Source organism: Cibotium barometz, chromosome 60, assembly GCF_041138505.1.
Source record: "Cibotium barometz isolate CiBa-2024 chromosome 60, ASM4113850v1, whole genome shotgun sequence".
Lineage (NCBI taxonomy): Eukaryota > Viridiplantae > Streptophyta > Polypodiopsida > Cyatheales > Cibotiaceae > Cibotium > Cibotium barometz.
In genome coordinates this window covers 12,563,930-12,636,018 of record NC_141105.1, presented here as the reverse complement: position 1 = coordinate 12,636,018, position 72,089 = coordinate 12,563,930, and the positions used below count along the sequence as shown (strand labels likewise).

Below are 72,089 nucleotides of genomic sequence, written 5' to 3'. Positions count from 1 at the left end.
CTTCACACATGACCATGCACATTAGCTCATTACAAATATTCCCCTTGGCCTTTGGCCCAAACAACGATTCATATGTACAGACTCATGCCCATAGGATACCACACATTATCAAAGCAATTTTGCAAAAGAAAACCTTCACCCTTAGATTGCTTTGATGGTTGACTTTTTACTAAATAATAACTATATATACATAAATAATAAATGTTAATAAAAACATATCTACACCAATGCTAGATAAAAATCTTTTTTTTAGACCAGTGAAAAACCTTCTCCTCCAAATTTCAACTAGGATAATAGAAAACCAATTGGTTTCTAAAGACTATAAAGTTTTTAAAATGATTTTCACACAAGCTAAAATAAGTTCTCAATTGGTATTTGAACATTGAAAGAAGTCACAAAAAATCCATTGTATTGATGAATAATGTATTGACACTAGCATCTAAGATATGGTGAATCTAGGATGGAGACTATCACTCCAAGATGGTGCAAATGTACAAGAGATTGGACACTAGTATCCAAGACGGGGAAAATATAGATTACACAATTTGTTAATAAATAGTTTCATACACATCATTCCTCATGTGTAGGAGAAAGAATAAAGTATGATTGTGAAGGTACATGGTGCATTAGCTTGGAATTACCTTGGATGGATTGTAAATGTTACTCTTACCTTGCTCATGGTTTCATCAAGTATAGATCCCATCCATGACTTTGGTTTGATGAAAGATACTCTGAGTTGGTGTTGGTATGTTGTGGCAATGTATACTAGATAAAAACACACATTAAGTTTCCAAAATATATCAAATAAAAGAAGATCTCTCATGATGAGAGTGGCAAGCATGTGCATGCATACACTAAACATGATGAGAGTGGCGAGCATGTGTATGCATACACTAAACATAATGAGAGTGGCAAGCATGTGCATGCATACACTTAACATGATAAATGTATATGTGTAACTATAGATTAAGAATAACAATACCTTCAGCTTCCTTTTACAGCATCCATCTGAGCCCTTCGTGCACTTTCAATCCTACTATCATGGTTACACTAAGCAAATTGAGATCAATAATACATTTAGCTCCAAGAAGCTTACGTTAACCTCTATCAAGCACCTGCAAGATGTTATTTTTTGGCTTTGAGTTGAGTTTTGGCAGTATTAAAGATCTTTGCTATGGTTTTTTGGCTTTGAGTTGAGTTTTGGTAGTATTAAAGAACTTTTCTATGGTTTTTGTGTACTCCTGAAGACACTTGGACATGGCCTTGTTTTCTGGAAATTCCTCGCACAACTCATTGTTTGTAGTATATAGCCTTGCTTCTAAATTTTTATGGACTTTCTTCCTTGCTTTCTTCACCATCGTATCATGAATCGTTTTCTCTTACTCCTCTTATATGAGCACCAATTGGTTCATATACCCTTTAAAAGGCCAATCTAGATGAGACACCATGTCATTTGTTGAGATACCATGTCATATACTCTTTATGGACCTTCTTCCACTCCCTTGCTTTCTTCACCATTGTATCATGAATCTTTTTCTCTTGTTGCTCTTATATGAGCACTAGCTAGTTCATATACCCTTTAAAAGGCCAATCTAGATGAGATACCATGTCATATGCTCTTTAAAAGACCAATCTAGATGAGATATGCCATGTCATTTGTTGCTAGTTTTTGCTAAAAGCCACTTCTATATTCTACTTCACAATATTAGCCTCATTCTCTTCTTTATCTTATCGTGCAAAGAAAAAAGGGGGGTCGAAGAAAAGGCTATTGTAATTAACATTAGTCTTTGCACTTCACTAACTGTCACACCCTTTTCATCAATTTTCATGTGCTGCTTGACCATCCATGGATCATCCACCAATGAGAGAGAGAGAGAGAGAGAGAGAGAGAGAGAGAGAGAGAGAAAACCTAATTTTTCAGCCATGGCTTGATCAAGACTTCATTTGTAACCTCTATCTGATTCCTCCATTGTGCCTTCACTCATGCTATCATGGCTACAACAAGCATACATATAAGTACCCAAGAATCAAGCTATACTAGGCTTTGAAAATTGAAACATACATACACATAAAACCAAGTGTGAGCTATTCAATATAGCACCAGTACTTTTTGCAGCAGAAAGGAGAGGAAGGGAGAGCCCTTGGATACCTATATAAACAAGCATGTGTGTGATGATGGAGGGGGTGAAAATGGAGCTCAACATCATGTGCAAGAGAGGAGTCCAACTATAACATGACCTTTGTGGGTGCATTAGTAAAAGAGTTCAAGTCCTTTTCACTCGGGAGAATCTATACCCCAACGAGGATGAAATTTTCGTGCTAATCGAATCTTTAAAGCCAGCGGGTGTCTTGTTACACCTGTTTGTCACAAATGGTGAAAGTTCATCTTTATATCTATTGCATGGTTGATAATAGTGAAGAAGGCAAGGACTTCTCCTAGTTTCTTTGATTTCAAAATAATAATTTATATCTCCTTTTTCATAGAAGATATATTCATTATCATTTTCTCATATCCATTCTACTTAAAGTAAGTCTTTTTTACCAAGAGACAGAGTGTGAGAGAGTTCTTCTTGTGTTTCATGTTGGGTGAGTGTTCTTCTCTTCAAAAAGGCTAAGAGTGTGGATCACGTAGAGTGTGTGTTCATGAAATACTCCACATTAAGATCTTCTTTTAGATTTCTTTGCTCATTAACATTAATTCCCCCATTTCTCTCTCCTCTAGATGTTCCCTTCTCTTCTTAGTTTTCTTAAACTAAGGGATTGTTAGGGTTTTATTTTGTTTTGAGAGTGTGCATGTATATTGGCAAAGTTGTTATCTTCCAATGAGGAAATAGAGGACGCTTTAGAGGTTATTTTCCCTTTATTGCCTTTATTTTAGTGCCCCCAGTGAGGAGTTCTTCACCGGTGACTTTCAGTTTACAAGACTGATATGGCTATACAACAAGCCCATGAAATGGCTACCTTCCATGGATACTCGTTATTTTATAGTGGACCTAATGAAGATGGGGAGGATTTTCTAGAGAATATGAAGATGTCTTTTTCCATCTTTGGAAAAGGTACACCACTAGAAAGCTAAGTGCTTTCACAGTGGTGTTGTTAAAGAATGCTCGTGCATGGTTCTTATCTCTTAATCTAGAAGTTTTTTAGAATTTTGTAGAGTTGGAAACAACTTTTCAAGAAAAATATATTAAGGCTTAAACCACTGAAGTTCTCTGGTAACAAATCTAGTCTTTACATAAAGAGAAGCTGGAGGAATATGAAGACTAGGGTAATAAATCCAGTCTTTACATTAAGAGAAGCTTTTCAAGTTCTCTAGCAAGAAATCCAATCTTTACATCAAGAGAAGCTGGAGGAATATGAAGACTATGAAGAAAAGTGGATGAATTAGCTTCACTCCATTACAAATCTGGGTGAGGTTGCAAAATTCCTTAAATAGGAATTTTTTATTGGTGGTCTCCATCCTATTCTTAGAGCTAAGGTGGAATCAATTGGCCCAAAGACTTATCTTGAAAGCAGCAGCATTGGTGGCAGGCTACAAAGCAAAAAGATCAAGTATAAGAAGCAGAAATTTGTTCAAAGAGATGAAGATTTGGCTTCTGACATGAATTTGTCAAACATTGGAGAGACATGCCCTGGAGTTGAGGTACCTGTAATACTAAGAGTTTCCCCTCAAGATCAACAACTTCCTGTGCAGCCTTCACAACAATCTCAAGATGCTAATACATTGGAGCAACTTAACAACTTCGAGAATTAACAATCCATTTGGGTCTGGGAGTGGGATCTAAGTCTCATGCACTGCAACCAACAAGGTGGGGGGAGGCCGCCTAGGAGACAACAACAAGAGCTGGTTTGTTGGAATTGTAATACACATAGCCATGGTATGTATAATTGTTTGCATCCTAGGAGAAATCCAAGTGAGCCTTAGCCTGTCTATCCTAATGCCTTGAAGGGCTAGTATGCCGGGAAATCCACCTATGTAAGGAGGGAATGAAGATAGGGGGAATAATCCTCCACCTAGAGAATTAGCGGGAGACGGTTGCACCTATTTGACCTTTACCAAATAGGGGGGTACATGTAGTGGAGTTGGAAGAAAGGGATAAAAAGCAAGAGGAAATAGAACAAGAGGTGGCAATGGAATTTTATGTTGAAAAGAGGAAATGAGCTCATAAACAATCAGAGAATAAGAAATCATCTTATGTGGCATAAAAGAAGAAGAAAAGTGAAGATGTTACGGAAGGGAGTAAGAAGAAAAGAAGGAGGAGGAGAATTTGATTGTTAGATTTTACTCTTGGTCATGGAGTGGAACCATACAACTTGAGAGAAGATATCAACAACAAGCAGAGACCTAACATTGATTGGCTTTAGTTTTTTGCTTTGTGTCCCACCAGCGTAGGTAAGGAGGGAAGTAAATAGAAGTACAAACATCAAAATTACCAAAAAGAGGAGTGAGCAACTTGCTCCTATTGTTCTTATTACAACATTGGAGGTCCAAGAAGATGTCGTTCCCACTTTGGATTATGTGATTAAAGGATAAACGATTTCCAAGGTCTTAGTAGATGGTGGAGCCCATATCTCCTTTAATGATGGAACATTTAATACATCAGTTGTTGGGACTAAAGATACATGAGGTTTCTCCAATCAGTTGTTGGGACTAAAGATACATGAGGTTTCTCCAATCAAGGTGGAGATGGCAAATAAAAGCAAGGTTAATCTCATTGGAGTCATCAAGAATCTATAGGTGAGTGTCTTTGGGGTTTCTATTGCTGTTAACTTCTATGTTATAACAACCACAAGGGGGACCCCTTAATTTTGGGGCATCCGTGGTTATCAAAGCTATTCAAAAATGGGATAAAGAGCAATTAGTGATGCAATGTGACGGGAAGCAAGCAGTGGTTTATGACATGAAAGAAAAGAAGCAGAAAGATATCAAGTATGAGAATTCGGATAATGTGGAGACCGATGAGGAGATTTCATATTCATAAGAAGAATTTGAGTCCTCTAGTGACATTGAGGATTCATCTTTGGAGGTAATGGTGGGGGTGACACTTTATTCACAAGGGAACAAGGGAATTGTGGCTAAGGTTCATATCAAGATAAAATGGAAGCTATGTTAGCAGATGACCTGGAGCCCAGAGAGTAAAAGGAATTTTTGGACATGCTAAACAGGTATCCTAATTCGTTTATTTCTAATTATACACAGCTTAGAGGAGTAGATTCCATAGAACATCACATTGAGTTAAAAGATGTCAAACCAGTGGCTCAAAAATTGTGACAGTTGGGAGTGGTAAAGCATGATGCCTTGAGTGGGTTTCTCTTGTGGTGATTACTCCTAAAAAGAATGGTAAATGGTAGGTATGTGTGGATTATAAACCACTCAATGCAGCAACAAAGCAAGATCATTTTCCTCTATCCTTTCAAGATGAGATTCTTTCAAGATGAGATTCTTAATTAAGTGGCTAGTCATGAGCATTATATAGTATGTGATGGTTAATCAGGTTATTTTCAGATATGGATTGTTAACCAGGTTATTTTCAGATATGGATTGTAGAGGGAGATCAGAAAAAGACTACATTCATTACCCCATTGGGATGTTTTGTTTATCATGTGATGCCTTTTGGAATCACAAATTTCCCTTCAACTTTTCAAAGGTATATGAATTATGTCTTTTAACCATTCTTTGGGAAGCCCATCAGGGTATACATTTTTGTATCTTTGGGAAGTCCATCAGGGTATACATTGATGATTTTTATATCTATAGTCCTCGCATTTCACATTTCTTGAAGGTGGAAGAAGTTCTACAATGATTGGATAGCTTGGGTGGGTAATTGAATTATGAGAAATGTAAGATTGCTCTAGGAAAGAAGTAGTTCTACTTGGCCATTTAGTTTCAACGAAGGGAATTTCAGTGGACCCTGCCAAAATTAAAGTACTCCCTCTTCTAGTCTCATTTAGTTTATTCAGAAAGTCAAGTTTATTCATTTGCTTTCTCAACTTTTGCACCCTTTATAGTATTTAGCCAACCAAACAACTTTTGTTTGGAATGAGGAGTATGATGCATATTTTGGTGAGTTGAAGAAGGTATTAAGCACTCTTCCTACTTTGTTGCCACTTGATTGGGACCAATAATTCTTTGTGAATCCTAGAATTGGGAAAGATGCTATTGGTACCATTCCCAAGGGATTCACAAGCCATATCTTATGGTATCACGTGAGTGTAAGGGAAGGGGGGGACTCAAGCTTATAAGTTAGGAGGTGAGGGGGATTTATGGTGGGGGGGAACAAGAGAGAAAGGGAGAATGAAAATAGGGGTTTCGTTTCTTCTTGTAGTGTACAATATGTGATCTAGTGGTATAGTTTAAAAACTTGATTAGTTTACTAGTCTTTTAAGCTAACCAAACATGGAACAAATTTTGGAGAGTACATGTAGGTCTTTGTGCGCCTCTAGCACTTACATCCATGCTACTTACACAGGCTGCAACTTATCACATGTATAACATCAATATCTGCTATTTGATTTTTAAACCTTAAATAGGGGGTACTCATATGCTTAGAAAGGGGTATAGTTAGAAACTTAAATAGGGGGTTTTTATGAGTTTCATGCACACAAGTTATGTCCCATTTCTATGGGAAGTGAATTCCCCTGGGCACCATTCTATTACAGAAAGATTCCATGAACTCTCTTTTACAACCCATTTATTTTGCAAGTAGGGTGATAACTACTAGAGAAAAGAGTTATTCTGACACAGAGCAACTTGTTTTTGGCCTTGATGTTTATAGTGAGAAGGTTTCGTACATATTTACTTAGCAAACCTTTTATTGTGATCACAATGATGAAACTTTTTCCAAATTGTTGTTCAACATATGATAGGGTCTCATAGGATTGCTAAGTGGATATTGGAATTGCACGAGTTTATCTATACCTTTAAAGTGAAAGATAGCAAAATCTCCACACTTGCAAATATATTAACTCACAAAGTCTATGACAAGCGGCCAAGGATTGAAGAACCACTTAAAGAAGGGATACAACCTTTGAAGCCTTTAGAGAATACTTTTTTATTGTTCTTTGATGGAGCATATCAAAGATAGACAAGAAAAGCTGGTGGACTAGTCTTATATGATCTGCATGGTCAAATTGTGTTCAAAGATAAGGTAGTCTTGGAAGATGTACAAACCAAAAATGAGGCCGAGTATGCAATTCTTGAGGAAGGATTGATGAGATGTAAACAAGCAAGAGTGGATAAATTAATCATTAAAGGGGATGCATTGTTACTTGTTAAACAAGTTCTTGGCATTTAGACGTGTAAAAATAATAAATTAAAAGAGCTTATGTGAAGGATTTGAGTTTTGTTTAAGCAGTTTAAGGAGGTGAAATTGTTACATGTGCATAGAGAACACAATCAAGAAGCGGATCTCAACTAGCTAAAGAACAAGTGGTAGTTATGGTGAGCAATGCACTTTTGAAAGATTAAAAATGTCAAGGAGAAGAAACTTTAAAGGAGCTTTTACAATGGTTACAGACTCACGAATTGCCTATTGGTTTGATAGCAATACAAAACGAAGGCTTTTAAAGGAAGGGCTTTCATATTCACTTATGGTGGGTGACCTTCTTTATCACAAAGGAAAGGATACGAAGGAGGGTTACAAGACCAGATATTCCACACATTCTTCAATGTTGTCATGTGATGAGGTACGTGGTAGACACTTCACATGATTTGACTGTCAAAAAGATCTTACAAGCAGGATATGCTTAGCCTAGTTTACATGTTGATGTGGTTCATTGGTGTTAAACTTGCCATACTTGTCAATTAACTGGTGATAAGAGATGGATGTATGGACCAAGAAAACCTATTTGTAGCTTATGGAACATTTGAGAAATGGGGTATTGTTGCTATTGAACCTTTGCAGTGGATTATATGACCAGATGGGGTGAAGTAGTAAGTGTTTCAAGGGTGACAAAAATTGCAATTTCCATATTCATCTTTTGTCATATATGTTGCCATTTTGCCACACCTTTGGAATTGGTTTTGGACCGTGGTCCATATTATGAGAAGAGATATTGAAGTAGATCCTTGATTAACTCAATATTAAACATCGATATTCTACTCCTTATTACCCATAGTCTAATGGTTTAGTGGAAAAGATTAATGGTATCTTATGCAAAATTATAGCTCAACATGTGGAAGCTAAGCCAAGGACTTGGAATTAGCATTTGGATGGAGCACTATGGGCATATAGGACTACCTTTAAAGCCTCTACACAATTTACTCCTTTTCATCTTGTTTATGGTCAAGAAGCACTTGCTCCTATTGAAGTTGATGTGCCCAGTATAGAATTTTTAAAGAAGATAAATAGGGATCTTGATGATGTGTTTCAAGATAGACTCATAGCCTTGCATCGTTTGGAATTGGACAAAGAAGCAGCTATTGAATAATTTATTACTAGTTCTCAGGATGCTAAGAAGAAGTTTGATTCTTTACTTAAGGAAAAAGGTTTACACAAAGACATGCTTGTATTAGATATGCCAGCCATCTTCACAACCAATTTGATGCCAAGTTTTGCAGCATTGGGAAGGTCCATTCATTTATCAAAAAGGTTTATGACAATGGCAATTATTAACTTACAGATTTATCGGGACGTGTGCATGCTACCCCAATAAATGGTTGGCATCTCAAGCCTTACTTCACTTGTTTTGGACAAATCTAGCATGGCAAAGAAAATTCTGAGGAGAATATATCTAACATGGAGCATGTAAGGCATGAATGCCTTGGCAAAGAAAATTCTGAGGAGAATATATCTAACATGGAGCATGTAAGCCATGAATGCCTTACTTCATTGTTGGGAGATGGCTGATATGATCGGGGATTTTTTCCCTCTTTTTTGGACCTCGTGAGAAGAGAGGAATGGCCACTTGGAATAATAGTGAGGTCTTGTCATGTTTTGGTAAATAAGAAGTGCATATTTCCAAATAGCTTTGGCATTTCAATGCTTTGGAATAAGCTTTTAATGTTTTTAGGTCTAAAGGTTTAGAGGGGTAAGTTTTTTTTTCTTTTTGTGGTAGATCCCTGTGTATGGAGCCGCTTATTTTTATCCCACACAACATCTTTTTCAAAAATCTTGAAGCCTTTATAGGCTAATTTTTCTCCACTCTTTCTCATCACCAAGAGGGGGCGTGGCCTTACTTTGTGGCTTGGGCTTGTGGCTCTTGAGCGCCCAGTGCTTGGGCGCCTTTGCTTGTGTGGACTGGCACGCCTTTTCGAGTGTCTTAGCTACTATGAGCTGCCTGTTGATTGTGATCGTCCTCGTCGAGTGTGCACTACTAGCTATGCACACATTGAGCTCGCCACACCCCATTTTTTGGGGGGAAAAAGAAGGAGAGGCCTCCATTCGTGATTTAAAAAAGAGTCTTTTTCCCAAAAACAAGCACATTTTTTATAAAAGAAGGACACTATTTTTTTCTTAAAAACACTGCACAATTGAATACAACACTAGTCTTTTTTGCAGCAGAAAAGAGAGGAATAGAGAGCCCTTGGATACCTATATAAACAAGCACGTGTGTGACAATGGAGGGGATGAAGTGGAGCTCAACACCACATGCAAGACTACGACACGACCTTTGTGGGTGCATTAGTAAAAGAGTTCAAAGTCCTATTCACTTGGGAGAATCTATACCCCAATGAGGACAAAATTTTCATGCTAGTCGAATATTTGCAGCCACAACAGGTGTCTTGTTGCACCTATTCGTCATCTCACGAATGGTGAAAGTTCAACTTTGTATCTGGTTGCATGGTTGATAATAGTGAAGAAGAGGAGGAGTCCTAGTTTCTTTCATTTCAAAAGAATAATTTTATACCCCCTCTTTCATAGAAGATATATTCATTGTCATTTTATCATATCCATTCTACTCAAAACAAGTTTTTTTTATCAAGAGAGAGAGTGTGAGAGAGTTCTTTTTGTGTTTCATGTTGGGTGAGTGTTACTCTTCAAAAAGGCTAAGAGTGTGGATCACACAAGGTGTGTGTTTGTGAAATACCCCACATTAAGAGCTTCCTTTAGATTTCTTAGCTCGTCAACATTAATCCCCCATCTCTCTCTCCTTTAGATGTTCCCTTCTCTTCTTAGTTTTATTGCACTAAGGGATTGTTGGGGTTTTCTTTTGTTTTGAGAGTGTGTGTATTGGCAAAGTTGTTATCTTCCAATGAGGGAATAGAGGACGCGATAGAGGTTCTTTTCCCTTTATTGCCTTCAATGGTAGCAAGTAGGGGACTTGTACAATCACCACACATGTACGAGAGAGAGAGAGAGAGAGAGAGAGAGAGAGAGAGAGAGAGAGAGAGAGAGAGAGAGAGAGAGAGAGAGAGAGAGAGAGAGAGAGAGAGAACCTTTTGATTTTAAACTTATAATAATTACAAAAAATGTAAAAATTTTCCATACATGGCTCATCCATTGTTTTCATGTATCCTACAATAAGAGAAAATACTAAGAGCCTTTTCAAATACTAAAGACATAACACTACTCAAGAAAATGATTAATTTTCCTGACACTCTCTCCATAAATGTGTAAGCTGGTTTTTGCACCTTTATTCCATGATGCTATTGCCTCAGAAAAATTAAACTCATTCAAACACAGCCCCATGGTTTCTGATGCTATTGCCTCAGAAAAATTAAACTCATTCAAACACAGCCCCTCAATCGATATTCTCACTAGTGCATCAACATTCTTTATACATAAACAATTTCTCAAAAAAAAATTATGAGATTTTGAGCACTCACAAGTCACGATGCTACAACACTCTAGTAAGGAAATTCATGTTAAACCTAAGAGCATGGGATATTTCTCTCTCATTGTGTTGTTTCCTCTAATGGCACTCCAAGGTCGTTTCTTTCGATGGCACTGCAAATGTCCTCCAAACTTCATCCTTTTGAATGTGATGCCACAATAATGTGAGCATTGGATTCACATGCATGCATCATTATATGTATTGGTAATAATTCAATGCATAATTTTTTTTGCCTTAGTTTGAGGTTGTTATGCCAATCATAGACATGAAGACATTGGTGCTAGATTGATTGCATGACACTTATGCACCTGTAAAACAAGCATAGGAACCAAGTTCAAGGGTCTTGCAACATTTTTAAAAAATAACTTTATATTAATTTTGTTTGATATTTTGATAGAAATGGGTGTAGAAACGTTTAGGCATGAAGAGCATGGAAAGTATCAACATGGTGAAACATGTGCATACTTGATTAGATGTCCAAGAGTTTACTAATGAGTAATTAACTAAAGGCACCACACAAAGAAATTAAAGAAAGATGGGGTTTAGGGGGCTTACCTCAAAATTATGGAATCAGGGTGTGTGTTGTAGGAGCAAGTGAAATCGAGGAAGGAACCGTCTCTCGGCTCTGCTTACCTTAAAGGAAATCGACCTTCAAAGTTGTTGCCTATGGCAAAAAAACTGCAAGCCAATCTCACATTAGTAATTACTTTACTCATAATGTAAACAAAATTCGTGCTAATGTAATGCGATAAAAAAAGACAAAAAGCCCCCCATCCTCTTTGGTCTGTACCTTTAAATAATGCTTGATCAAGTAAAGGAAAAAATTGACAAACCAAACCGACTCCCCTATAGAGCAGCCTCTGAGATATGGAGGCTATTGAAAAAAGTTGTAAATTTCTAGATGCTTAGAAAGGGCCAAGGCTATGTTGAAAGTTAAAACTTAAGATTGTTAGGTATGGAAGTCAAGACTCATAACTTATAAGCCACGATATAAAAGCTCAATGATTTAAAGAATCTTTAATGCTAGCCTTTGATACACTAAAGGAGGATTTTTTTTTAATGCTAGCCTTTGAGAAATATACTAAAGGACTGTTTTTTTAGGGACAAGCGAAGGTTCTCACGCTTCTACCCATGCATTTTCACTTGGTTCCACCCCGAAGTTAATCGTAATTTTCAGCCATGTCTAAGATTGAAGTAGAGATACCATGTCAGAGAGTGCATCGGAAATGATCAACACAAGGGCGCGAGAACAAGAGAGAGAGAGAGAGAGAGAGCTTATATAGATCTTCCAGCAGTGCTGTTACCATTGGTGGCTTTGTTGGAGAGTCTTTCACCCTCACTAGATTTGTGCGGCAGGGATGTCCTTTGGCTCCTTACTTGTTCCTCTCTTTTGCAAAGGTTATGTCTTACTTCCTTTGAGGACAGATCTCGCGGATTTGGAGCCTACAGCTACCTTTGTATAGTGAGTAGGAGTTACTGGATCTACACACTTTTCTCAGAGGAGGGTTTGGATGCTTTGAGAGCTGCATTGGATTTGTTTTGTCTTGCCAGTGGAGCCAAAATCAACTGGAATAAGTCTTTTGGCTTTCTAGTTGGTGTTGATGAGAGTTGTACTTGGGCTACGGAGATGGGCTTTACATGGTTGCAGCCTGGACAGTTAGCCCACTATGGTGGATTGAATTTTACAGTTGCATAGGACATGAGATTGCTTTATGATCATGAGAGCACGACGTTTATGTCTTTATCTTGGTCTCGGATCAAAGTAGTGGGTCGGAGAGGGAAGCATTGCTCGGTGGACCCTCAAGTTGTGAGTGTGCAGCTCATGCAGTGGCGCTTATGGATTTGGGAAGGAAAACCGTTAAGCCAACTTTCTTGGGACCGGGGTGAGTGGTCTTGGCCCTCTGTTGTTGAGGCGGATGCCAAGGTCACCTTCTTTGAGTATTTTGTCTGGATTGGTAGGCATATCTTGCTCCGGCAGCAGTGCTCTTAGCCGACATGACTTCGACATGACTTCGGGCGTGGCTTCATGCTGGCTTGTCCCATGCTTTTCTCTCTCGGTTTTGGATGCACATTTGGGAGGCTAGCATCTCACACTGAGTGATGTACTTCATGTGGATGGTTGCTCATGTTGGGCTAGCGGTGGGCACTTGAGCTCTGCGTTCAAGACATGACCCTACTTGTTTGAGATGTCACTGGCCGGGTTGTGCTGCCTGAATCGCCCAAGCATTGCTTATGGGCTTGCCCTCAGGCACAACATATGGTTTGGAGAGCAGTTTGTCTTCTGATGTCTAGAGTAGGGCTGCATACCGGATTTATCACTTGGGGATCTGTGAGTTAGCTTCATCATGGCTTGGGGCCTTATCTTACATTTGAGGGGGAGGATGGGGATCCTGTTTTCATGTTGTCTTCTTCACGTTACTCTCGTGGTACGATCGACATGCTTCCGCTGTTAGCTCATGCGATTACTCATCAGTCTCATGACCAGATGTTTTCCACTATTGCCAACATTACCGCTTGGTGCATATGGAAGGCTCGCTGCACACATGTGCTGAGCAATGAGTCTTCATCTACTATTGATACGTTGATTATGATTTGGTCAGAGCTTATCCATTCACTCTGTAGTCTCTTGGAGGCTTCTACGGGATCTTCCAAGGCAGCAGAGCATAGACGATTTTAGTTTCTCAGATCATGGGGGCGGACATCGACATTCTTTAGATTCGTTGCAGGACATCTGGGAGGCCAGCATCTCACGCCGAGTGATGTACTTCATGTGGATGGTTGCTCATGTTGGGCTAGCGGTGGGCACTTGGGCTCTACGTTCAGGACATGACCCTACTTGTTTGAGATGTCACTGGCCGGGTTGTGCCGCTTGAATTGCCCAAGCACTGCTTATGGGCTTGCCCTCAGACACATATGGTTTGGAGAGCAGTTTGTCTTCTGATGTCTAGAGCAGGGTTGTATATCGGATTTATCACTTGGGGATCTGTGAGTTCGCTTCATCATGGCTTGGGGCCTTATCTTACATTTGAGGAGGAGGATGGGGATCTTGTTTTCATGTTGTCTTCTTCACATTACTCTCGTGGTACGCTCGACATGCTTCCGCTGTTAGCTCATGTGTTTACTCATCAGTCTCGTGACTAGATGTTTTCCACTATTGCCAGCATTACCGCTTGGTGCATATGGAAGGCTCACTGCACGCATGTGTTGAGCAACGAGTCTTTACCTACTGTTGATAAGCTGGTTATGATTTGGTTCAAAGCTTTACACACACACACACACACACACACACACACACACACACACACACCCTTTGAGAGTTTTTTACGTCGTATGAACAATCCTAAGAGACCACAATGATCTATCCGACGGGAGTGGGTTTCGAACACATGACGACTTTTAGAGAGAGTGATAGATTTCAGTGATCAGAGATGTCTAGGGATTTTCCTCCTCAAGATTCGACGTCACAGAGATTCCCTCTTGAGAGAGAGAGAGAGAGAGAGAGAGAGAGAGAGAGAGAGAGAGAGAGCATAGAGGACCTACACAACGGCTGCTCACAGATTTCTTTAGGGGACGAGCGGCACCTCCGCAAACTCCGCCATCTCATCCTGGATGTGCTTGGGGGTATGGCCCGCCCGTCGTGTGTAGCCTTGAAGGCAACGAAGCAATCCCCGTTGCTGCACACCCTCATCATCCGGCTCTATGTGTGTATGCGCACAGTCAAAATGAGAGTTCTGTGTGTATGTGTGTGTGTGTGTGCGTGCGTGTGTGTGTGTGTGAGAGGAGAGAGAGAGAGAGACGCGCGTGTGTGTGTGAAAGAGAGAGAGAGACACGCGTGTGTGTGTGTGTGTGTGAAAGAGAGAGAGCGAAAGAGTTGTGTGTGTGTGTGGAAAGAGCTGTGTGTGTGTGTGTGTGTGTGTGAGAGAGAGAGAGAGAGAGAGAGAGAGAGAGAGAGAATTGTATGTGTGTGTGTGTGTGTGTGAGAGAGAGAGAGAGAGAGAGAGAGAGGCTCTTTGTGTGTGTATTGTGTGTATGTGAGTGAGAGAGAGAAAGAGGGTTGTGTGTGTGTGTGTGTGTGTGTGTGTGTGAGAGAGAGAGAGAGAGAGAGAGAGAGAGAGGCAAAATACCCGTGGTGCAAATTCGAAACAGAGAGGCGATTTTTGGGATCTAAAATTTCCCAGTAGTCACTTAGGCAACTAATTTCCACTTTGCCCAAGTTGCTATAGAAGTAAAGTCGCATAAGCGACTACATTTCTTAGTCACTTAAGCGACTCTCTAGTAGCGAGACTGATTCTTATGTCGCTTAGGCGACTAGAAATTTTCAAAAAAATAATTTAGTCGCATAAGCGACTAAGTTGTCACCTATACGACTAATCCCGTTAGTTATGTCGCTAGGGGGGGTTTCCTAGTAGTGTATTCAAAAGATAAAACTACACGGCGATAAAAAAAGCGGGATATTTTTACAGTATAGCAGCGTTTTTTTACCGCTATAGATGCTGTTGAGTAGCGAAAAAGCGCTGCGGAGTAGTGAACGACTGATCATCTTGAAAACCCCCGATATTTTCCTTCCAAAAATGCTGCTACACTTCGGATGTTTTGTAGTGTCCTAAAGACAAGACTACTTAATTAGATGCTAATCTTACTCTATTGTCAACTTAATTAACATGACTAATCTAAGGTGGGTGATACCTAAGTGAACTCATGATGATGAGTGTGTGCTAATTAGTATTTTCCTTCCAAAAACGCTGCTACACTCCGGATGTTGTGTAGTGTCCTAAAGACAAGACTACTTAATTAGATGCTAATCTTACTCTATTGTCAACACAATTAACATGACTAATCTAAGGTGGGTGATACTTAAGTGAACTCATGGTGATGAGTGTGTGCTAATTAAATTGCACTCAAGTTAATTAGACTCCAAGATAGATTAACTTGGACACATAGAGAAACTTGAGATAAGTGCAAGTGATATGATTTCATTGTTTGAAATGGCCCCCTTTTATATGAGGAGGTACATGCTTAGGCTAGTACACCAATGTGCGATAAATCCCTTTGCTTATGTGGCTGCATGCTATGCTTTGCACTTTCCTGGCTACTCATTCTCACTCCCTACCTCCTCCTTGTGCTTTTTGGCACTCAACAACGTGGGTAGTCCAATAGTCACATGGGTATCCCAAGAGTCGCATGGTTGGATGGCTATATAAAGCCCCTTTTGTATGCAAATTATACATGATTCTTGTATACACATATGCAATAGATGGATATGGAATACACTATGATGTTTTGCTTATATCGTTATCTTGTTCTTGATCCATGCCTCCTACTCCATGCTCATGTGTACGTGGGTACTCCATGGCTATGTGTGTAGGAGCATGTGATTTCCCCCATGTTAGCAAGGCTATGCTAACATTAAGATACCACCTTTTAGTTTTGGGCCCACAAACCAGTCAACATTAGGGTACTCTAGTATGTATTAACATCCCATCACTAGAGGCTTGAATTATCTAATCTAAGGAAAAAAATAAGGATTAGCATCTTTACCCTTCGGCTATTTTTGGGGGTTTTTCCCAAAAAAATTTGATAATCTTAAAACATTCGCCCAAATTTTGGCCCTTTTAAAGGGTTTTAAAAAATATTTGTCCAATTTTGGACATTTTTTGAAAACATTCGTCCCATTTTTTATAATTTTAGATTTATATAGGAGGAATAATTGCTAACCCACCTACACTTATATATTCACGGGGGCATCTTATTTTTTACCCTGATCTAATCCCTGCCTGCAATGTCTAAATTGCTTAAGCAAATAAATTCCATTCAGCTTATTAATATAGAATATAGACCAATAAATAATGCACATATTTGAACATCATCTCAGCCACATCTACATCCTAAGTAGATCCTTTATTGAACATCATCTCAGCCACATCTACCCCCTAAGTAGATCCTTTATTAAATATCAACAAATTCCCAGAAATCCAAATCTCCCATTGATAGCAATATCTTATAATACAAAATATTAAATCCAACTCTCCTGTCCCTTTAATTAATTTCCCTAGTAAACAGTCACCCCATAACCCCTTAAACCGCAAACTCTGCTCCACCCATTTACCTATCCTCCTCGAGAAGCCCTTGATTGCAGGATAGTTCTAAAAGGCATGCTTCCTCTCTTCAATTGTTGATCTAGGATAGATCTGAACAATGAAATTTCTTTGAAGTAGTTTGAAGCCAAGGGGAAGAGCCAGCAAACATACTCTCCGCAGAAATGTATGAGCCTTCACTGGGATCTGAGATTCCCAGATTAGGTTTGACCTCTTCTTCCAACTACCCAAGCACCATCTGACTTTCCATATTTTGTTACAGTACTCAACATTGATCACACTCTTGTTTGTTTCCTCATATATTGCTTTGTCAGTTATTCGATCGAGTTTGACCCCATTAAACCAGGTCCAATCATTTATCTAGGAAGCTCCATTGAAAGCTGTGGAAGTCTATCCTTTCTCACCCTCATCTAGCACAAAGCTCACCACCTGTACCTCACTTTGATGTATTCCAAACTCTCTTTCAACCTGATGCAGTTCTCTCTTTCAAAATGATGCAGTTCTTTCCATCCCACCTATGAATGGTCCCAAAGGTCTCCTTATTTTTCTTAAACCTCTATTGTTTAACCTTCAAGAAACCCTTACATTGAGTTGAGCCAAGGGAGGGTTGAATCTAATGGTCCACCAAATGTTGAGACTGAAGAAAGAGTTCCCAGAAGCTCTAGCGCACCCATTCCAATTGATTAAGCCCATCACCTCTCTCCAATTTAAACATAGAAATTTACAAAAGGACTGTTCACAATTTTCAGAGGGGCAAATGATAGCAGCTTCTCCTTCCAATCCATGCCAGGCCACTTGCCTTTGAGTTGAACCTCTGATTCTTCCACCACCTCTCTAAATAAGCATCATGGTCCAGATTCCATCATGTTGGAGATATTTGGAAAGATTGACTATCACCCTAGCCTTGGCATGAGTAGGTAAGTGTATTATCCCCAGCCCTCTCAAATTTTTTAGTAGATTGACTTTATCTTAGGCCAACCATGAAGAAGCTTTTTTTACCATTATTGCAATTTCTTCACAAAAAGTCTCTGATTGGGGCTATAATCCTTTTCCAATGACATTTCCTAAATTCTATTATAGGATAGAGGAACATGATATAAGCATTAAGGACTATATTCACAATAGCTATCCTATCATGAAATGACACTCTGATTCCTTCCCATTTTTTAAGCTTGCCAGAGAATCTTTCAATAGCCCAATTGCTTATTTACTTCCATGCCAAAAGGCACCTCCAAATGTCTGATAATCTATCCCTTATTAATGACATCACATCCCCATCTTCCCATATCAAAGCTATCCTCCTTAGTCACACTTATACTCTCGGATTTACGAATATTGCACTTGGATACAGAACCCTTAGCAAACAATTGAACTATCTATAAAGCATTCCTCACCAGCTAGTAAGGCCCATTACACATCGCCATACCCCTGCCTGCCCATGCTGATGTGGTATCCACCGTCCATAATTCTTGGGCAGGCCTGCCCATGCATGGGCGGTGGGGTATGTGTAACGGCCCTAAATGCACCGTTTTTTTTTTATAGCATTCATCTACACAGAACCCAAAACTTTTCAAAAAGTAAAAATCGAATAACCCTCCATGCTTGGAAAGCCAAAAAGGTAGACATGGACGATGCTGGGGTTTGATCGAACCTTCACGGGATCGTGCACTTTTTAACCAGTTAGGACACACACTCTCTCTCACTCACACACACTCTCTTTCTTTCTTTCTCTCTCTCTCTCTCTCTCTCTCTCTCTCTCTCGGCCAGCCTGACTTTCCTTCTGTGCCTTCCTTGACTGTTGGGCGCTCTCTTCAAGGCAGCAACCATGGGGAAAAATCAGGCTCACAAAGCTACGCAGAGATCGAAGATGGCCTCCCAGCTGGGCCCGGGAAGCGTAGAAGAGGTCGAAGATGGAATGGTTTGTGTCCTCCTTTTCTTTTAACTCGAGTGCTTTTGATTTGGGTTCGCATAATCATGGCTCTGAGAGCATTGTTTTAGTCGTAATTGATGTTTGGGTAATGGGTCTAACGAAGCCATAGTTTGAGTAGAGAAGTGCAGAATTGCAGATTGAAAATGAATTCTTGTTAACAAAGTCCATCACAGATCGATGGATCTTTTCATTCACCAGAGTGGCATGCTGCCCGGTTGGCCAGCCTGCAAACTTCTCACACTGTCACTTGGGAGGAGTACAAAAAGAGGCAAAAGGTTGCTCTTCTCTTTCATGCTTTTGGAAACCCATTTTTGTGCCTAGGATGTATTTCATTTGGAGCCATTGAAATGCTCATTGGTAGGAGGAAGCCAAGAAAAAAGAGGAGCAAGAGGATGATGAGGTCCGGCTTATGAAGGAGTATAGAGCGCAGCTTGATGCAGAACGCGCACGAAAGCTTGCACGTGGTACCAATCATGCTGACAAAAAGTCGACCTTGAAAGGTGGTTAAGAATTTCAAGAGTATGGTCAGTTATTGATACTTGTTTAAAGCGGCGATGCTTACCTTTTTTTTTCTTTTCCTTTCTGCAAACCATATCATCACACATCAGGAAGAAAGGACAAGGATAAAGACAAGAAAAGAAAGGTATTTATCTCTCATCTGCTCTGATGTTCTCCTAAGTAGTATGCTGCCCTAATTGATTAAATAAAGTATGGAGACCATGGTCTTGTCCTGCTTCTAGTCAACTTCATCATTTTTGGGGTGAAGAACAATAATGAATTGAAACTTGGTCTCTACTGAGCTGATTACCTTTGAGGTACTGGCAAAGGAGAGTCTATCTCTTCAGGAAGTTTCAGATCGCTTGTGTAGGTAGTGAGAGGCTTTTCTGCACACACGGTGCCAGGGTCCTTTTTCTTGTGAACAGGAGGGCGAGATCACTTGCCCCACTCCCCCCCCCCCCCCCTCCCCCCTCCTCCGCGTGCTTTGCACGAGGCAGTTTCCCTCTGAGGGTAGCCAGCCATGGAGGGAACCACCCTCCCCTGTTCTTACTTTGCCTCTTTGGAGGGTTCTGAGCATGTACATTTAGCCTATGGCTGATTGATTTTTTAACTAATAGAAGGATCTCTTTCCTGGTAAAAAAGGAGTGTCTATCTGGTTTGTTCTGTTCCCAGTTCCCCATGAGTGCGATGAAGTACATCTGGCAAAATCTTTCAGTTAGTCCTGCAGATGCATGTGACATGACTACTGGGGCACACTAAAGCTGGCCTTTTGTGAGTCCTATGCATAAAGGGACACAGGCCATGAGTGTTGTGAAGCAGGGAATGCACAGGGATTAGACTAGATGTGTGTTTGTGAAGGTATGATAGGAGACCTTGAAGGCAGGCAGGAAACAAGTAGAGTAGTACATGTAGCCCAAGGAGGTGGAAGACATAGCAATCGATTGATCATGTGCAGCAACGGTCATCAGTTTTGGAGCAGTTCTAGGGAGCCTGTCACTTGTGGAAGCTTTGATACTAGACATGATTGAGATGTGCGGTTACTTTGGTGCGTTAAATGAGAGGAAAGAGAGTATACCAGACACAACTTGGGTCTCAATAATCCTTGAAGAGCCCCCACCTTGTGGTGTATTTGCTCTATTATGAAGTTGAAATGGGTACAATGCAGATCTTAATCCTTGACTTGAAGATATCTTCTTCCTTCCCTAGCTGATCTAGTGTGTGTATCTAAACTGAACGGAAGACAAGAACTTCTTGATCCGAATGGGTCCTTGCCAGAATAGACTACTTCCTAAGCGGGTTTTTGGAATGCCTTCGTTTTGCAGGTTTGGAGCAAAACCCTGATGGCTTTGCTCCTCTACTTAAGTGGAGTGTTGGTTTGATGCCTTGCTAGATGCCTAAGTGATGCTCTGCTGACCTGTCCTTGAGTTGGGGTTCATACGATGCCAAGGATCAGATGCTTTTACTGGGAAGAAGAGGGGCCTCTTTATAAGCTACAATCTGCACTCTTCTGCTGGTTGGGGCCTGCTGTACGACCAACTGCCTGACCAGCCTGACTTGTGCAAATTTGTCTTGTGCTGTCAAGATGGGCTTCCCGGTCCAGAAGACATGGCGTCTTTCCTATTGGATATTCTATGCATGTCTGGTGCCCGGCACTTGGCCTAATAAGTGTCTTGGATATCTACACAAACGTCAAGTACCAAATAATCGCCTTGGTTTACCTTGGCCTTCTTTGATGACAATTGGAGACGTGTCCCTAGACTTGGGCTCACAAAATGCAGAGTTCACATCACTAATCCAAAACTTACATTTTCTGGTATTGTCATGTCATTGTGCTACCCAAGTGTAGTGGTTCACATGACATCCCTTGTTGCTTAACTTGTTGAGGGGAGTCGCACTACTTCTCCAAGTAACCCATTAACAAGGTTGGGTACTCCCAAAAAAATACTCCTTGTTAAACCAAACTGCTGCATAGGTACCAAGGAAAGCTTGGGAAAAACTGCATCATTTGATTAATCATCTGTATCATTTGCAACATGTGCCCCATCTTGGGGAGCAATAACTTGCTCCCCATTGGTGTTGGTGACCATAGTCTCTTCTTGATATTGCATGTGACTGTGCATAACCTTATGATAGCCTTAGCTCTAAATCCCAAGAAGACCTTTGCTTTGTGAAGATACCGGTGTAAAACACACCCAGGTTACATGGACTTGACTGATATCCTTAGCCTTGATACCGTTGTAAACACATCCAATGTTATATGGGTCTAAAAGATATTCTCTTGGATTGCTTTGAGAAGAACCTTTGCTTTGATAGAGCTGACTTGTGCTGTGAATTGCCTTAGGATCGCATCGGTAGGTACCAAAGTGGAGTCCCCAAGGGTTTCCAAGACCAAGACCTTGTCGTCCTGTGAGAGGCCTCCCAGGCCTGTCTAACCAAGATCTTCTAAACACAGTCCAACACAAGATCAAAGAACCAAATAAAAGGGGTGCAGGCAAGCTCACCACCAATTGTAAGATCAATACTTCGATCCACCCTCCAGCCAGGGGCTAAGGTTCTACTCTAGAGATACATGCCAGTGAGCACTCGCGTCCCATACCACCAGTGCTTGCCCACAGGGCCCCTCTGCAAGCGTATCTATGATCTGCTAGGCAAGCTTACTACCAATCGTAAGATCAATACTTCGATCCACCCTCGAGCCAAGGGCTAAGGTTCTACTCCACAGATACATGCCAGGGAGCACTTGCGTCTTACTCCTTAATCCCTTATTAACTGAAAGGACACCTGTGAAGGGTCACACCCTTACACATGGGTCACTATTAAAGGACATGTCTATTCATTAAAAGACACACCCCTAAGTCCAAAGGACATAACCATTGATTCAAGAGCCACACCCCTTCCCAGGGATGTGTCTCTTCACTTGTACCCTTTCGGCCTCTATTTAAGAAAGGCCTCTGTCTCAATACAAACAACTCAGTCTTTCCTGCAGTATTTGTCTTATGTTCATTAATTAAGTCTTAATCATGTTAATAAAGTTATAAAAGCTTTACAGTGGTATCAAAGCAAACTTTTTCCACCCTTGTGTTATGTCCAAACCCTAACCCTAACCCTAAAATCAGTCCTAACCCTAATCCTAACCCTAAAATTAGCCCGCCCAAACCTTAAAATTGGGTGTAGCAAGTGTTGAATGGAAGAGCAGGAGAGAATGCCCCATCCAATTCAGTCCCCAACTCCCAATTTTTACTGATTAAGTTTGGGCCAGCCATATGCAGGACACTCTTGAATAAAGGAGACAAAAACAAAAAAAAAAGCCTTCAATCAGGAGGCTTACCTCTTCAGGCGGCACCCCTTCATGAACCGGCACCCCTCCCAAGAGCAGTCGCACCTCTTCGTGGAAGCTTTCCGAGTCGACTGCCGACGAAGAGCGCATGACGATTCGTTGTTTTTTTATTAAAAAAAATTAACCAACACCCCTCATACCAAAGGGTATGACCCTACGGGTCTAATTGCCACGTCTACAAATATTAAAAAAAAATTAAATCCACAAACCCGCACAGGATCTGGATCATTACTGTTTTATACTTAGGCATCATCCTTATCTGGGCGCTATCCTCCCCGAGTGTAGCATCATTTTTCACGAATATTGCACCTATTCTGAGGACGTTTATCCATCTTCATTCACGGTGCGCCCCTCTACACCAGAATATACACCCTTGACACCAGTAGCTGCCCCTACCCTTGTACCTTCTTCTCCAGTAGCAGACTCTTGTGCGAGCCCAGTCCCAGAGGATCGCCCTTACTATACTGGATGGTCTATAGCCGCTTCACCAGTACGTAGCCTCTCCTCTCGGGATTTCCAGATGCCGCACCCTCCAGCCGATGGTTCTTACTAGAGCCCAACGGCATCATCAATAGCAAAAACCCCCAGAGCGCCCCTCTACACCAGAATATACACCCTTGACACCAGTAGCTGCCCCTACCCTTGTACCTTCTTCTCCAGTAGTAGACTCTCGTGCGAGCCCAGTCCCAGAGGATCGCCCTTACTATACTGGATGGTCTATAGCCGCTTCACCAGTACGTAGCCTCTCCTCTCGGGATTTCCAGATGCCGCACCCTCCAGCCGATGGTTCTTACTAGAGCCCAACGGCATCATCAATAGCAAAAACCCCCAGAGCCTCATCACCCTGAAGCCTCTACATCAACATTTTCTCTCATGGCAGAACCTGTTGACATACTAGCCCCTCCGGAATGGCAGCCAGCTTTGCAGCAACTTTAGCAGCAGTTCCAACAGCAACTCCAGGAGTCTATGGCATCCTTGGCTTCGCAGATCCAGCAGCTCCACACACGGATCGCCACTCCTACATGAGTTCCGTACCAGCAACATATGTTTCAGCAACAGTACCAGCAGACGCAGACGTCATTCCTTCCGAGGTAGAAGGCGACGACCTTAAAACTCTTTATCGTCTTTTACAAGCCAGTAAAACAAAGAAATTGGAAATTAAACCCCCTGACTCTTATTTGGACCAAACTGGTTCCTTGGCCTCTTATATCTCCGAGTTCACCAACTTGATACTGGAGATTGACTCTTTGTCCCCAGTGGACGAACTTCATGCCTTCGTTGAAGGTCTTAACCCCACACTGTGTGTCGATGTTCAGAAATATAACCTTGTCGATCTTGCCGATGCCATACGATACGCCGAGCGCGTTGCAGACATTAATTCTCGAAATTCGGCCTCTTCCAATCGAGCTAATGACTTTCAGAAAGCCAATGGATCTCGTATGACCCGAGATAGTCGCAGAGAATCTTCTGGTACTTCTACCTCGGTCTAATCCCTAATGGAATAATTCTCAACACCCTCGCTGATCAGAAGGATCGTCCTCTTTTCGGTTCCGACGTTCTCAATCCTTCCAACCACGTAGTTCGGCGGGACCAAGGACGTGATCAATCTCGCAATCCTCTTCCTTCCATTGTTTCTTTTGGACGGGATCAACAAAAGACAAGATTGTGCACAATTTGTAATGGACCTCATCGATGGTTTGAGTGCCCCAAAAGACCAACCCATCGACAGAATTCTAATGCTGAACCCTCCACTTCCGAGGAGAAACCCCTAGTTGCTGACAAAGGAAAGCGTGCAGTTAATCACCATGCTATTGCATATGCTTCAGTGATTACCGCTACTGCCACAGCAGCACAAGCTGCCTCGTCACCGTTGCCCCAGCGGTCTACTCAGGTTTTGGTTCTTCAAGGCTCTATTTCCAGTCACCCTATTCAGGTGCTCATTGACAGTGGGTGTTCTCATAACTTTGTGGGAACCACCTTGACTCAGAGATTGAAGATTTGGACTTCTCCAAGTGCTGTTGTTTATGAGGTAGAGCTTGCTGATGGTTCCACATCCTTGTGTAACACCGTTGCCAAACACCTCTCCTTTCGAATTCAGCACTATCGTGACAAATTGGATTTCCAAGTCATGAATTTGGCACATTATGATATGATCCTTGGTCAAGAATGGTTGTATCAATATGATCCCCTGATCAGTTTTTGGAACCATTCCATATAATTTGCTCAAAATGATATGCTTGTGGCACTCGAAGGAATCAGAGACCAATCTTCTACACCAACCCTTTTAGCTCTTCAAGTGAAACGGTGGGTCCACAAGAGTGGTTGTTCCTTAGCACTTTTAATGGTCTATTCAGCCAACGATCCTCCCGAGGACATAGATACAAAGGTGATGTACCTCAGGCAACCTTTCTTTGCTCCATACTTGGATCTTTTTCCTCAGGAGCTTCCTACGGTTCTCCCACCTCGGCGACCAGTCGACCATGCTATTGATATCCTTCCTGGCAGTGCTCCACCTACTTGTGCTCCATATCAAGTTTCTTTTACGGAATCTCAGGAGATACAGCGACAACTTACTGAACTTTTGGAGCAAAGAAAGGTTGCCTGAGGTACATCACCTTTGTATCTATGTCCTCCAAGCAAAGGACATATTCGACCAAGCAAAAGCCCTTTTGGAGCTTCAGTACTTTTGGTGAAAAAGAAGGATAAGTCTATGCGCCTTTGCATCGACTATCGTGCCCTTAATAAGTTGACTATCAAGAATAAGTATCCTCTTCCGCGCATTAATGAATTGTTTGATCAATTGCTCCATGCAAAGGTCTTCTCCAAAATTGATCTTAAGTCTGGATATCATCAGATTCGCATTCGCGAAGGTGATGAATATAAGACAGTTTTTCGCACAAAATATGGTCATTACGAGTACCCGGTCATGCCATTCGGATTAACCAATGCCCCTGCAACATTTATGAGTCCGATGAATGATCTTTTTCGTCCTTTTTTGGACAAGTTTGTCATTATCTATCTTGATGACATCCTGGTGTTCAGTCGTAATATGGAAGAACACAAGGCACATCTTAAGATCGTTTTCCAAGTGCTTCGTGACAATGCTCTTTATATTAATCCAGGCAAAAGTGAATTCTTCAAGACGTCCTTGGAGTACCTTGGACATGTGGTTTTAGCAGACGGTATTTCTGTGGATCCGAAGAAAAATATAGGTTATTGTCAATTGGCCAACTCCCACAAACATCCATGATGTTCGTTCTTTCTTGGGACTTGCCAACTTCTATCACACAAAGGTTCATCGATTTTCCGAAATAGTTGCTCCTCTCACAGAACTTCTAAAGTCCGCTCCTGCATTCAAATGGATTGCAGCCGCAACACAAGCTTTTGAAAATTGACAACTTTGACAACAATTCCGGTCATGGCTATTCCTGACCCTACTCTCCCCTTTGATGTTTACACGGATGCTTCTGATATTGCCACTGGTGCCGTCTTGATGCAACAAGGACGTGCTATTGCGTTTGACAGTCATAAGCACTCTGCAATTCAAGTAAGATACCTGGTATACGACAAGGAATTTTTGGCTATTGTTTATGCCTATCGTGCATGGAAACATTATCTCCTTCGTGGGGATTCAGTGGTGAAAACAGATCATCATTCTTTGAAATATATCTTCACGCAGTCAGTTATGAATGCTAGGCAAGCGCGTTGGGTCGAATTCTTAGCCAATTTTCATATGACAATTGAGTATGTTCTTGGTCTTACCAATGTGGTTGCGGATGTCCTCAGTCATATGCCGCAAGCTTCGGTCTTGGCTATTTCTACAGTTGAAATGGATATACCTCAAAGTTTCAAGGACCGTTATTCAAAAGATCGTGATTTTGGAAATGCATTTCGAATTCTTAATTCTTAGAATGCAACTCCTTCTGACTTGAAGATTTATGGAGCATATACAATAGTGGATGGTTTATTATATTATCAGGACCGTATTTGTGTACCTCATGATACTCATGTTCGAAGAGTATTGGTGAAAGAACATCATGAGGTCACTTATGCTGCACACCCAGGCATCAACAAGACATATCGTCTTTTGACAGCTACATACTATTGGCCTCAAATGAAGCAAGATGTTATTAAGTTTGTTACAGCATGTCTCTCGTGCCAACGCATGAAAGCTAGCAGACAAGTTCCAGCTGGTCTTCTTCAACCACTTCTAGTTCCCAATGAACGCTGGGAAAGTATTAGTTTGGATTTTATCATTTCATTGCCACGTTCTTCTAAAGGCAATACACAGATTCTTGTGGTGGTTGACAGATTTTCTAAAATGGCACATTTCATTTCATGCAAGAAAGCAGCCCAGGCTTCAGATATTGCAGTATTGTTCATATAGTATATCTTCAAACTTCATGGATTGCCAAAATCTATAGTTTCTTATCGAGATCCAAAGTTTATAGGACATTTTTGGACTTCGATATTCAAGTCTCTTGGTACAAATTTACTCTTTAGCTCTGCTTATCATCCATAGACAGATGGACAAACGGAACGAGTTAATCAGATTCTGGAAGAAATGTTGCGTCATTATGTTTAGTCTCGGTTAGCTTCATGGGAAGAATATTTACCTTTGGTGGAATTTGCTTATAATAATTCTTATCATTCAACTAATGACACCTTTTGTGGGGATTATGTTGTTAATCCTGCATATTGTGTACTAATTACTACTTAAGTAATTAACTTAGAACAAGAACCTTCAGGAGAACACTTGAGACAAGATTGAATTGACTTGTTGTTATTAAACTGAGTACAATAGGTCTCTTATATAGGAGATGAAGAGACACATTTGAAGAGGCATGTCCTTTGATGAAGGGACATGACCTTAGACCAAAGGGTACAACTTTTAGGCTAAGGGATGTGTCCAGTCGATGTAGAGGCACAACCATTCACTAAGGGATACAACCATTCGAAGAGATGTGGCTATTCGATGAAGAGGTACATCCTTTGACGAAGAGTCGCAACCAGTCGAGGGTAGGGGTTCCCTTTGGCTGGTAACTCTTTGCATCTGCAACAGTAATCAGCAATGAAGAGAGAATCTGATATATAAACACGTCACAATCGTGACATTCCCTCCCATTTAAAATAAAACCCAGGTGTCAAATGATAGACATCCGTTTGTCGAAGAACTCCTGAAGAAGGTTAGGGTACTGCTGCATTTCTTCATCTGTTTGCCAAGTGGAATCAGACTCATCCAAGTCCATCCACTTCACAAGAAATTCTGTAGTCAACTTTCTTCTTGTTTCCTTCTGTCTTACGTCAAGTATTACTTCTGGAACAAGGATAATATGGTCATCTTCAATTTTTGGTACATAAGAAGATAAGTCTGGAACAGGCGAATCTCCTTGAATATACTGTTTGAGCCAAGATATGTGAAAAGTCGGATGAATCTTTCCCCATGACGGTGGAAGTTCCAACTTATAACTAACAGTTGAATTTTTCTTAAGAATTTTGAAAGGCCCATAGAAGCGAGGTCGTAACTTTGGAAAAACCGACTTCACTGTTTTGTAGCGGTGAGGTGCCACATATAATAAGACCAAGTCTCCTTCTTGAAATTCTGCATGTCGACGATGCTTGTTGGCCTGTTTTTGATATTTTTGTTGCACATGGACCAATTTATCTCGAACTTGTACAAGCACATCTTGCATCTCCTGAACCAACTGATCTGCCAACGCCACTTTGTGTTGTAAAACAAAGTTTGTAGGCACAAGAGGAGTATGTCCATATGCTGCTTGAAATGGAGTTAATCCAATTGCTGAATGATGGGAATTATTATAAGCAAATTCCACGAGTGGTAAATAATCTTCCCATGATGCCAGACGGAATTGAATGTAATGTCGAATCATTTCTTCCAAAATCTGATTGACTCTTTCAGTCTGTCCATCTGTTTGAGGATGATAGGCTGAACTGAATAACAAATTCGTGCCAAGAGATTTGAACAAAGACGTCCAAAAATGTCCAGTGAACTTTGGATCTCTGTCAGAGATGATGGTCTTTGGTAAACCATGCAATTTGAAGACATGTTGCACGAATAATGACGCTACGTCTGGGGCTGAAGCAGCTTTCTTGCAAGGAATGAAATGTGCCATTTTGGAAAATCGATCAACCACCACAAGAATCTGAGCATTGCCTTTGGATGAACGAGGCAAGGTGGTGATAAAATCCATACTGATACTTTCCCATCTCTCATTGGGAACTGGCAATGGTTGAAGTAACCCTTGAGGAAGTTGTCGAGAGGCTTTCATTGTTTGACATGAATGACAAGCTTTGACAAATTTGATAACATCTTGCTGCATCTGAGGCCAGAAGTATGTAGCAGACAAAAGTCGATATGTCTTGTTGATACCAGGGTGAGCAGCATAAGGGACTTCATGATGTTCTTGAATAAGAATCTTCCGCAATGAAGTATTGTGAGGCACACAAATGCGGTCAGAGAAGAACAGCAACTCATCTATGATAATATAGGCTGCAAACATGTTCATTTCTGCAAGACTGGGATTAGAAGATTTGAGAGCACGGAACGCATCTCCAAAATCTCTATCCGTCAAATATTATTTTTTGAAACAAGCAGGGATTTCCATTTGCACATCTGTGATGGCAAAATTGATGGCTCGAGGCATGCGACTTAAGGCATCTGCAACCACATTCTGAAGACCAGGAACATACTGAATAATCATGTGGAAATTAGCCAAGAATTCAACCCATCTGCCTTGTCGAGAGTTCATAACAGGTTGAGTGAAAATATACGTCAGAGATTGATGATCTATACGTACAACTGAATCTGCTCCAAGAAGATAATGTCTCCATGTTCGATAAGCATGTACGATTGCCAAAAACTCCTTATCATACACAGGATACCTGCTTTGAATGGCTGAAAACTTTCTGCTGTCAAAAGCAATGACACGATCATTCTGCATCAGAACTCCACCAGAAGCACGATCTGAGGCATCTGTCATTACATCAAAGGGCTGAGTGGGATCTGCAATGGCCAAGACCGGGGTTGTCGTCAAGGCATGCTTAAGATCATTGAAGGATTGCTCAGCTTCCGAAGACCACTGAAGTTTGTCCAGCTTTGTCAATTCTGTCAAAGGGGCAGCAATCTCCGAAAATCTATGCACCTTGTTGTGATAGAAATTAGCAAGTCCCAAGAAAGATCGAACATCTGAAATGGTGAGGGGCAAAGGCCAATCCACAATCGCCTGAATCTTCTTAGGATCTACTGCAATCCCATTAGCAGAAATGATGTGACCAAGATATTCCACATGGTTTTTGAAAAATTCGCTCTTCTTTTTGTTGATGTACAGCACATTGTTGCATAGTACTTCAAAGACTATCTGCAAATGCTCTTTGTGATCGACCATAGATCGGCTAAAAACCAGAATATCATCAAGATAAACGATCACGAACTTATCCAAGTATGGCCCAAAAATTTCATTCATCAGGGTCATGAAAGTGGCCGGGGCATTGGTTAACCCAAAAGGTATGACCAAGAATTCATAATGGCCATATTTTGTCCGAAAGGCTGTCTTGTATTCATCACCATTACGGATACGAATTTGATGATAGCCGGACTTTAAATCAATCTTGGAAAACACCTTAGCACCAAGCAGTTGGTCGAACAATTCATCGATGCGAGGTAAAGGAAATTTGTTCTTGATTGTCAGCTTGTTGAGAGCACTGTAATCAATGCAAAGCCGCATTGATCCATCCTTCTTCTTGACAAGTAAAACCGAGGCTCCGAAAGGACTTTTGCTGGGACGGATGTGACCTTTGTCCAGCAACTCCTGTAATTGCTTTTGTATCTCCTGAGATTCAGAGTAAGAAACACGGTATGGAGCTCGGGTTGGAGGAGGTTGACCTGGGATAAGATCAATCGGGTGATCCACAGGACAACGAGGAGGCAATGTCGTCGGAAGATCATTTGGAAACAAATCCTGAAAAGGCCTGAAGAAGGGTTGCTCCAAGTAAGCAGTAGTTGATGACGAGGCTTGAGATTGCTCATTGGTTTCTGCTTCAATCTCCCGTAACATGACCAAGGATGTTGCACTGTCACGTTTGCGAACGAGACGCTTGACTTGCAGGGCAGAAACAATGGTGATGGGTTTAGCACTGAAAAGGCCATGAAGTTCCAGCTCTCGACCATTATGATATAATTGGATTGAATGGGAACGAAAGCTGATTACCGGATCATATCGATACAGCCAAGATTGTCCCAATATCATGTCATAATGTGACAACGGCATCACTGAAAAATTAAGGTAATCCTGGTAATCTTGAATCTGGAACTGGAGCTGTTGCACCTTTTGGTTACAATTAAGGAAGGAACCATCAGCAAGCTCCACTTGAAAAGCATCCACAAAATGTCGGGTCTGTAGGCGAAGCTTATGAACCAAAGAAGTGCCCACAAAATTAGTGGAACAGCCACTGTCCACCAGCACATTGATGGGATGGTCGCCAATGAAGCCAAGAAGACTAAGGACCTGTTTGGATAGATTCACCGGAGCAGGGTTGGTACTTTGGCCATTAAGCATCAGGGTACTGACAAACTCCGAAACGCGAACAGAACAAGCCATCTGTTTGTTCTTGTCTTTCACAGGAGGCGGGTCATGATCAGCATGGTGACAACTGTCCACCTGAGAATTGCGCCGAGTGTTGGAGGGTTTAGGACGCTGAGGGCATTCATACCACCGGTGATCGCCAGAACAAATTGTGCAGAGGCCTGGGCGACTAGGTTGGGATGAAGGGGCAGTTGATGAAGAGGTTTGCTGTCCTGAAGAGGGTTCTCGCTTGAAATTGCGCCGATCATTGTTGCGACGGTCCTGTCGAGACCGATCTCGGTTTCTGCTGCTGCCAGAGGATTCGGTCTGAGAGGATCCTGCATTTGACGCGGAAGTTTGCCCGGAAAATCGCGGCCGGAAGGACTGTTGTCTAGAATATGGTCGCCGAGAGTTGGGTTGTCTAGAATTAGGACGTTGGGGTTGGCTAGTCCCATTGGATCGATTCCGCTGGAAGGAACGGGCGCCGGAGGAAAAGTTCCTGGGAGGACGCCGGTAATCACTGATGCGCTCGACATACGAGATTGCTTCATCCAGGGTGGCAGGATTATACTTATGGACTTCGTCTTGGATTGTGGGTTCAAGCCCGTCAATGAAGCTGTGAAGCTGGTCAGAGGGGCTGAGTGTCTCTATCTCCAGAGCCAATTTTTGAAACTCTGAGATGTACGCGGCCACGGAGCCAGTTTGACTCAGGCGGCGGAGAGAAGACCTGGCATGAAAATTCGCATTTGCAGGCTCAAAAGCCTTGCGAAGAGCACGCCGGAATTTATCCCACGTTGGAGTAGACTTGCCATCTGCAATCCTGCGTCGCCACCAGAGGAAGGCGGTATCCTTCAAAAGGGTACTGGCCAATGCTACTTTTTTGTTCTCGGGCAATTCAGTATTCGAGAAGTAAACCTCCATTTTGTAGAGCCAATGATCGATTAACCGCTTATCACGGCGGCCATTGTAGGGCTCAGGTAACTTGATGTCCATCTTCCGTGTTTGTGCTGTGGTCATTAATTTATATAAAAGTTTAAGTTCAGCATTGTCTACCTCGGCAGTCGGATCGGGAGGAGGTAAGGGATCGTCCTGCTGGCCCACCGAGGATGATGATGATGACTGTGGAGAATGCGAACGATGCGCTCGCTGGGACTTCCTGGATTCCTCGCGCTGATGTTGGTGCCGCTGCTGCATGTCTTCCATCTGGGATCTCATTGATGCCATTCCGTCGAAAAATGCCTTTTGCAAATCCTCCATCTGTTGTTGGAGAGTAGTCATCAGCAAGGCTTCCAGCTGAGGATCGGCGGGTGGCACGTTGTCGTGCGACGTCGACATCTGAAGCACTCAGAGAGAGTACTGTGGTGAAGCAGGAAAGGTCCACCCGAAATGGAGAATGGAAGGAACAGCTGCTGGAGAGGCAGTAATAGGGTCCTCGTACGCGAAGTCGGGATCTTCCACTTCGTCGGGATCGTCCTCCGAAGTTACTGCATTGGCTTGTATTTCCCCTTAACCTATGCTTGTTTCTTATGTCTTGTTGTGTATTGGTTAATCCTTTGAGCATATCGCTCTCTGATTTAGAACTGGGCACTGGAGATAATGGAGTATAGTCGGGGACGAAGATCTCGCAGTAAAATGTCACAGGAGGGCGCGTGGAGGAGACATTGCGTAAGCCATCCACACTGCACTCTGGAAGAAAGTGTGCCAACTGCGGGTACCGTGATAAAAAATACTCGAAATGAGTAAGATGCAGTGGCTTGCAGGTGAGGAAAATAGTCCAAATCGCCCAAGTGTCGGGTTCGGTCACATGCGGGCTGCTGACATGAATGCGGTACACCTGAGAGGCCGGGGATGTTGGGATAGGAGAGGCTGAAAGACTTGGAATCCACCCAACATCGGCGGGTAGTGCACTGAATCCGGAGTGAGGGCACGAGGAGGGCTGTGTTCGGGAAGAACAGCCTCGGGGATCTCGTCGATGTAACTCAGGTAAGAGATGTGCATGTCGGGTTCCTCCGGGAAGTGGTCCATGAAGCATGCACGTAGAGGATAAGAGCACACAGAGTATGTGATGTGGGCAAAGCCAGGAAGACCCACGAACAGCCAGGAAGAAGGGCGCCTATTCGTTGGAGAGAAGGAGGCGAGTAAGAACTAGGCGACATCCTGACAGCCGGGTGGTGGTTTTCGAGTCGCCCACGGTAGCTGTTCACACCAGCAAATCCCAAACGGGCGGCCAGCGCACGCCCAGCCGGTTACGCACGCCTGTTGGGTTTGTTTGAGTTTTTTTTTAAAAATTCCACGTGGCAGTACACTTATTAATGTTGTGTATTGGTGTTTTTTTTTTTTGGAAGGTTGACGCTTCGAAGGCCGTCGCCGGGTGGAGGTGACGCTTCGAAAGCTGAATCGCCGAGTGGAGGTGACGCTTCGAAGGTTGATCGCCGAATGGGTCGCTGCGAACAGTGTTGAACCAGCAGTCAGGCAGCCACGCTCAGCAAACAAGAGCGCCCGTTGGCAGCAACCAAGGCGAAGAAGGGGGGGCTCCATAGTCAGCAGCGAAGGGGGCAGTTCCTGCCATGTTGCGAACGCCACCGGCAGCAGGGAGGGAGGGCATTCCGGAAATACTGCAGGGGGTCCCTCTCTGCTATACACACAATACGTGTATATGGGTGTGAGACCTTGTGTACTTGTTTACATTACTACAAGCAAGGATTCACGCCAAGTCCACCATCGCTCTGCTTCTTCCATACAACACCGAAAGGAGAGGTGGATGAGGGAGTGCCGCGGAGAGGGTGAGGGCTTCACAACCCACGGGTAGGAAAAAAAATTTGCTCTGATACCACTGTGGGGATTATGTTGTTAATCCTGCATATTGTGTACTAATTACTACTTAAGTAATTAACTTAGAACAAGAACCTTCAGGAGAACACTTGAGACAAGATTGAATTGACTTGTTGTTATTAGACTGAGTACAATAGGTCTCTTATATAGGAGATGAAGAGACACATTTGAAGAGGCATGTCCTTTGATGAAGGGACATGACCTTAGACGAAAGGGTACAACTTTTAGGCTAAGGGATGTGTCCAGTCGATGTAGAGGCACAACCATTCACTAAGGGATACAACCATTCGTCGAAGAGATGTGGCTATTCGATGAAGAGGTACATCCTTTGACGAAGAGTCGCAACCAGTCGAGGGTAGGGGTTCCCTTTGGCTGGTAACTCTTTGCATCTGCAACAGTAATCAGCAATGAAGAGAGAATCTGATATATAAACACGTCACAATCGTGACACCTTTTCAAGCAGCATATGGCCATACTCCCCTTGTTCCTGCCAACTTTGTTCTTCAACATAAAGTGGTATCAGCGAAGCGTCGTCGTCACATTGAATTTCAAAAGAAGGAGACTTGGTATTATTATATATTGCCCCTCATCGATACATACAGTGAAATCAGTCTTCCCAAAGCTTCGCCCAAGGTATTATGGACCCCTTCGTATTTCTAAGAAGAACTCATCTCTCAGTTATAAGTTGGAGTTACCGCCTTCCTGGGATAGAATTCATCCAACTTTCCATATTTCTTGGCTCAAGAAGTTTGTGGACGGTGATTTTTCACTTTTAGATATTTTGGATTATGTTCCAGAAATCGAAGATGAACACATACTCTTAATTCCAGAGATAATTCTTGATGTTAGACAGAAAGAAACACGACATAAGCTCACTACATAATTTTTGGTTAAATAGAGAGATCTTGATGATTCCGACTCTACTCGGCAAAGTGATGAAGACTTACAAGAATATCTAGAACTTCTTCGGGAATTCTTTCAAAGACAACCATCTCTTCTTAGCCGGAGTCTTATTTTAAGTGGGAGGGAATGTTACGATTATGACTAACTCTCTTAATCTCTCCTTAATTACTCCTTAATCTCTTATTAACTGAAAGGACACCTGTGAAGGGTCACACCTTTACACATGGGTCACTATCAAAGGACATGTCTATTCATTAAAAGACACACCCCTAAGTCCAAAGGACATAACCATTGATTCAAGAGCCACATCCCTTCCCAGGGATGTGTCTCTTCACTTGTACCCTTTCGGCCTCTATTTAAGAAAGGCCTCTGTCTCAATGCAAACAACTCAGTATTTCTTGCAGTATTTGTCTTATTTTCATTAATTAAGTCTTAATCATGTTAATAAAGCTATAAAAGGGTATCGTGCTCGCTGAAGCTCTCGCCTCCTCCCCCTGCTCGTGCCTTCGTCCCGCCTGCTTGTGCCGTCGTCCCCCCCTCCCCCCCCCCCCTTCGCGCCCGCCTGTCCCCCCCTTTCGCACCCGTCTACCCCCCCTTTCGCGCCTGCCTGCCCCCCCTTTCGTGCCCGTCTGCCCCCCCGCCCCCTTCCGCCCCCCCTTTCGCCCCCGTCCGCGTCCCGCCCCCTGCCCGCCTGTCCCCCCTCTCGCGTCCGCCTGCCCCCCCACGCCCGCCTGCCCCTTTTGTGCGCGCCTGCCCCTTCGCGCCCGTCTGCCCCCCTTTCGCGCCCGCTTGCTCCTGCCCCCCCTTCGTGCCCGCCTGCCCTCCTGCCCTCGCCCTTTCCCCGCCCCTTCGCCCCCTTCGCGCCCTTCCCACCCCCCCCCCCCTTCGCGCCCTTCCCACCCCCCTCTCGCGCCCTTCCACTCCCGCTCCCCCTTGCCTCCCCCCCCTCTGTCATCCGCCCCTCCCCCCCTCGCTTTCGGTCTTTCCCTCCCCGCTCCGCGCTTCCCCCCATCTTGCTTCGCCCTCGACTCAGCTTCAGACTCTGATGGAGGCCCCTCCCGCCCCACCTCAAAGGGACTCTTTCGCAGCCCCCTCGCCCGCCCCTGAGGATACCCCCATCAGGCTTTCTCTTTCGCCAGAAGAGAAAGCGAGCCTCGCTGCAGAGGTGGAACGCCTCCAGGCACATTCCACCATCTGTCGTATAGTTGGCACCCGCCCCAGCAGAGGGGAGATCCGGGATCTTTTCCAGGTCCGCCTTCTTGCAGATGTGGGCAAGATCGTGGACGTTCAGTTACTGGGCCGTGGCCATTACCAGATTGAGCTTGAGATAGCCCAGAGCGTGGCCTAGGTCCTAGCCATGAGTCCCCTTGATATCAGGGGCGCTCGGGCCTTCTTCAGACATTGGCAGCATGGTTTCGACCCAGCAGCGGCCGAACAGGGAGAGCGCCTATTCCATGTCACAGTTTGCTTTCCTGGACTTCGCCGCGAGTACCTTTCGCTCCTCTCCAGGATAGGATCATTGGTGGGCTCGGTGCTTGGGACTGGCCCCACAGCAGCTTCAGTGGTGGCTAGAGCAGTGGGCCTGCCTTCGGTCAGAGTTTTGGTTCCTGACATCTCCTCCCTTTCGAAGGTCATTCAGTTACCTATGATGGGGGAGGGGATAGATCGATCAGAGAGTGGAGTTTTCGGGGCTCCCGCACCAGTGTTTTATATGTGGGCAGGTCGGCCACTTGGCCAAAGCCTGCCCTCGTAGGAGACCCGGAGCTTCACCGCAGCAGCAGACCTCCGATGGCCCGTCCACAGATGCGGCTCGGCAGGAAGCCTCCGAGACACCTGCTCAGCCCACAGAGACCTCTGATTGGCAGCCTGGACAGGGGCGCCGTAGAGGGAGACAGCCACAGCAGCATGCCCCGAGACCGACGCAGCAGCAGACACAGCCTCAGCATCATTGGGTTCCAGTGAGGAACAGCTTTGCTCCCCTCCAGGAGGAGACCCCAGCGCAGACTGAGGATGAGGAGATGCCAGCGCCCCCCCCTTCACCTCCACCTCCACCTCCACCTCCACCTCTGTCATGTGCACAGTGGGTATCTACCGTGTGCTATACGCATGCAAGACTAGTTTCGAGGCTTGGGGAAGCTTGGAACTAGGCGGGCGATTGACGAGCTGAGTTAGGGATATACTAACGGGCGGGCACCCAAGTATGGACGGGCGGGCGGCCAAGTGTGGACGCCCGATGACCGGCCAAGAGCCTATAAAAGGGTGGCCAAGGTTAGTTATTGTATTATAGAGAGAGTCTCGCGAGTTTGTGAGAGCTCTATGGTCTTGGAGCTTGGATCTAGTGCAAACGTGCACGTGCTTTATGCAGCCGAGGCCGGCAGCAATCTCGAGGCCCGTGAGGGCAGCTTCGTGGCGGTATGGGACGTCACGAGGAGGAGATTGTTCGGTACGTCAACCTAGTTAGCTCAGCTCGTGGCTCGGTGGGGACAGCCAAGACTGTGGGCTCGCCCACGGCTGTCATGGTTGGGAGGTGAGTCAGGCCTGCACCCCCTTGCTTGTTGTTGTTCGTTTGTTTGCAGGATTCGAGTTTCGAACCAAGATCGATCACGAGGGGATCCGTGGGGATTTGACAGTGGTATCAGAGCATACCTCGTGAACCAGCAAGTCGGTAGGTAGAGAAGAAGAGGTCGAAGAACGGTATGTGTTAAAAAACTTGCTGTTTTTTCTGTGCATACTGCAGTTTTCAGATTTTGTATGTGTTTTTTCTTCATCAAAGAACCCCATGTTGATGGGAGATGGTAGGTTGAGTAAGGGTTGATTGCTTTTGCAAAGAAGAGAAGTTTTGGTTGTGAAGTCGCATAACCTGCAGTGAGAGAAAACAGAAAAAAAAAGAAGAGAAAAAGCACGTTTGCTTTTCAGATTCGAACAAGAGAGAGAGAGCCTGAGAAGAACGGGATCGTGTATTGAGTTGGCGCGTGGGCATGCTTGCTGGTTAGCGTTGGACGTGTGTGGTTGGTCGTGTATGCGTAGATGCTGTTGGCGGCCAGGCCTGCCAAGTCAGGCGGCCAGGCTTGCGTGGCCAGCTCTGCGCAGCCAGCCCAGGCCAACGCTAGGCATGTGGCCAGGCTAAGGCAGCCAGCCCAGGCGGCGCCTAGGCCAAGCGGGCAGCGCCCAGGCCTACGTAGGCGCCCCAGCCAGGTAGCGCCCAAGCCAGGCAGCGCCCAAGCCAGGCCTGCGCAGCCAACCCAGGCAACGCCAAGGCGCACGTGGACGGGTGACCCCACCTATGCAGCGCTGGCGCAGGCGTACACGCAGGCTGGTGCGATGATTCTGGCGCCGGCAGCAGTGACGTTAGCAGCGATGGCCAGCACACCACGTCAGCAGCAAGCGCCGGCTAATTCAGGAGGTTGAGAAAAAAAAAACAACGCAAGGAAAGCATACCTTTTTTAATGCTTTCGTTTTTTGTTTTTTTTAGGAGAGTTTAAATTTAAAAAAAAAAGGTTTAAAAGTCTTCCCCTCTTTAAGGTTTCCAAGGTTTTTATTTTTTTTAAAGACAAGAGAATATATATATCCATATATATATATATATATATATATATATATATATATATATATATATATATATATATATATTTATTCACGAAAAAAAAACACAAAAGCTAAAGCAAAAGCTAAGCCTAGCTTTTCGAGTTTTTTTTGGCTTTTGGGAAACCTTTATAAACCCCTCTAGTGGGCTTCTTGCCACACATCTCTCGAGTTCTCAAGTTCTCAAGCTCTCGAGTTCGTTCGCACTTTCATTGTGCAAAGATCGAATTTTCTCTCCACGTACCCTCTTCACGATGTCGACCCAAGAATCAGAGTTGGAGCCCCTCGTGGAACGCGAAGGCTTGCCGGCTACGGAAGGCACTGATGCCGATCTTTTTGACGAGTTTGTGTCAAAATCAGATTTTCAAGAGTTCAAGGTTTATTATTAAAATACTCAGTCGTGGAGCTTCCTGAAGCCAGCCGACTGCATGAAGGGAGGGGTATAAAAGCCCAGCCAAGATCTCATTGAATCCATCTCATAATTCACCAAGAGCTCCAAGCAACCAAGGGCCAGGACAGCCAAGAACATTGCTAAAGCAAAGGGGTGAAGGACTGAAGGTCAAGGGCAGGTTTTCCAGCCAAGAAAAGGTCAAGTACTTTTGTATTTGTTTCAGATTTACATCATTCTAATAAAGCAAATACACCATCCGTGGTGGGGGCCCTACAGAGGGTAATTGGGACCCAATACTGTGTCCTTCTCCATCTCCTCCCTTCTCTCTCTATTTTTCTGCACATCGTCTTTCAGTTTGAGCGTTAATTCCGTCGCGAAAAGAGTGCTGTTTTCTGAGTTTTGAAGTACCGATCCTTCTCCGAAGCTTCCGCATATTACAGTGGTATTAGAGCTCACTTCAAGGACAAAGATTCAGCAAAGAAAACCAGAAAATTTTTTCGCTCGTGTGGTTGGTTTTTAGACGCCGGTGGACTACCCCTTTCGGAGTGACTCCTGTCCCTCGAAGGACGGTTGGTTTTTAGCCTCCGGAAGCCTCCGGAAGTCTCCCAATAACTGCTGCTTTCACACTTATGCAATAATCTGGCCATTTTGCGCATGCTTCTGGGCAGCACCCTGGCTGCTGGGCATGCTACGCATGGGTGTGGGGACTGCCCCTACATCTGGCCGCCTGCTGTTTAGGGCTTTGGACCCTGTCGGCTGCCTGTCCAGAAGCTCTAGAGCTGGCCGACAGCCCTCCCAGCCCTTGCCTTGGCTGGTGGGCAAGGCTTGGGCCCTCCTGGCCCCTTGGGGGTGGTTCTACACCTCCCCCATGCCCATACTACAAGTGCAAGTGCAAAACCTTCTCACTGGGGTAGCCCTATGGGCTGGCCCCTTTTCTACATGCAAACCTACATGCCTACAAAGGCCTGGCATCCAGTTGCAAACCAGATACACAGAACATCTGACATCATTCCAGAGGGAGACTCACAGCGCGGACTGGCACTGCTTCTTGTGCAGGACTTTGCACACCTGACCTCGGACGACTGAGATGGATCCCTTGCTGACTCGTCCCGGACTGGGCTCACATGGGACCAGTTCACCATCCCAGGTCCTGCACCTACTGTACAGAAATGTCTACGTGGCATCCAAGTGCGGGATGCACGTGACAGCCGATAGGGTGGGAGGCAGTCATGTTACAGTGCACGGCACGGAGCTTGCAGCTTGGGAGCGATTTTGTACGACACTGCGGATCACTGATGCATGGCAGCATGAGGCTTTCTCCCGTTCTCAAGACAGTCTTAGTTTTTCTCGGTTGGATCGCCGGCAGGGAGGGACTAATTTATCACGGATTGATCGATTCTATGTAGGCGACAGGGTCGGGGAGCGTGGTGGCTCCGTTGGCATTCTCGCTGGTACCTCTTTCTCAGACCATGCGCTAGTTATTTTGACTCTTGACACGGGAGACCAGCTTGCAGTTGAGGATCCCAGAGAGGATACTTACAGACCCCAATCTTTTTGAGGACATTGAGAGGATATGGCAGGATAGCCAGAGCTCTGACCTGGATGCAGTAGGCCAGTGTGCCTAGGGGCTCATCGAGCTCAGCTCTTTTTTGCACGCTACAGCCTAGACACGGCTAGGAGAGACAAGAGAGCGGGAGCGTCGCTTGAGACGTAGCCTTGCTTTGCTCCAGCGCCTTCAGGAGCAGCAGCCCACATGTGAGTGGGTGGCGTCCCAGCTGAGCTAGGCACGTCAGGAGGTTCAAGAGGCAGAGGAGCAGAGACACGAGTTTTACTATCATCGCCAAGCCTCTCAGTGGACTCAGCTTGGTGATAGAGTGACTGGGAGTTTTTTGAGATCATCGGACCCCGCGATGCTCGAGCAAGAGTACGCCAGCTTAGGAGGCAGGACGGATCATTAGCCACTGAGCCCGAGGAGATTAGAGCTATTGCCACTGAGTTCTACAGAGACCTGCTTTCAGCGGAGCCAGCCACAAAGGCACGTGATGCTTGTAGATAGACTGTGTGGACCCATGTGTAGAGGAGGGTCACAGATCGTATGCGCACAGCTTTGGGTGCGCCCCTTTCAGAGGATGAGCTTGTTGAGGCTTTGAGGGCCCTCCCGCGTCATAGTTGCCCTGGGGAGGACGGTTTGACGCCTGCTTTTTTTATGCGCCATTGGGACCTTTTGGGGCCAGGCCTCCGCAGGGGTTTTCAGCATGTTTTGGACACTGGGTGATGCCACAGAGTTTTTCAGAGGGCTTGATCTTTCTTATCCCCAAGGGGGAGGGAGTGTCAGATGATATTCGGGAGTGGAGGCCTATTACGATCCTCAATACTGTTTACAAGGTCCTAGCCAAGGCCTTGAGTTTGAGGATCCAGCCCTTCCTTGGGGATTTGATTCATGCTACCCAGACAGGCTTTGTCAAGGAGCACAGTATCCTTGACAACATCTTCACCTTCTGGGAGCCGACGGCCCGAGCTAGGTTTCTTGGTGAGGACTTGGTCGTTATGCTTCTCGATTTTGAGAAGGCATACGATAGAGTCGATTGGGATTTTCTGGAGGGCTCTATGCTTCGCCTGGGTTTTGAGCCAGACTGGATTCGAGGAGTGGCGGCTCTATATTCCACAGCTCGTAGCCAGGTGTTGATGGCAGGAGGACGGGGGCCGAGTTTTGAGCTGACCAGATCAGTCCGTCAGGGATGCCCTCTCGCTCCGTTTCTTTTTCATGAGCATGTATCTGACAGCAGAGGAGGTTGGCTTGAGAGGACTCCAGCTTCCAGTCCGGGGTGAGGACTTGCTTGATTCTGAGTTTGCTGATGACACGGGATTGTTTTTGCATGGCAAGGAGGCCAATCTATAGAGGGTAGAGCAGTCTCTACAGGTTTTTGGTGTGGCTTCGGGAGCATTGATCAATTGGCGCAAGGCAGTGGCTTTCTGGATCAATAGCGCTCCTGCTCCGGCATGGAGCCCAGACCCGGGTTTTAGATGGATTCCTCCTGGCACAGCAATGCAGTATCTGGGATGCTAGATTAGACTTGATTTGTCACCTGAGCAGCAAAGCGCCCCCCTTCTTCTGAGCATTCGGAGGAAGCTTCTATATTGGAGTACAGCTTGGCTTTCCTTGGTTGGGAGGGTGGTGGTGACAAATCAGGTGCTTTTAGCGACTATGTGGTATATCACGTCTTGCTGGATTTTCTCGAGCTCTTGCATCAGCCAGGTACAGAGGCTGATCAGGAACTTTCTTTGGTCAGGGCGGGATGGTCAGCCGGCTCGAGCAAAGGTTGCTTGGGCAGTTATTACTCTTCCGCTGGCCTAGGGGGGCTTGGGCATTATAGATCCAGCTGATCAGAGTAGAGCCTAGTTTGGGAAGCTTATTGTTCGGGGACTGCTTCCAGGCGCTGAGCCTTGGAAGGAGCTTCTTTTTCAGCGGTTGCAGGCTAGAGCTCCCCCGGCAGGGGGCATGGGGGCACTTGGGCACCAGAGATACGGTGGATCTTCATAGGAACAACCTCGAAGGGCTAAAATCAGCCACGAAGGGCTAGATACAAACTCACCTCATGTGTAGGGCGAGAATCAAGTAATCAAAAGAGGGGAAAGAGATGCTTCTCCTCTAGCTGGCCGCTCTCTGAGGAGAAGGCTATCTCATACAAGGGGAGGGGGGAGGGGAACAATCACACAGGTGGTTTGTAATGCCAAGTGAGGTCACCACCTCTGTCAGTGAGAAAAGGGCCAGGCCACCAGAGCCTCAAGAAAGCTTCTCGCTGCTTCCGAATGCGGTCAGATCCACCTTGCAACTTCCCCCACTGACCGTGGAGGGTATGTATGATATTGAGCCAAATGCTCTTGATAGACTCTGCTAGCGGAGTGTGGGTACTCTCAATGGCTTTGCTGCATTTGGTTTGCTATGTGCCAGGCTGCAAGGCTACTGCAAATCTCCCATGCATGAGCGTGGTAGTCAATGGTCTGAAGGTGGGATTGTGACTGGTAGTGCCGAAATGTGGTGGTGAGAGGCCTGAAGGGCTAGGCCTCCCCCATCCTCCTCATAAGCCCTGACCACCTCAGCCTCTGTGGCCCAAGCGACAGTGCCCCATGTAATGATCCGGTTCGAGGCCCTGTCCATAGTGAAGATGCAGAGAATCCTCTGTCAAACTTGCTAAGCCTTTAGGCAATTCCAAAGACAATGTCGTTGAGTGGCCGCACCTCGGGCAAGCTGCTGGCCGACCTCCAACGACCAGCCAAGTGCCGACCGCCAAGCTCGTGTACCATCAGCCGAAGAAAGAGGGTGATCTTTTTAGGCCGAAAACTGTCCCAAAGCCTCTTCCAAAAATTTGAGAGGAAACGTTGTGAGAGGCGTTGTGACTGCCAATGTGCTACTGCTGCTGGGGTGCCATCAATCTCTGGCATTTGGATCCTGCGGCCTAGCTAGGCTTTATATGCAAAGAAGGGGGCATCCAGAGTCTCCTCCCGATATGCGGGGTCATGTTAGCAAAGAACACTTGTTTGCCACCATTGTGAGTTTGCATCCGCATCTCCTCATTCCGAAGTAATGAGCTAAACTCAAATGTAAGAGTAGGTCTAACACCAACATTCAAAGATGTAACAAAACTATTATATTTAGGTGGCAATACCCTTAGACAATGACGAGGGAGATCCGAAGAGAGCACACTCATGCCCATTGCAGCCATCTGGTAATGGAGATTCTTCTTGATTCTGGTGAGAAACACCTCCACTGCGTCATCTTCATTCAGCTTCTCTTGTTGAAGTTGATTTTTGAGTTTCTGAATCCTTGAGGGATTCATGGTCTTGTACTGGCTCTGCAACATAGCCCATGCTTCTGTAGCTATGGAGACATGCTGAACCATAGTCAGCAGGCTATCTTCCACGCTAGGTAGAGAGCATATGCATCCAGTTGTGTCCAAGCTTAGACAAGGTTGGCATCAGGTGGCACTTCTTGCAAATGCTAATTCCTAGGAAGAAGTTAGATGCTTTGATACTAATGTAACATGTTAACCATGCAGAAGCGTCCATGATTCGGGATTGATGCTTAAGCATGGCAGACTAGCGCTAATCAAACTACTTGGCAAAGATGCAATGCTGCATGGGATGCAAGGGGGAGGCTGTGGAGGTTTCCACATATCACGTTATTTTTTGCTTTGCACATTGCTTGAGCAGGGTATACGTGCATTATTTCATGTCCCTGAAGTCCAATGTTGACAACTATTAAGCTCAAGGGTGGTTGTATGCACACGGGTACTTCCTGTTTAAAGAATTAACACATTTGTAAGAGTTCAACTGCCTTCCCTTGGTATGACACCAGACAAAAAGACAAGGCACCCTGCTCCTGCTGACTCTTAAAGATCAGGCAGATATTTGGCACACCTCTGGCGGAAGCCTTTGACTGTGTCTGCATGGTAAATCATTGATTTATTTATCAGTACCCACCAGCTCAGTAGCTCTGCACCCAATTTTGTCCTGCCCTTCTGTTTCTTGTACATTTGCACCCAATCAATCAGCTGGAAAAGGGCCCTTGTTCTTCTGCACCCAATTCATGTTCTTCTTCACCCAATTTGTGACCTTGAATAGCTGTAAACATGAACTTCATGAGTATGTCTGTCATCTACAAAGTTCTGATTGCTAGTAATGAAAATGATTTCGCCATGTTTGCAGAGGTTGGAAAGAAAAAGGAAGCAGATGGGTGGGAGTGAGTCCGACTCTGGCATCTCTACAGACGAGGATAAATGCAGGTCTGGAAAGAAGGAAAGGGGCAGATCCAAAAGAGGAAGAAAAGAGGGGCGGCGCAACAAGTACATTAGACTTTCTAGTGACGAGAAGGAGTATGGACCCGTACCTCTATCCTCTTTCTTTGAAGGCTGTAAACCGTAGTGTCAGATCTCTCCAACTTGATTGGAGAAATCTCTCCATGTGGATGACTTTGATTAAGAGCTCACCCATCCCGATCATACTACTTATCTAATGATTAACGCTACATAAAGATCTCTTTGGGGTTGGGGGTGGGGGTGGTGGTGGTTAATGTTACGCTTTCTTTAATGAAATTTTCCTTCTAGGTGTCTAATATGCCTGATTAAAAGGATGTGGGAAAAACTTTGCCTCAAAAGAAAGGCTCGATAATGGTGCCATGCATATTGAAAAATAAAAATAAAAATGTCAATAAGGTGTCTCAAATAAGTGGGGTGTTTTAAAAACCCAATATGTATTGGCCAAATGAAGAGACGACAAGTTAGTGGACTTTTAGGTGTTAAAAATTGTTGGGAGTCCCAAAAAAGACATGCTAGCATGTACACTATGCCTAGTCAAGACCTTGTAAAAATAAACCATCTAGTGCGAATGGGTATATGCTTGAATACATATTCAAAAACTATGATAAGAGTCTAAAAGAGCTCATAGGAAGTTAAAGATTTAACTACATTCTAGTGAAAATATTTATAGACATCTAATGGATGATGGATTTCAAGTCCACGAGTCATTTAATTAGAAAATTAGACTCTCCACATGTTGCAAAGCACCTATTACAAGGAAAAGATAAGATAAAAGTACTACTACAAAATGAAATAGTGAATACATGTCCAATGACTATTTTAAATCTTAAGGGATGATGTACCTATTGAACTATTTTAAATCTTAAGGGATAATGTACTTGGTTTCACTAAGGTTCAAGAAAAATTTGACATCACCTATGGTCTTAAATAGAAATATGAGAGTACAACCACTAAAAAACTACATACATTAGAGAAAGAAACTTTATTATGTTCTAATTCAATTATCTCTAGGCCAAATAAAATTGATGGTCACAATGGATTCTTTGCACATAGATATTGCTATAAATCTATCCAGTCAGGCTTGTATAACTTTACACCTTAAAACTAAATTGTGAACAACATTATGTATGGATGAAAGTTTGTAGTTATATCTATATACTATATACCATATAAACATGCTTGCATTTCACTCAAGTAGGCCTAAACAATGCTACTAGAACCTCTCCATTTTGGTTGACTTTGAGGCTTTAAAAAATTACTACCACCTTCAACATGAAGAGACAACTCAATGTATGTAGATAGAACCTAGAATGAGAGGTAGTATGAAAAAAGCATTGGAATTGTGGTCATAATTTTGTCATGAAATCAGACATAGGAAGAAAGTTGGTAGTGTGCAACCTCTAATTTTCAGGGCCAATGAGAGCCTTGGATCATCTAAGATGTAAGAGCTCAAGTGATTTGTGATTAAAATCCTCTACGCCTCTCCTTTATCCAAGCTTGCTTTTTCTTTCTTTAGGGCCTTGTTTTTGCTAGCAAGAATTTAGATAGTAGAGTTGCAAAATTCTCTTCCCTAGAAGTCTAATTAAACCAGTGTATTTTTTTTTGGTGATAAATTTTAGGTCATAGGAAAGAAGATGCAAAAGATAGCATGTGAAATTTATTGTTAATAACTTGCAAAAAATTCTCAAAGAGAGCCACTTAAGATGACATCAAAGTGTCTTACGATAATTTTACTTTATATTGCCAAAAGTGTTCACGTGTTCAAAAGTTACTTGGTGGCAATAGTGGATTTATTGAATAAAAATCGCGAAGTTGTTTGAAATTCCTCTAGTCTCCATAGTGTAGCCAAGTGGTTAAAGGGCTAGGTTCCATGTGTGGCATTGCATGCTCAATTCATGTAGACTACAACGGTAGAGGCCTTTTGAATAAAAATTAGCCCTTGCTCGAAATTGTACAAAAGAAGGTAGATCCAAGGGTTTGATACTCAAAATTTCAAATCTTAAGTAAACATTACTATTAGTCACTTTCTTTTGTGTGGTCACATATTGTGGATTGAATGCAAAGAAAAAAAAACTTTTGGCATATGATGATAGCTAATTTCTGGCAAATGCTAGTTAGTTGATTTACCAAACACCATTGCACTAGCATAGTAGGTTATCATGTAGCAATATCACATAATGAATACCTAGTCTTGTAGAGACCTTTCATAAAAATTACTGACGCATCCTATTTTTAGTGATTCAATAATACCAACCCTCAAAGTTGAAAACCCCAAGGAAAAATTGAGACACACATAGAGATGGAAAAAAAATTCATGTTAGAATAATTCAAAGACAAACTTTAAATAGTTGACTCTGAAACATGAAAAAACGCCATGTATAGACTCCTTCAACTTCTTTTTTGTTTTAGGACCATGCCCTCCTAGCTTACTGAAACCATAGAGCGTACAACTTTCATTGATAGTGTACAAAATTACACTCCTTGCATCACCAAAAACCGAAGAGATGTAAGTCTTAAAACAACATTTATGCATAGAGCTTATGCATTAATCTCTATCTATGCATAGAGATTATACATAGGCTTAATGCATAGAGCTTATGCATTAAACTCATGCATTACGCTCTATCTGTGTAAGCTCTATCTATGCGTAGAGATTATACATAGGCTTAATGCAAAGAGCTTATGCATTAAGTTCATGAATTATGCTCAGTGCATAGAGCTTATGCATTAAGCTCTATGCATACGCTCATGCATTATGCTCAATGCATAAGCCTATGCACATAAGCTCATGAGTTACACTCAATGCATAGGCTTAATACATAGAGCTCTATGCATTAAGCTTATGCATACAAGCTCTATGTGTAAGCTTTATGCATAAGCTTAATGCACAATCCTATGCATTAAGCTTATGCATAAGCATAATGCACAAGCTCTATACATAAGCCTAATGCACAAATGCACAAGCCTATGCATAAGCTTAATGTATGCATGCTTTCATAAAGCATGTATGCATGCTTTCATAAAGCATGTATGTATAAAGCTTATGCATAGGCTTTTGCATTTATACATACATGCTTTCATAAAGCATATGAAAGCATGTATGTATAGGGCTTATGCATAGGCTTATGCATTTAAATAACACAAGTAAAGAATAAATCCCCGACACTCGGAGGTGCAAAAAAAGAAAAGATTTAAGTCAAGGGCTTACCTCTTATGCTTGCTAGAAGCTTGTGGTGGGAAGTTGAGGGAGTTTGGAAAAGCCTAAGATCTGAGCCTCCTTGCCAAAGATGTGGGCCATTTACCTTAACCTGGCCATAAAAATAAAAAGACAAGTAAAGCTTCTATTTAATAACTTAAGTGAACTATTAAGGCATGCATACAAGATAAAGAGAAGAGGGAAACATAAGGAAGAGAGAGAGAGAGAGAGAAAGAACATTGAGGTAACTCTCAAATCCTAAATAAAATATATAATCATTTTGTTTTTTCTTGAGATTACCTTAATCTTGCTTGTGATACTTATAGAGAGAGGGTTTTCTTGCTTGTGAAGGGAAAAGAGATCTTGTTTGTGAAGGGAGAAGAGGGTGAAGAGGGAGAAGAGATGATAGATTTGTAAACCCTACATAAAACATGTTATTAATTAGTTTATTTTCAATTAAAAGGCTTAACCAAAAACGAAAAAAGACAAGATCTTGAGATTACCTTGTGATGCTTGTGGAGAGACCTTTGTTGCTTGTGAAGGGAGAAGAGGGTTTTCTTGTGAAGAGAGATGAGGGAGAAGAGGTGAGGGCTTGTGAGAAGAGCTTGATAGCAAGGGCAAGAGGGATATTAGGGTGAGGTACAAGGGCATGCCATAGCTAGGGGTTGGTATGCAAGATTCGAGTTATAACATTTGCGCTTCCATATGGGTTGGATATCCACATAAAAGTGCTCAATCCATGTCCACCAAGTCAAGTATGTGGAAAAGAATGACTCATATGAGAACATCCTCAAGTGATTCATGGCTATAAATTCTTCCAATGATCAAAAACTGCATCTTAAGCATACAAAATAGTCCCAAACTTGCTCTCCATGATGGTACCTTCTTTATCAACACTCCCAAATTCAAGTTCCATGATCTCCAAGTAGTATGAAGCTCTCAAATCGTGATTTATAAGAAATTCCAACAAGCAAAACCACTTTTATGCCTCTTCATTTGATCCACCACAAATGCACTCATAATGCCTGCATTCATGTAACCTTCCAAGATTGAGGCAGAGTGCCATGAAGCTTTGTCGTTGGGTAAACGTCTCCATTTGACAAGGTATTCCACCAAAGAATGGTTGCGTAACACCTTCCCTCTAGTGCCCAACACCTTTTCCAGTACATCCTCAAACATCCCTTTCTCATTCATTGGAGGTAACTTATCTTGTACTTCCATTATGGGGGTCCCATATATGTTTTTAATTGAGAGACATGAAACATATCATGTATGCATTTGGTTGCTAGTAGCAATAGCTTATAAGCTATTTTACCAACCCTTCTCTCAATCTTACATGGACCATAGTACCTATAAGCCAATTTGGTGTTTGTATTACCCTTGAGAGATGCATATCTTGATTTTGGTATGTGTAAAAGAACCCAATCACCCACAGTGAATTCCACATATCTCCTATGGGCATCGACATATTGCTTCATACTCCTTTGAGTATTCTTCAAATTATCCTTGCATTGTTGTATAAGAGCTTGCATTCATTTCACCTCATGCTTTGCATTTTGATTTGCAATCTCCTCTTTATTGACCACCATTGGCTCATTCACTTTGTATCCATAAGTAGTCTCAAAGCACGACCATGGCACCCACTTATTGACTCTCTCCGTTCGCCCATCCGTTTTTGGGTGATACGATGCTAGGAGTCAACTTGGTACCCATGAGCTCAAATATTATTCTCCCAAATGAACCCATAAACTTGGCATCTCTATGACTTACAATTTGTTGAGGCATTCCATGCAACTTGAATACAAACTCCACAACTTACCTTCTTGCAACCATAGATGCCGAATGGGTGACCTTGGTAAAAATAAAGTGTGCCATCTTTGTCAATCGATCCACCACTACAAACAAGCTTTCCCAATCCTTCCTTCTACTGCAAGGAAGTTCCATAATGAAATCCATGGATATATTCATCCACTTTCCCTCAGGAATAGGTAAGGGCTGAAGCAAACCTCTTGGCTTATGTGTTGGATCCTTGTTTAATTGACACGGCAAACACTTTGTGACGTATACATGCACATCTCTCCACATCCCTTTCTTAAAAAACTCTTCTTTATCTTGTCAAAGGTTTTGTAGAGACCTACATGACCCGTCATAGGGGTTGTATGCATTTCCTCGATCACCTTGCTCTTGTATGATGAATTAGGTACAAGATAAATCTTGTCCTTATAGTACAAGAGACCATTCTTGAGCTCATAATGAGGTAAATCTTCATGGGTGCCTTGCTATAATTTCTACACCACTTGTGACACTTCTTCATCCAAGCAATATTCCTCTTGAATTTCCATGACCCAATCTTTATGTAGCTCTGAGATTACATTCAATGAACAAGCCCACTTCCGTGAAAGAGCATCGGCCACTACATTATCTTTTCCCTTTGTATAAGTGATCTAAAAATCATACTTTTGCAAAATAGCCAACCATCTTCTTTGCTTTGGAGATAGAGTCGGTTGTGATAGAGAATATTTGAGTACCCTATGATCACTTCTCACATAGAAACAACTCCCACATTCCACCTTATTGGGATCCACTCTTATGCCATCTTTAACAACTATATGACCAAGGTACTCCACAATCTGCACTTGCTATCCTTGGCATACAATTGATTGGAATGTAAAGCATCAAAAACCATGTGCACATGATTTAACTTCTCTTCTTCACCCTTGCTATACACCAAAATGTTGTCAAATAAGACCAACACAAACTTGTAGAGAAAGGGTTGAAGAACTTGGTTCATCAAGGCCTGAAAAGTGGCGGTGCATTGCATAACCCAAACGGCATAACTAAGTAAAGATAGAGACCCCTCTTGGTCCTAAATGCGAGTCTTGTACTCATCACCACTCTTCATCCTTATTTGGTGGTAGCCAGACCTCAAGTCAATTTTTGTGAAGAAACGGGCACCCTTCAACTCATCTGAAAGATCATCAATGTGCGAGGTAGAGGGTACTTATTCTTGATGGAAGCCTTGTTCAAATTATGGTAATCCACACACATTCTAAATTTTCCATACTTCTTCTTCACAAGAAGCACCGGAGATGCAAAGGGAGATTGACTTGGCTCCACCCATCCCATGCACATCAATTCTTGCCCTTGTTTGACCACCTCATCTCTCTCCACTTTTTTGGACAATCTATATGGAAACTTATTGATGGGCCTAGCATTAGGCTCAAGCTTAATCCCATGAACAATGTTTCTTTTTGGTGTGGTAAACATTTAGGCATGTTGAATACATCCTTGTATTCATCCAACAACTTTTGCATACCCTTGTGCTCCTTCTTCCTGATGGCATCATTGCTCTCATCCTTGCAAGGATATAATACATATTCATAACCCATCTTCTTGAGCTCTTTCTTAATTTGAGTGACACTAATTAAAGCAAGCTTTGATGCATTCACTTCCATAAATGTAATTCTCCCTTCACCATGCATAAATAGCATAAAGCCTTGCTTCAAATTCATAGTGAAACAACCAAGACAGTCACACCTAAGAACCATGTCGATGGGCCCCATAATAAGAATAAACAATTTAGCTTTGCATGTATACTCCTTTAAGAGCTCCAAACTTACATTTTGACACATCATTGTGCAATCCATTTTAGCCCCATTTGCCACTTAAACATCATGGAAAGTTGCCAAAGGTATGGGCTATAATTTGAGACCACACAATGACTTCTTGTTCACAAAGTATGTGTACTTTCACTATCCACCAAAACATGAGACACTCTACCATTGACTTTGGCCTTAAACCTCAAAGTGTTTTCACCCTTACATCCCACATAAGAATCATGCGACAAGGTACACAAAGTTGGCTTTATGCTTGCATCCCCAAAAGAACACATAGGCATTCCATCATCATACTCTTGCCAAGGCTCTTGCAAAGTGTCACCAGGATCAGAAGGAAATTCTCCCTTAAGCACATGATCATCTCATCACTTTCCAAGAATTCATTGCAATCACCAAAAGTGTCGTTATCATCTCCATGATCATCTTCAATAGCCTTAGCCAAGACCATGTTGATGGTGATATTTTTGTCTTTGCAAGTTTCGAAATGTTTCTTGTTCCACTTTTCACGACATTTGTAGCAAAGCACCTTATTCCTCAACTCATTAATATGGTCCTCCTTCATAAACTTGATTTTTTTCTGACACTACCATTGGGTGGCTTTCCATTCCCACTTGAAGCTTTAGAAGTATTTTGACCCAAATCTTAAATTCAGCTTGGCACCACCACCATAGACGGTTGGATATCTAGAAATGGTGGGAGTTGAAGAAACATCTCTTGCAAACTTCCCAAAAGTTGGGGAATTCAAATCAGCCCTACCTCCACTTCTTTCCGGTCCTCTATATGCATATTTGTCTTCATAGATCTCGGCATACATAATAGCTTCTTGGAGGTTATTAGGCCATTGTGCTCTTACATCCACACCCCAATGGTTGGTTTGAGACTGTTGATGTATTTAAGCATCTTGAACTTCTCACTAAATCCCTTCACATGAAGAATAAGCTTCAAGAACTTTTGCGTGTAGTCGACTTTGCCAAGCCCTTGCTCCAAGTCATCCGACTCACCAATCAACTTGTCATTCCTCAACTTGAAAGTAAAGGCATTTTATATGGCATCCTTAAACATATCCCATGTGGTAATCTCATAGCCATTGTCACATGCAAATGTCGCCACCAAGTGTGTGCATACCCTTCCATATGGAGTGAAGCAAAGTACACCTTAGCATGATCACTTCTTGGAGTCATCTCATAATACATATCCAACTTATCAACCCATTCATTATTATGCATGCATGGCCTCATGGTGGATCATCATGATCCCAAGACTCATGTTGCAAAGAACTAGCTATGGCCACTCAAAACATGGAGTGGAGACTCATGCTGCAAAGAACTAGCTATGGCCACTCAAAACATGGAGTGGAGACACGGGTATAGGAGCACCATTCATGATGAGTAAGGAGAAGGACAAGATTTCCATGAAAGAAGCTGATTAGCTTGTAAGGAGAAGGACAAGATTTCCATGAAAGCTGATTAGCTTGTAAATTTGATTAGGATGAGTTAATTATGATTAGCTATTCACATTGGCCTATATACCATAGCCCTCTTTTCACACACACTTATTAGTGTCCAACCCCACTTGGTCTTTGGCCCATAAGCCAATGTCCCTCAATTACAATTGGCCCTTTGGCCCAATACACATGCTTGGCCCTTGGCCTCATATGTACAAGTCGTGTCTATAATTATGTGTCCACCGCTTCATTAAAAACCATCCCCACACCCAAATATGTTTCGTCCTCGAAACATGCTCAAACTAGAACCATATTATGGATGGTTTGCATAAGCATCAACATGAATCACTTCACACTTCTTTACCAAAGCTATCCAAAAGAGAATCATTTGAGCCTTTGAGATCTCCAAAACTTCATGAAATGCTCCCCAACACATTGCCAATCATGGATAAGAAGTGTATATGTCAATTGCATCCATTGAACCTCTTTTATGCCTCATAACAGTAAATTACAGCAAGCTGTTTTTTTCTTTTTTGGCTCAAGAATGCACCTCGGATGCATCAAAAAGGTGTTCCATCCCCTCCAACATAGAGGCGGGCTGCCATGTTGCGTCATCTTGAGGTAAACCTTTTCACTTGACAAGGTATTCACGCAAAGTGCAGTTGTGTAACACCTTCTCTCTTTCTCCCAACACCTTCTCTCTTTCTCCCAACACCTTCTCCCAACACCTTCTCTCTTTCTCTCTTTCTCCCAACACCTTCTCGGGTATGTACTCCACCATGCCATCTTCACTCATGGGTGGAATCTCATCCAATACTTGCACCTTTGGACCAACATATGCCTTCAAATGTGATACGTGAAAGACATCATGTATTCTTGCAGTATATGGAAGTAGCAATTGATAAGCCACTTCACCAACTCTCCTCAATACTTTGTACGGCCCATAATAATGGTGCACAAGCTTTGTGTTGGTACTACCTTTGAGAGATCCATATTGAGTCTTAGGTATCCTCAAGAAAAAGTCTCCTTCTTTGAATTCCAATGGCCTTCGATGTGCATCTTCATAATGCTTCATCTTCTCTTGAGACTTCTTGATGTTCTCTTTACATGTTTGCAAAAGAGTTTGCATTCTTTCCACTTCATCCCTTCCATGTGGATTTGCATTCTCTTGCTTGAATGCTACAATCGGTACATGCACCTTATAGCCATACATAGCCTCAAAAGGTGACATTCCAATAATATTATGATGATAGGTGCTACTGTAGGCAAACTCTGCCAAATGCAACCAATCATCCATGCATGTTGCGTTTCATAGCAATAATGCCTCAAGTAAGTCTCAAGCCACTTATTGACTCTTTTGGTTTGACCATCGGTTTCTGGATGATAGGCTGTACTAGGAGTCAACTTAGTGCCCATGCTATCAAACAATGTATGCCAAAATGTGCCCATAAACTTCACATCTCAATCACTCACTATTTACTACGGCATACCATGTAACTTTTGAACACATTTTCTATGAATTGGTGTGCCACCATAGATGCCGAGTGTCTCACTTTTGTTGGTACAAAATGGGCAGATTTTGTCAATCGGTCAACCACCACATAGATGCTATCCCATCCCCTCTTGGTAGAAGGCAAACCGGTAATGAAATCCATAGCAGTATGCGTCCATTTACCCTTTGGAATAGGTAAAGGCTGAAGCAAACCACCGGGCTTGTGTGTGGGAGCCTTGTTGAGTTTTGAGTTGATAAGGCCTACACTTAGCAACATATTTTTTGACTTCCCTCTCCATAGGCCTTTCCAATGGAAACTTTCCTTATGGCATCATAGGTTTTGAACAAACCCAAACGTCCTGCCATGGGAGTAGAATGCATCTCATCCATGAACCTTTTCTTGAAGGATGAGTGGGGTAAAAGATACACCCTTTCCTTATAATAGAGGAGACCATTGTGCAATAAAAAATGAGGTAAATCATCACAAACACCATGCTGTAATTTCTGCACTATTTGTGAAGCCTCATCATCAAGAATATATTCCTCTTGAATCTCCTCAACCCAATCATTATGCACTTCCATGATGGCCCCGATAAAGAACATGCCCACATTCTAGAGAGTGAATCCAACACCACATTCTTCTTTCCCTTTGTATATGTGATCTCAAAATCATATTGTTGAAGGGTAGCCAACCATCTTCTTTGCTTAGGTGAGAGGTTTGATTGAGATAGGAAGAATTGAAGAACCCTATGGTCACTTCGTACATAGAATTTGCTTCCATAAAGATAGTGATGCCATTTCTTGATTGCATGCAAAATAACAATCATCTCTTGATCATAAACATGCATCTCCATCTCTTTGTCATCAAGTTTGCGGCTTTCATAAGCAATGACTCCATGGTCTTGATACAACACCACATCAATGCCTCTTCCACATGCATTCGCTCTAATAGTGAAGGGCTTGGAGAAATCCGGGCATACCAAGATAGGTGCTGAAGTAAGCATTCTTTTTAGCTCATCAAAACTCTTTTGTGCCGTTGCATCCCAAAAGAATGCCTCTTTCTTCAACTTATCCATTAAAGGAGCCACTATATGTGCATACCTCTCAATGAGCCGGTGATAGAATGATGAGAGACCTAAGAATCCCCTCACTTGAGTGAGATTGGTGGGATTAGGCCAATTCTTCACACATTCCACCTTCTTGGGGTCAACATTTATGCCATCAATGCTCACAATGTGACCAAGGTATTCCACCTCTTTTTCCATGAATGTACACTTGGTTTCTTTGGCATACAAGTGGTTGGCTCTCAATGCATCAAATACCTCCTTCACATGAACCAAGTGCTCCTCTTCACTCTAGCTATACACCAAGATATCATCACAAAACACCAATACAAAATTGAAGAGGAATGGCTGTAGCACTTTGTTCATCAATGCTTGAAAAGTGGCTGGTGCATTACATAAACCAAACAACATCACCATGAAATGATAGAGACCTCTTTTGGTACGAAATGCCATCTTGTGCTCATCCCCACTTTTCATTCTTGTTTGGTGGTAGCCGCGGACCGTAAATCTTGGTGAAGAACTTGGCACCCTTCGATTCATCCAAAAGATCATAAATTCTTGGGATTGGGTACCTATTCTTGATGGTGATTTTGTTAACATCCTGACAATCAATGCATATTCTAAAATCTTCTTCACCAATAAAACGGGTGATGCAAATGGCGATTGGCTCGGTTCCACCCAACCAATATCAATGAGCTCTTTAACTTGCTCTGCCACTTCATCTTTTTCCACTTTTGACAACCTATATGGAGGTTTGTTGACCGGCCTTGCATTTGGCTCCAACTCAATTGCATGATCAACCTCCCTCATTGGTGGTAATCACTTGGGCATATGAAACACATCTTCATACTCTTTATGTAACTTCTTCATGCCCTCATGTGTAACTTTGCTCTCTTTTTCATTGTCTTCATCCTTACAAAGTTGCAAAACATACATATAGCAACTCTTCTTCAATTCCCTCTTGAGTTTCAAATTCATGGAAAAGGTTCCAAGAGATGATAGCCAATCACCCCATATCAAGCACTAATAATTCAGCTTTGCAAGTGTACTCTTTTGAGAGCATCAATTCCATATTTATGCGAATCATTGTGCAATCCATGCTATCCCCATTTGCTACTTCAACTTTTCTTTTCATTGCCAATGTATCCGGGTATAATTTCGGATTTCCCAATGATTTGTAGTTCACAAAACTATGTGTGCTACTGCTGTCCACCAATACAAATGCATCTCTTCCCTTGACCTTAGCCTTGAATCTCAATGTATGTGCCCCTTTGCAACTGGCATAAGATTCATTGGATATGGAACAAAGGGAAGTATTGTGTTCATATGCATTTTTACCACCCAAAGTATGAGGTAAGGCATCATCATAATCATGAAGATCACCAAGATAACCACCGGGGTTAAAAAGAAACTCCCCATCCGGATCTAAAGCATAGTCGGCATCCACAAACTAACATGGCTCTTCAAATGGCTCCAATTCTTTGTCATTAGTGTCATCTACCATCTCCGAATAAACCATATTAATCTTGACATTGCGGGCTTTGCACTCCGTCCAATGTTCATGCTATACTTCCCACCACATTTGTAGCATAGGTTTTTGTCCCTCAACTCATTAATGCGGTCTTCCTTCAAAAATTTGGTCTTGGTGACCCCATCATTAGTTGGCTTTGCACCCGCTTGTGAAGGCTTTTGAGAATTATTTCCACCTTTGAAAACACCCACATTGTATGGTTTTCCACCACTACCATAGACGGTAGAAAATTTGGGTACATTTGGAGTGGTAAGAGATGGCTTTGTTAAAGCATTTGATCCATAATCCGGCCGACGGTTCACCCATGTATTTGCGTACTTTTCTTCATATACTTCAGCCAAGATCATTGCATCCTTGAGAGTTGTTGGTCTTTGTGCCTTAACATCCGTTCCAATTGCATTCTTTAAGCCCTTGATGTACTTGAATATTTTGAATTCTTCCCTAAAACCTTCAACATGAAGCATAAGTTTGAGAAACTTATGTGTATACTCCTTCATCACACTCATGTATCTTTGTTGTAGATCATCCTATTCACAAACCATTTTGTCCTTGTGCATCTTGGAAGTGAATGTGTCCCTCATATCTTCTTTGAAAGCATCCCAACTTGTGGCCTCATAACCTTGTGATTGGAGATGCCTCCACCATGCATGCGCATACCCTTCCAAGTGTAAAGTGGTGAAGTAAACCATAGATTTTTCCCTTCGAGGGTTCATCTCAAAATAGGGATCCAATTTGTTGACCCACTCCTCACAAAGACATCATTATTAGCATGTACTCATGCTATACTTTCACTTCCCAAGCTCCATTGTCCAAAACAACATCAACACCAATGCAACAAACAAGGTGAAGCAAAAGGCATATGGATTGGCATGTATCTTGACATTCCCAAGCATAGAGATGGCTTCAATGTCACACCAATGATTGAAGAAGCATCAAATGGTTGCAATGGCATCCAATAGTGTATAGATTTGATAAAAAATCCCAAACTTGAGACAAATGGCTTGATCATTGGTCTATTTGAAGCATCAGCTTGTGTAATGGCATCATTAGTGTAATTAATGATGATTAGACAAGGCTAATGGCAAGTTGGAATGGCCAATGTTAAGAAATTAGGGTTTCTTGAAAGAAAGCCCTAAATCTCAAGGGAGGATTCAAGAACCCCAAGATTCAAACAAGAAATGCAAGGAGAAGCTTAGCAAATGCTCAAAGATTACCTCAAGGCCTTGCTTATGAGTGTATGGTGGAGAATGCCTTTGCCATGAAGAAAAACGTGGATCTCTGTTTTCAGATTTTGGAGAGTCCCATAGCTTCATAGATCAAGAAATATGCCCTCCATAAGGTAGATAACACTTGAGAGCTCCATTTCTAAACCGTATGGAACATTTAGACTAGTTATTAGACTCCTACTGTTGCCTTTTTCACGATTTTCACCGCGTGCACCACGGATTTTCGCCACCCAACTATAGTGAATCCAAAGCTCAAATCAATTAGCGGTGGTGCTCAAGAATCATCACTACTGCTTGGTTGGAGGCTTGGCTACATGGACATGAAGCTGGAGCACTAGATTTGGTGAAATCTAAGGGATTCTAGGGTTTTCTTGGAGCACAAAGGGGCTGAAAATTTTGCAGCAATACAGATGAATTTAGGGAAAAATGAGATCAATGGAAAGCTTTGATACCACTGCAAAGAACTAGCTATGGCCACTCAAAACATGGAGTGGAGACATGGTTGTAGGAGCACCATCCGTGAGTAAGGAGAAGGGTAGGATTGCCATGAAAGCTGGTTAGCTTGTAAATTTGATTAGTATGAGTTAATTGTGATTAGCTATTCACATTCGCCTATATATCATGGCCCCCTTTTGGCAGACACTTATTAGTGTCCACCTCCACTTGGCCTTTGGCCTATAAGCCTATGTTCCTCAATTACAATTGGCCCTTTGGCCCAATACACTTATGCTTGGCCCTTGGCCTCATATGTATAAGTTGTGTCCACAACTATGTTTACACATGCACATGTGTAAAATAGAAAGCCACCCACTTTCCTTTTGCATCACCGCATGATGTAGACAGAATGTATGAAGGCAAACTCCCAAAAGATAATGATTGTGGAGAAAATTTTCTTTATTGCCCAATTGCACACGCTCATTGCCACCCAAGTTCTTGCATTGATTGAAGAAGTCTCCTAGTTGTTGTGAAGGACTCAAGGCTTTCCCCTAATCCATCACATTTACATTGCCTTGTGTAGGTAACTCTTCCATCGGAGCTCTTTGCTTGTGGATGGAATCCCCCTTGAAATCTTGAAGCAATAACATGTGATTCTGGTTCATACTTTCAATCAAAGTAGCTTGGTTCTTGTTAATATTCTCAACCAAGCTCCCAAATGCATTGGCTTGTTGGGCTTGATTCTTGGTTATGCTATCAACCAATATGTCTTGATTTTGGTCGATTGATTGAATCATCGTACTACGCATCAGCTCAAGTATTGCTTGTGTCTCATTGCTTGTGGTGGTGTCACTTGCACACTTGGACTAGCATGCCCACTTGCATTCACGCGTTTGACCGGCTCATCATAGTAATGCTCCAATCCCTCATCAATGTCCATTCCCTCGTCCATGTGTAAGCACATTACCCATTTTTGCAATCTCTTCCATTTTTTCGACAAGTGACGTCTCTTTTGCCTTTCAAGGTCTATCTCTTGGTGCCATGGCTGAAAATGGAAAATTGGGTGTAGGAAGCTCAAAAGTTGTAAAAAATTGGAGATCTTAAGCTCTATGGATAGCCCTAGATGCGTACTACCCAACTATGTGAAAACTGTATAGTTCCTAGATACCCTAATATTCTATGTCACTCTAGGGTTTTTATTACATTATTGAAATGAAGAATTGATGCTAAAACCTTGTTGGAATATTGATTGGATTGGTTTGATGGAGTGCTAATTACTAGTACTACCCACCCCCCGAATCACTTTACTATTAAAGGCTAGGGATTCACTATTTTGACTTTTAGGTCAACTATGTCGGTTGACCTAGCAAATGACTTCCAAATCAAGTGGTTTTTGGTTTGTTGGGAAGCTTATGACATATACTAATAACCCATATTCTCAAATGTCAAAATTGAATTGATGTTTTTGAATGGGCCATGTTTTGACCTAGCGGCGGTGACTCTTGCTGGTTGGGAATGTAATCGATGTCAGAATCGGGCACTTGAGTTGCTCCAGAGAGCTTGCTTAAGGCTAGGTAAAGCTTTTCTTAACCTACATACTTTAGAATCTTGCTCCTTCTCAACAAATGCATGAGATTGAGATACATAAACCTCATATAAATCACCATCCAAGAAGGTAGTCTTGATATCTAATTGAAGTACATTCCAACCATGATGTAATAATACCCCTAATTGTAGTCATATAAGATGTGGGTGCAGAGGTCTCATCATTATCTATGCCCTTCTCCTAAGAATAATCCTTTGCAACAAGCCTTGCCTTACAGTGGTCACAACGTCACCATTAGCTTTATTCTCTTAAGCTTATAAATCCACTAATGGCCTTTTTACCACTTCGTACCAATGACCCTTTTACCATATGGTAAATTTTCTAAATAGCAAGTGTCATTTTTGAGGATTGAGTCATTCTCATCTTTCATGGCATAAATCCAATGATTATTTTCATGTGCTTCCTCATACTACTAATAAATAGATGTTAAGTACTAGGAAATCATCACTGTAACTCACCCCCTCCCCCAAACTTAAATTTAAGATTTAGTATTCACCTAAATACATGGCCTTACCCCTACCTTATAAGCTTATGCCTCATTTCAATAAACCCCCTGTTGTACACTCACGTGATATCATAAGTTTTCTAAGAGTGAATCCCCTAGGTGGGTAGCTAAGCATACAAGGCGAAGCGTGCTACTGTCGTCGGGCAATGCAGAGCAGGCAATGCTATCAATACCAAAGCCGCATACTTTGATACCACTTGATGGTACTATCCAAGAGATAGAGAATAACTAGAATTCTTAGGTAGCCTTATCCTCTTGATTGCTTGCACATGTGCATTGTCAATGTACTTTGAAAGAACGTGTCATTCTCAAGATGTATAGCATATGATCTACTATGGATATGATCATCATCCATCAAATCACTGACCATGTCATCCTTACAATCTCTAAAATCATCATCCATCAAATCACTGACCATGTCATCCATCAAATCACTGACCATGTCATCCTCACAATCTTTAAAATCATCATCATGATCATGGTCTGTGTATCCATCAATGGAATCCATATATAACCTATATCCAAAGATATGTCAATCTCTCTAATCACTGGATCTAGGAAAATACCCTAATCAAAGCTCTCTAGATCCATATGCATAATCCTCTCTCTCCTACAAAGTCTCACCTCAACAAAATCATCATTATGAGATCATGTGCAATGCCTGACTACCCAAGTATATGCACTAAACCCAAATGAATGCTGCCAGGTATGCTATGAGAGCTAGGAGTAGAGATAGAATCATAGATATCTCCATGAATAGAAGATCTAAAAGAGTATCCTGACTCATCTAGTACTAGAAACATAGGTCTATGCTCCTCATGCACTATCGTATGCTTATCAACATGTGAAGTATCATCTAGTACTAGAAACTCAGGTCTATACTCCTCATGCACTATCATATTCTCATCAACATTTGAAGTATCATCATCCCGAATCTCACACACTGCAATGAATGCATCACTAGTCAAGAGCTGATCCCCATGATAGTCTAATGTATCACTATCTCCTAATGCATCACTATGATCCGCTGGAAGGTAGGTAGACATAGGTCTATTGATCACAATGCTCTGCCCCAAGTATGCTATGAGAACTAGGAGTAGAGATAGAATCATAGATATCTTCATGAATCGAAGATCTAAAAGAGTAGCATGACTTATCTAGTACTAGAAACATAGGCCTATGCTCCTCATGCACTATCGTATGCTCATCAACATGTGAAGTATCATCTAGTACTAGAAACTCGGGTCTATACTCCTCATGCACTATCATATGCTCATCAACATGTGAAGTATCATCATCCCGAATCTCACACACTGCAATGGATGCATCACTTGTCAAGAGCTGATCCCCATGATAGTCTAATTCATCACTATCTCCTAATGCATCACTATGATCCATTGGAAGGTAGGTAGAAAGAGGTCTATCATCAATCACAATGCTCGGAATGCTCGCTCCCATCAAGATCATGCGCCCACATGATCTAAGTCACACACATCACTCTCACTACTATCACTATCACATACATCATCATCATGTGTATGTGTCAATGGCATCATGTGCACGTGTATCACTATCATCATGTGTATGTGTGTGCGATACATCAATATCATCATGTGTATGTGTACACGATACATCATCTTAGGTATGTGGGTGTGGTACATCATCATCTGTGCCAATGTCGATGCAATATGCATCCTCAGGAACATAATCACAACTACTCAAGAATGTAGGACACTCGAATAAGTGACCATAGGAGTCAAGTGATCCATCTACCTCCAAGAAATATCTCAATGACCAACAGTTTTTGAATGTGCCAATCTCTCTCATCCCATAGATATAGAACATGTATAGACAATAAACTCTACATCGCCATCCTCCATCTATGGCTTGAATGAACTATCTCCTCATCATGTGAAATAGATGATGAAGGATCCAATGATCGAAGTCTAGATGTCCTAAATGTATGCACAAAGTTGGCAGAAGTGATGTATAATCTGATCATGTCTGGTAACCCATGGTACTATGTACGAAGAATCCCCACTAAGAATCTAGCATCACACATGCGTCCCCAATCATCAAGAGTCACAAGGTGATGCCGTCGCCGAAGAAAGAAAGAACCACAGCGGGCAAGTAACAGAAGGGTAATAGCAATAAATCATGGCTACATGGCGAACACTACCAGGCAATACTCAAAGCATGTGAACAAGGGCTACAATGCACAATGAACTCACACTGTGTGTGAATGTGCCCAAACTAAGTGCCAAGGTGAATGAAAAGAACACTATTCACCCAAATGTGTGAATAACACCGACAATATGCTAATGCATGTGAGCACACCCCATAAAAGCCCTAAGCATGTGAGCAATACCCAATGAAAGCTCAACGTGAGCAAACACCTCACAAAAATGTACTCATGTGTGAACAAGGCTCAGAATGCGTAAAAAACATGTGAACAAACCCCAACAAACCCAAAAAAAACGTGTGAACACTGTCAAATTCACCAAAGTGGCCAAAAATGCGCATGTGAATGCCCAAAAATACACCAAATGGCCAATAATGCACATGTGAATACCCAAATTACACCAAATGGCCAAAAATATGCATGTGAACGTCCAAAAATACACCAAATGGCCAAAAGTGTGTACGTGAACACCCAAAAACTCATTGGAGAGACGACCTTACCTCTGATGACAGTGCATCAAACCACCCAGGTTCTTTCTACCAAAGGAGTGTTGGTTCAGGCCGCTCGGTGAGCACTCAATTGAGTGTTTCAGCTTGGAGGAATCTAACCACCATAGAAATGAGTAGTGAGGAATCCATAGAAGAAGGGCTACAATTCTCTAGCCTTGGAGAGGAAGAAAAACACCTTTCCCTACTAGATCCAGTGGATCTTTGATATGGCTAGGGCATTTTTTGGTCTTCAACATGGCACAAAAGATGAAGTGCAATCTATAGACACGGGCCCATTAACCAGCATAGGACACGGTCTAAGACCAGAATTATGTTAAGGCTCACCCTAACCCTCCTTGAAACACATCCAAAAAGAGCTTACCTGGTGAATCGCAACTGTCATCGCTCGTGAGGATCTTTCCAATGGCCAAGCTCGTAACCCTTGAGGTCTCCAAGCTCTACAACTCTTTGAGAAGCAATTCCACCGTGTCTCCCGCGAGCGTTGTCACACCGTCACGTTGCACTATGAGTCCTCGTCCCTCCTCTCACCTTACTTCACTCACACATACTCATTAGCATACATTAGGGAGAGAGATTAGCAAGAGCAAGAATCAATTGCACAATGGGAGAGTATGTTGTATTATGAGAGAAATTCATTTATATACATGGCCATAAGTGTTCACACTCACTTAAACTATGGCTAGCCGGGCACTTTAGGCTCATAAGAGGCCTAATGCTATTACATCCATGAAGTACATTACTTAGGACTTCATCCTAACTTGTTTCCACATTCTCTTGAAGCGGATATCGCCATAAATACTCCGTCACACCATTACGGGCGCCCGTCCAAGTTGTAGCTTGGACACTATTGCTTCATATCATGAATGTATGACTCTTTGGTATATCTACCGTGACTCCTCCTGATGACTCCTTCCTGATGACGATCGTGTCCTCGTGATCGTGTTGAAGACCTTTGTGTGGGGAGAATGAACAAGCTTTGTCGATGGCTTTGATGTTTAATGAAGTTCAATGGTCTTTGTTCCTCCGGAAGGAATAAGAAAGGCTAGTTAATGATCGACACGGTTTGTGTTAGTTAGTTTTTTTATAAACGTTGTTTTTTGCAATCATCGAGACAAGGTTACATGTGATTTTTGTTAGTGGGGACACTAAGAGATATTAATAATGGGAGAGGAGAGAGAAGGATCCGGAGGAACGTAGAATTAATCATCAAAACGAGATGGTAATTCTCAGTTCCTCATTTGATTCATTGAAGCAACATTCATCATTTGAAGTTAATGGCTTGTGATGATGTCCCTTTGTGTGGTAGGATTCTTGTCAAATTTTGTTGAGTAGAACCTGATCCTGTCTTCTTTTGCCCATGCGCTTTTTATGTTTTAATGTATATTTAAGTTCTCTTAGAAGTAGATTTTCTCATGAAGTACAAGAATTGAGTCATATAGACTCTTATTGAACTGCTTTGTGTTGAAGTAGCCACTTGTTGGTGAGGATTGAAAGAATTATATCAACTTACGAGGCTAATATAGATATCTTCACAAAGGACTGAAGGTCATTGATTTGTAAAGATAGTGGCATCGTTTGGAGAGGTTTGTATTTTGAAGGAAAATTTCAGGTGATGGGTTGTACCATTGACCAGGCTTCCACTCACCATGGTCCCCCCATCCAGAGATGTACGTGGAAGTTGTTGATGGTGAGGCATTGGTGCAAATGTTCTCTAGTGCATGAGTATGGATTCGTACTCATGAAGCAGCTGCTACATTAATTTAGCCAAAAGAATAGTAAGCAATAAGCTTAACAAATATATAGTGGCTATTGTGTGATATGGCTTAATCCATGATGAGACTTAAATCGTGAAAGTGTAGGTTCTTAAGCCTTGAGATGGAACTCCTTGAATTTGTAAATTTTGACTTGATTTTTTTTCTCCACGTGAACTACTAAGAGATATGAAACACTGAGGCATGAAAAGAGCAGACACGTGAATGCCATGACGTGAAAGAGCAGACGTGAAAGCCATGACGTGAAATAGCAGACGTGAAAGTCCAAGACATGAAAGTGCAGACGTGAAATTCATGACGTGAAAGAACAAACGTGAAAGTCATGATGTGAAAGTGCAGACGTGAATCTACAGATGTGAAACTGCAGACGTGAATCTGTAGATGTGAAACTGCAGACGTGAATCTGCAGAGATTGACCAATTGTGTTTGCACATGCTTAGGAGGATGGATCATTTATCATTTCCAGAGGGGTGACAAGAGCATTGTTATTTTGTTCTTGATGTGCTCTTAAGTCTCCATATTTGATCTTGAATTTGTTGTTGAAATGATGTCGAGGTAGTAGGGAAGACTGCTAATTATTTGCTTGAACAGACAAGCTCTTGTGTTGGTGCTGGATGCACGAGAGTGGTTGAGGGATTTGCTCGCTGTTTCTTGGGCCTCCATTCTTGTCGAACTATAGGTGAAGTTGTCGGGGTTGAAGTCGGTGGTGAGGTTTTCTTCACATTGTTTGATTTTGGCAACCATATGATGGAATTACTATTATAGTATCCTTGTTGTTGAAGTACATGCACAGGCACCCATCTTTGATGAACACTGTAATTTGGTTGCCGATATGCTTGGTGTTGAGGCTTCCTTCTCTGTGCGAGCTTAGGGGACTTTGTATGTGCTTGGGGAACCAAGCTTTGGTATTTCTTTGGTAGTGCCCTTGTGCTTGCAGCAATGTTTTTGGTACCCACACTTGTTGCATTGTGGTGGGGTTCTTTGAGGAACTCGCATAGGCTTTTGTGGACGGTGTTGTGGAGTACTTTTCTTCTTCCTTGGCTTTCGAGTGCTACATTGAGGAAGAGGTTTTGACTGTCGAGGCACCCAAATTTGATTGGCACATTCATAGTAGCCTTGAGCTACAAGTAGCTGCTTTTCCACCCACATTTTGATACTATTAAGATATCTTTATTGTGGTTGTCATGGTGGAGTTTTCTTTTGGGGTGATGTGGAAGGTTTGGGGCTCTCCTTGACTTTGGTTGGCGCGAGGCTGAAGGTTTGAGACTCATGGGCATTGTTGATGATGATGAGGTTAGAGTCTCTTGTTGAGTGGCTATCGATGATGAGGCCTTTGAGCATGTGGTTGTCTCCTTTGATGAGGTTTGTCGAATGAAGATGCATAGGATTCGGGGACTTTCCTTTGAGTTTCCTGTTAGAGTTAGATGGTTGGTGGGCTTTGGCAAATTCTTCATCAGGAATAGCTACTGATTGCGAGGTTTTGGCAGCATCGAACTTCGTAGGTGAGGATGGGGTTGATGGAGTAGAGGCTTTATCGGAGTTGGTTGTTGATGCAGATGGTAGGTCATTGTGTAGAGGGGCTTTTGTGGAAGAGGCTTTTATCCTTTTGTGGAAGAGGCTTGTATCCTTTTGCATTCAACATCATAGATATCCATTAAAGTTGGATCCTCTTCCTCGCAGTATGGTATTGTCAACTTCTTGTCGTTGACCATCATGATGACTCTATCGTCGCTAGCAAAGCACAGTGGTGCTTGGACAGCAACAGTCCATTTATGCCCCAAGATCAAATCGGCTTCCAACACATACTCAACCACAAAAAACTTGCAACAAGTGAGGGGATTAGTTTCAATATACATTGTATGTTCAAAGTACCCCAGACATGGCATGTTCAAGTCTTGTGTAAAGGTAATCCTTTCAGTATGGACCGTGAGTGTTGGTTGACCTAACAAATCCCGTAGAGATTGTGTTCTTGTTTTGGATAAAGCTGTGCTTGAGCTACGCTGATTTCATTTGCAATTTCCAATCCAACCAAAATCCTAGGGATCTTTTCAGTAAGATATGTTGGAAGTTCCAGATCGTGCAAGGTTTCTTCCTCTCGTAGCAATTGTACATTACATGCAGAAGTGTTCAAGGTGACTGTTTGCATGGATTCATCTAGTGAATACAACAATTCACTTATCCAAGATCCGTCAATGATGACATCATACTCAAGGGAATCTAGGGTGACATGAAATGTAAATTTCATATCGCCATCGATTGTTCGAGTAGTGTATCTAAAGTAACCTGGAACTTCAATGTTTTATTCATTGGTTCCTTTTGCAAGACTATTGGGGTGAGGTTAGGTTGTCCCAATGACACCCAAGTGTCTATTGTCATGATGTTATGACTTACTCGAGGGTTAATCAATGCGCGCTTGTTGTTGCTGAACATCATTGCCTGTAGGGAAATCCAACCATACCATGATAGAGTGTTCCAAAGGAACCATGGGTGTTTCTGTTATTGTTTCAGCTTCAGATCTTGTGTTTATTTCATATTCCCATTCACTTTTATCCTCTGTTTGGGTCCCAGCTTTTTCAAAAGTACCCAATGCATACAATGGCACACTTGGCCATTGTAGTTGCAAGTGTTGATATGATGCTGGCTTTATCACTCATGAGAGAAGAGCGTTCCTTCGAATGAGGTTTTGAGAGACTGTTTTAATCTTGTAAGGGAAATATTAAATTCCTTACGTGCTTTCTCAAGCCTATAGCTCGTACAATCTGTCTCAAATGACTCTTCTATAGAGAGTATGTCTTCCTCTTAAAAGGGAAAGTGGTACTCTACTAGGCTTTGTATCTTGGTTGCTGTTTTAGGTTTGGCATTATGAGGTTCAATCACAACCAATGACCCTGTAAGACATTCAACCATGCCAAGCATGCACTCTTGAGCTCGTTTTTTGCGTTCTACATATGTCATGTGATCATTATTATCCATTTGGGGTGGTTGGGTAGGTTCTAGTTTCTTGATTGGTCTATGTGGTGGACTGAGCGAGTAAGAACTTGTCTCATCCTCACTTAGTGATGTACTAGAACTTATTTCATTCTCTGACTTCCTTTGGTTTGTTAGTTTTTCACTATGTTTACCCATGTGACGAGATCGAATTTTCTTTTGGGTTTTTGTATCTTGTGTCACATATATGGGTGTTGAAGTTTGTGTGGTAGACTTGATGTGGATGCTTCTGCATCATGTATAGCTTTTGGCTTTGTCTTGTTTATATCGTTTTGGGTTTATGTCCTGTATAGACTCCTTTTCCCTGTCTTTTAATTCGACCTTGGTTTCGATAGTTTGTTGTCCCTTGTTTTTCTTGGTTTTAGAAGGTTTTATTTTCTCTTTTAGGTTCTGTTTTAAAACATGTTCTTCTACCCATGTTAAGGTATTGTCTTTTATGTTCTTTTTGATTGTTTGTCGTGCCTTGGCTTGTAAACATGTAAGCACATTCAATGGCACTATGGCCAGTTGTCCATTTTATACGCTTAAGATGTTAAGAGTTGTATTTTGTGAGACAAGTTGCATTGAAGCAACTCGTCTTGGAAAATCTTGGAACATGTGACCAATGTCACATCGTTTACACATGGGTCGCAAGGTGTTAGTGACTATGGGCATGGAAGTATTTCAAACTGTTTAGTCTACCACCTTATGAGGTCCACGACAATAGAAACACTGAAGCGTCCGATTAACTGCTTCCTGAGCAGTTTCTATCCTTTAGATTGTTTCTGTTTTATGCACGGGAGGTTTTGAGTCCATCGTGGTGGATGAAGCATGACGCTTTTTAGTATTATGGTCAAAGGCTTGACAATAGATGCAGTATAGAAAAACAGGTGCCTTTTATGCAAAATGAGAATTGGGATGGTCATAGTGATTGCATTCAACACAAGGCATTTCGCTCGTCCCTTTTATAGGCATTGTCTGGTTTTGAAGGTTTTCATTCTCTCTTTGAGATGTTGGCTATAAGGTTTTAAGCAAGGCTGCATAAAATTTTGGAAATGTCAATTCCGAGATCGATCTTTCTTTTGCCATTGCTTCATTTGGTTTAGATGAGTAACATCTCGTAGCATGATCATCTTCTAGCATATTGTCATCTAAACGTATTACTTCTTTGCAACATTGATCGAATGTTTTCGGATTGGATACAATGATCAAGTTATGTAAACTATTATTATTTAAGCCCATCATGAAACATCTCCTCAATTGAACATCATTTAAATTTTTCCATGACTCATGGCGTGAGTCCAAGTGTTTTATCCAAAGGATAAAATCTCAATGGATTCATTTGGTTGACATTCAATTGAATAGAGTTCTGTTGTTGCACTCCATCGATCACCTTGTCTGGAAAAGCCATGTATAAAGGCTGATTTCAAAGTTTTGAAGTTGATCTTGATCGCCGGCATCAATGCGATGAACCATCGACTAGCTTTTACCTCTAAGCATAAGTTGAACGCATGTATCTTAGTGGGGTAGTTGGGATTTCCAAAGGCTTCACATCTCTGTTTAAACTTTTGAATGAATTGAACAGGGTCTGTTGTTCCATCATATTTGCCCATTATTTTAGAATTTTGTACGGTCGTATTTTTGTATGAGTCAATGAGACCATATGTGGGTGCTCTTGTTGGAAGAGACTCACTGAGTCCTTGGGCCATCCCCCTTTCTAGACTAGTCAGTATGTCCAAGGTGTGGGCATCCAGGAAAGGGTTGGTACTTATAGAATTTGCAGGAATGTTAAGCAAGGGGCCAAAGCCTGCTGTGGTGGAATCAAAAAGATAGGGGGTGTAAAACTAGATGACACGCTTGTTATAGGCATGGTCAATGGCATGGGGAGGTGAATTGGTGGCATGGATCTCAATGGCTCGAAGATGTTAGCCATTGGGTTCAGTCCTTGTGTAATTGCAGGCAATCCCTCTATTGTGGCCATGTCAGAGTACCTAAATGCTCCTTAATGAGTAATCATAGTTTTTTTTTTGCTTTTTATACTTTCCCACAGCGCGTTTTACAGCCTCAAGAGGCTTGGTGTACTCTTCGTTGGATCAAACGGGTGTCCGTTTGCCCTAATTAGCCTAGGCACTATACGCACGTGGACCTTAGATATATTTTTATGAAAAAAGTGTATGCTAGGAACTTCCCAGATGGAAGAGGAGGTCCTAAAACTTATTTTCCATCACTGTCTCAAGACGAAAAAAAATTTCGAGAATTTTTTTCCCTATTTCGTAACACGTTTTTTAGGGTGATCCAAGAAAAACTATGTATGAGAGAGTTGTAGTATTTTTAAAGTACTACAACTTTGTTTCCTTGAGTCGTCTGTGATTTTGTCGTTTAGACCCTCAAAAAGTAGCGCGAATATGGCTCGTCTCGTTGTTTTCGTGCTGTTTTTTGTGATTGTGGTTTTTGGCATGTTTTTTTTCCATGATTTTTGGGTTGAATTTTGAGGCTGCTGATCGGAGGCCAAAATGATCGATTTTGACTTCGGATGATTGAGTCCAAAGTTGAAGAGCCCTAGATGGAGGGAAAAATCTGAAGCTCTCACTCTGAACTGAAGTGGTTGCAACAACAAATACCCACAGGTTCCAAAGTACCCCATTGGTTTATGTGGCAATAAATGGAGAAGGATAATAAGAGGTACCCATTATCAAGCAAGTGGGTACAAGGTAAAGGAGTATGTGTAACATGCCATGAAACATATTCATTCACTCCTCTCACTCTGAACTGAAGTGGTTACAACAACAAATACCCACAGGTTCCAAAGTACCCCATTGGTTTACGTGGCAATAAATGGAGAAGCATAATAAGAGGTACCCATTATCAAGCAAGTGGGTACAAGGTAAAGGAGTATGCATAACATGCCATGAAACATATTCATTCATTTCATGTGTACTCTTCTCCTCCTCTGAATGCATAATGTGTGGCCTTGAGTGTTTGAGCATGTAGAAAGCCATGAAACATGCCATGAAACATATTCATTCATTTCATGTGTACTCTTCTCCTCCTCTGAATGCATAATGTGTGGCCTTGAGTGTTTGAGCATGTAGAAAGCCATAGGGTATCAAAATTTACATGCATAGGGGATCAAAAAGTTTCACGCCGTGAACTAGTATGGACTACTTCATGCCGTGAAATGCTCAGAACTGTCTCATGCTGTGAAACACTTCAAAATGGTTCACCTTGTGAACCGACTCTAGCACTTCACACCGTGAAATGGTCACAAGCCCTCCAAAAATTATAAACGGACACATGGCATACCCATTTAAGCTAGCTGTTGGGACCAACGACTGAATCATAAATACTTCTTCTTTTTCTTTTTGTGCATTTTTCCTTGACTCCTCCGTGTGATCTTCTTGCTCTTGATCTTCATCATCTTGCACTGGTCTTCATCGCCTGCTAGGTTGTGTTCACGTCGGTGTTTGTCCCTTCCTCCTTGCTTGCAACCATCGATCTTAGGTAGGAGAACGTTCTCCACCTTTGCTTGTTTCATTCGTATGAATAAAAGCATTGTGGGTAAAGAATAGGAACACATTTCAGTATTCCTATTCTTCATTGATTACAGATCTTCTTAATCAATTGCATATGTTCCTTCCCTTTCTTGTTTTTCAAATCATTAATCCATTGCATGCACGAATGTAACATCTCGCCCCAAATCACCTCACAAGGGCACGAGCTCTTAACCCATGAAATAGTAGTCTGCTATTTCATGGAGTCCACACTAACCCCTCAGGTGGGATAACATTGCATCATCAAAAT

The 72,089-nt window shown here is 42.5% G+C and overlaps 1 protein-coding gene across 1 annotated transcript; it reads left to right on the top strand.

Moving 5' to 3' along the window:
- Positions 1-18,521: 18,521 nt before the first annotated feature.
- On the top strand, positions 18,522-45,033 carry LOC147604996 (uncharacterized). Its single transcript, XM_086794109.1, has 5 exons — positions 18,522-18,789; positions 18,975-19,076; positions 19,163-19,301; positions 19,410-19,444; positions 44,633-45,033. Exons 1-5 carry the CDS (start codon positions 18,697-18,699, stop codon positions 44,846-44,848), a joined length of 585 nt encoding a protein of 194 aa, XP_086650235.1. The 5' UTR covers positions 18,522-18,696; the 3' UTR covers positions 44,849-45,033.
- The last annotated feature ends 27,056 nt before the right edge of the window (positions 45,034-72,089 follow it).

Coding starts and splice junctions, on each gene's coding strand:
- LOC147604996 (XM_086794109.1), top strand. CDS start 18,697: ATGGGGAAAAATCAGGCTCACAAAGCTACGCAGAGATCGAAGATGGCC. Junction 19,302..19,409: donor CAAAAAGTCGACCTTGAAAG/GTGGTTAAGAAT, acceptor ATCACACATCAG/GAAGAAAGGACAAGGATAAA. Junction 19,445..44,632: donor ATAAAGACAAGAAAAGAAAG/GTATTTATCTCT, acceptor CCATGTTTGCAG/AGGTTGGAAAGAAAAAGGAA.